The sequence below is a fragment of the Lygodium microphyllum genome, chromosome 25 (genome assembly GCF_053477565.2).
Source record: "Lygodium microphyllum isolate KBCC chromosome 25, Lygodium_microphyllum_v1.1.10, whole genome shotgun sequence".
Lineage (NCBI taxonomy): Eukaryota > Viridiplantae > Streptophyta > Polypodiopsida > Schizaeales > Lygodiaceae > Lygodium > Lygodium microphyllum.
Window position 1 is genome coordinate 5,579,993 of NC_141159.1, and position 72,089 is coordinate 5,652,081.

Sequence of the window (72,089 nt, forward strand, 5' to 3'; positions counted from 1 at the left end):
TTCACCATGAAAATGACTCTTCCCATGGATCAAAGTCCATGCTCTGATACCAATGTAAAGAAGCTAATTCCCATAACATAAACTGAAAATACAAGAAATAGACATAAATGCCAAGGAACCATAGCCAAGGTGGCTAGGCATGAAATGATATTACCAATGTTGGTTGAGAATCAAATGATGAGTGGTTGTAGCATGGTATGCACCCCAAGGTATGGTGGCCAAGAGTATTCACCCTCTTAAATGGTGGGAGGTTGAGACCTCAAACAAGTAATGTTGTATAATGGTAAAAAGATAATTCACATGTTACATCTCCACCTTTTATACTTAACCTAGCCTACCCTAGACTAAGGCATTTATGCTTTATTACAGATCATGCCCACGAACCAAGAAATCGAGAAGTTGAAACATCTTGCTGACAACGACTCCTCCTTCTTGCAGAAATGGTATGCCCTATAACTGCAATGGGAGCTAGAGGGATGCCAAATAATGACTAACACTGAGCAGCGACATGCAATCAATGCATCGGAATACGACTCAGCCTATGTAGCTCCAACTTCATATAGGGCATTGACTACCCTTTGAAATTGAACCCTCGAAGAACACATTAAGGGACATCCTTATTTAGATCGCATCCTCACTAAGAAAGAGTTGCACGTTGCTAGCTGAGTGGACTCTAGTGACTTCTTGCTTGATGTCCTCACTAACATTACGCATGTAGGCATCCACCCTTTCACTATGGATAGCTATGCTAAGTTAGGAAAATAATCTGAATTTCTAAGGCTAGCTCATGCGAAAATAAAACACTAAGATTGTGAGCTAATGGCCCTTCATCTTCTAACCCTTTACTCCTAGGAAGGATTCTTAGTCTTGAAAAAGAAGAATCGTGTGCTTCCCAAAGTATCCTTCTCTTGAGAGTTTGACTTAAAGGAGTGCATAGCGTCCTGCCCTTGATGTGCCCTGAACGATTGTGAGGGACGTGTAAAGGGCTAGGGGACTAGGGATGGAGCCAGTCGACCAAGGTCACTAGACGTACCTAATTTGAGGACCCCTAAGTGTTGTGTTGTGATTGTGAGTGCTTTTTCCTTTTTCTTTTGTTGTTTCTTTCCTTCTTTTCTTTTATTGTCCCTTCTTTTGGTTTTCTCTTTTTCTTTTTCTTCTTCTTCTACTTCTCCCTTTTAAAAAAAAAATACAACCATTACAATATTGAGGCTATCAGTATTTCATTTGGACTAGGAAATATAGAGAGTCAGAGGTTGTGAAAATGGATATTACAACGATGATTGTGTTATTAGCCTCATTGCTAGGGGAACAATTGTGAAGATTGAGAGATATACTTGAGATTTTCCAAAACCTCTTTGTGACATGCGATGTCGGTACAATTGAGGTAACAACTGCCATGAGCCACATGTAGAGTTTGACCCAGAAAGAGAGAGTAGCCAATGACTATGCTTTGGGCCATGCGATGTGGGTGGTCTGCAAGGGTGATTTTCGCTTTCGATAGTGAGGCTTCTGTCGTGGCTCTTTGTTCCTGGTATTTTGTTGCTTTTTCTGTGATGTCTCTTTGTGGGGTTGGTGGTCTTATGGCATCTTGGACATTGAACGCTTTCGTATAGAGACCTGTGTCGTCCTTTATCCACTTGACAACTCGTAAGAGTACATGCAAGTCATATGCCTTAACTCTAATGAACAGGTGCAACACAAAGAGACATCACTTATCTGAATCCCATGAAGTTGACTTAGATACATATCACCTATGCTTGATTATCTTTTTCTTTTGCTAAATGCATGAAATATATTAAAAGTAGATATGGAAGGTTTGTACAGTTGGGGATCCTACCCCCTTTTAACCATCTAAAGACAAAAAGTTGTGGCCAGGTAGCACTTGATAAGCATTTTATACAACATAGGGGCTATTCTATCTGGATGAAGCGGGGTGAGTCCGGGTGATTAGGCGACAGGAGTGTTGCTGGTAAGGGGCTCCTATCAGGTCACGCAGGGGAGATATCGGCTGGGACCCAAATGGTGTAGTCCCTGGCCGCTACCGTTTCAAGAATGCTTTTAAATTATTCATCGAATTCCCTCTTGTTTTTAGCTTCCTTCTCTTCTTTTGAGCACCTGGTGCCCGAGCATCTCAGGAGGGCTTGCATGGCAGGGGTCGCTACACCCAGGTCGTTCCCTTGAACCTTCCTCTTCTTGGCCTGGAAAGTTTGCGGCTTGTGTCCCAAGCAATGTCACTTTGGGCTGGCACAGGTGGTAGTTTTTGGGGATTCTGCACATGACGATTCTTTGGTGGGCTTACATGATGGGAATGGGCCAGTATTCAGAGTTGAGTGTTGATGAAGAGCAAACAACAGTTTCATTGGAGTCTTCAATACCTGCAATTGAAAACCTCGCAGATGTGGTCTCTTTCCTGGGGGTAGTGCTAGTCTTCATATAGTGTGCACAAGATGTAGTTTAATAGGTCGAACTCTAAGCGAGCTGAGAGTAATGTCCTACACTTGAGGACCCAAACAGTTTATAGAGCGTGGTTTAGATAGTATGTGAGTGCATGTGTATACTTAGATATTACATAGTTAGAAGACTGTTGGTCTGGTGCCTCATAACAACATGTGGATTAAGCCAGTTGAGGAGAAGTACACACGAAGGCTGATGAGGCATCATTTGTGATTGTGATGATACAATGTAGAATAAGTCAGCTCATAAACACCTTAACTATTGATGATTGGTGGCTACTTGTACTTCTTGAAGAGTACGGTGTACCCTCCGAGGTTTTTCGTGCATTGGTTACCACTATCGATTCCAATGGTACTGAGATGGAGTGCAAAAAGGGACTCGTGCAAATGGGTCAGGGTGACAGGTCTAACCATGGAGGAGACAAGCTCCCTAGGTATGTCCTACCCTTGATGTGCCCTGAACGATTGTGGGGGACATGTAAAGGGCTAGGGGACTAGGGACGGAGCCAGCCGACCAAGGTCACTAGACGTACCTAATTTGAGGACCCCTAGGTGTTGTGCTGTGATTGTGAGTGCTTTTTCCTTTTTCTTTTGTTGTTTCTTTATTTCTTTTCTTTTATTGTTCTTTCTTTTTGTTTTCTCTTTTTCTTTTTTTTTCTTCTACTTCTCTCTTTTTTTTAAATGAAATACAACATTGCAATACATTGAGACTATCAGCCTTTCATTTGGACTAGGAAATATAGAGAGTTAGAGGCTGTGAAAATGGATATTACAATGATGATTGTGTTATTAGCCTCGTTGTTGGGGGAACAATTGTGAAGATGGGGAGATATACTTGAGATTTTCCAAAATCTCTTTGTGACATGCGATGTCGGTACAATTGAGGTAACAACTACCATGAGCCACATGTAGAGTTTGACCCAGAAAGAGAGGGTAGCCAATGACTATGCTTTGGGCCATGCGATGTGGGCGGTCTGCAAGGGTGATTTTCACTTTCAACAATGAGGCTTCTATCGTGGCTCTTTGTTTCTGGTATTTTGTTGCTTTTTCTGTGATGTCTCTTTGTGGGATTGGTGGTCTTGCGGCATCTTGGACATTGAATGCTTTCATTTAGAGACATGTGTCGTCTTGTATCCACTTGACAACTCATGAGAGTATATGCAAGTCATATGCCTCAACTCTAATGAACAAGTGCAACACAAAGAGACATCACTTATCTGAATCCCATGGTGTTGACTTATATACGTATCACCTATGCTTGATTATCTTTTTCTTTTGCTAAATGCATGAAATATATTAAAAGTAGATATGGAAGGTTTGTATAGTTGGGGATCCTACCCCCTTTTAACAATCTAAAGACAAAAAGTCATGGCCAGGTAGCACTTGGTAAGCATTTTATACAACATATGGGCTATTCTATCTGGAAGAAGCGGGATGAGTCTGGGTGATGTGGCAACATGGGCATTGCTCGTGAGGGGCTTCTATTAGGTCGGGCAGGGGAGATATCGGCTGGGACCCCAATGGTGTAGTCCTTGGCCGCTACCGTTTCAAGAATGCTTTTAAATAATTCATCAAATTCCCTCTTGTTTTTAGCTTCCTTCTCTTCTTTTGAGCACTAGTGCTCGAGCATCTAGGGAGGGCCTACATGGCAGGGGTCGTTACCCCCCGTGCATTCCCTTGACCCTTCCTCTTCTTGGCCTGGACAGTTTGTGGCCTGTGTTCCAAGCAATGTCGCTCTGGGTTGGCACAAGTGGTGCTTTGTGAGGATTTCGCACATGACGATTCTTTGGTGGGCTTGCATATTTGGAATGGGCTAGAGTTCAAAGTTGAGTGTTGATGAAGAGTTGATGACACTTTAATTGGAGTCTTCAATACTTGCAATTGAAAACCTCGTAGATGTGGTCTCTCCCTGGGGGTAGTGCTAGTCTTCATATAGTGTGCACAAGACATAGTTTGATTAGTTTGTGAGACAGGTTGAACTCTAAGCGAGCTGAGAGTAATGTCCTGCACTTGAGGACCCAAACTATGTATAGAGTGTGGTTTAGATTGTATGTGAGTGCCTGTGCATACTTAGATATTATGTAACTAGAAGATTGGTGGTCTAGTGTCTCGTAGCAACGTGTGGATGAAGCCAATTGAGGAGAAATATACACGAAGGTTGATGAGGCATCATTTGTGATTGTGATGATACAATGTAGCATAAGTGAGCTCATCAATACCTTAAATGTTGGTGGTTGGTGGCTACTTGTATTGCTCGAAGAGTACGGTGTACCCTCTGGGGTTTTTCATGTGTTGCTTACCACTATCAATTGCAATGGTACTGAGATGGAGTGCAAAAAAAGACTCACGCAAATGGGTCACAATGAAAGGTCTAACCATGGGTGAGACAAGCTCCCTAGGTATGTCCTGCTCTTGATGTGCCCTGAACGATTGTGGGGGACGTGTAAAGGGCTAGGGGACTAGGGATGGAGCCAGCCGACCAAGGTCACTAGACGTACCTAATTTGAGGACCCCTAAGTGTTGTGCTGTGATTGTGAGTACTTTTACCTTTTTCTTTTGTTGTTTCTTTCTTTCTTTTCTTTTATTGTCCTTTCTTTTTGTTTTCTCTTTTTCTTTTTTTTATTCTTCTACTTCTTCCTTCTTCTTCTTTTTGAAATACAACCATTGCAATACATTGAGGCTATCAACCTTTCATTTGGACTAGGAAATATAGAGAGTCAGAGGCTGTAAAAATGGATATTACAACGATGATTGTGTTATTAGCCTCGTTGCTGGGGGAACAATTGTAAAGATGGGAAGATACACTTGAGATTTTCCAAAACCTCTTTGTGACATGTGATGTCGGTATAATTGGGGTAACAATTGCCATGAGCCACATGTAGAGTTTGACCCAGAAAGAGAGAGTAGCCAATGACTATGCTTTGGGCCATGCGATGTGGGCGGTTTGCAAGGGTGATTTTCGCTTTCGGCAGTGAGGCTTCTATCGTGGCTCTTTGTTCGTGGTATTTTTGTTGCTTTTTTTGTAATGGCTCTTTGTGGGGTTGGTGGTCTTGTGGCATCTTGGACATTGAATGCTTTTGTATAGAGACCTGTGTCATCCTGTATCCACTTGACAACTCGTGAAAGTACATGGAAGTCATATGCATCAACTCTAATGAACAGGTGCAACACAAAGAGACATCACTTATATGAATCCCATGGTGTTGACTTAGATACATATCACATGTGCTTGATTATCTTTTTCTTTTGCTAAATGCATGAAATATATTAAAAGTAGATATGGAAGGTTTGTACAGTTGGGGATCCTGCCCTCATTTAACCATCTAAAGACAAAAAGTCGTGGCTAGGTAGCACTTGGTAAGCCTTTTATACAACATAGGGGCTATTCTATCTTGATAAAGCGGTGTGAGTCCGAGTGATGAGGTGACAGGGGCATTGCTGTGAGGGGCTCCTATCAGGTCAAGCAGGGGAGATATCGACTGAGACCCAAATGGTGTAGTCCCTAGCCGCTACTGTTTCAAGAATGCTTTTAAATAATTCATCAAATTCCCTCTTGTTTTTAGCTTCCTTCTCTTCTTTTGAGCACCTGGTACCCAAGCATCTCAGGAGGGCCTACACAGCAGGGGTCGCTACCCCCCAGGTGTTCCCTTGAACCTCCCTCTTCTTGGCTTGGAAAGTTTGCAGCCTGTGTCTCGAGCAATGTCGCTCTGAGCTGGCACAGGTTGTGGTTTTTAGGGATTCTGCACATGACCATTCTTTGGTGGGCTTGCATGATGGGAATGGGCCAGAGTTTAGAGTTGAGTGTTGATGAAGAGCTGATGACACTTTCGTTGGATTCTTCAATACCTGCAATTGAAAACCTCACAGATGTGGTCTCTCCCTGGGGGTAGTGTTAGTCTTCATATAGTGTGCACAAGATGTAGTTTGATTAGTTTGGGAGACACGTCAAAGTCTAAGCAATCTGAGAGTAATGTCCTGCACTTGAGGACCCAAACTGTGTATAAAGCATGGTTTAGATAGTATGTGAGTGCCTGTGCATACTTAGATATTACGTAGTTAGAAGGCTGCTAGTCTGGTGTCTCGTAGCAATGTGTGGATGAAGCCAGTTGAGGAGAAGTACACACGAAGGTTGATGAGGCATCATTTGTCATTGTGATGATACAATGTAGCATAAGTAAACTCATCAACATCTTAACTGTTGGTGGCTGGTGGCTACTTCTATTGCTCGAAGAGTACAGTGTACCCTGCGGGGTTTTTTGTGCGTTGCTTACCACTATCGATTGCAATGGTACTAAGATGGAGGGCAAAAAAGGACTCATGCAAATGGGTTAGGGTGACAAGTCTAGCCATGGGCGAGACAAGCTCCCTAGGTATGTCTTGCCCTTGATGTGCTCTGAACGATTGTGGGGGACATGTAAAGGGCTAGGGGACTAGGGACAGAGCCAGCGGACCAAGGTCACTAGATGTACCTAATTTGAGGACCCCTAGATGTTATGTCGTGATTGTGAGTGCTTTTACCGTTTCTTTTGTTGTTTCTTTCTTTCTTTTCTTTTATTGTCCTTTCTTTTTGTTTTCTCTTTTTCTTTTATTTCTTCTTCTGCTTCTCCCTTCTTCTTTTTTTGAAATACAACCATTGGAATACGTTGAGGTTATATGCCATTTATTTGGACTAGGAAATATAGAGAGTCAGAGGCTATGAAAATGGATATTACAACGATGATTGTGTTATTAGCCTCGTTGTTGGGGAAACAGTTGTGAAGATGGGGAGATACACTTGAGATTTTCCAAAACCTCTTTGTGACATGCAATGTTGGTACAATTGAGGTAACAACTACCATAAGCCACATGTAGAGTTTGACCCAGAAAGAGAGAGTAGCCAATGACTATGCTTTGGGCCATGCGATGTGAGCGGTCTGCAAGGGTGATTTTCACTTTCAACAATGAGGCTTCTCTCGTGGCTCTTTGTTCCTGGTATTTTTGTTGCTTTTTCTGTGATATCTCTTTGTGGGGTTGGTGGTCTTGCGGCATCTTGGACATTGAGACATGTGTCATCTTGTATCCACTTGACAACTCATGAGAGTACATGCAAGTCATATGCCTCAACTCTAATGAACAAGTGCAACACAAAGAGACATCACTTATCTGAATCCCATGGTGTTGACTTAAATACATATCACCTGTGCTTGATTATCTTTTTCTTTTGCTAAAGGCATGAAATATATTAAAAGTAGATATGGAAGGTTTGTACAGTTGGGAATCCTGCCCGCATTTAACCATCTAAAGACAAAAAGTCGTGACCAGGTAGCACTTGGTAAGCATTTTATACAACATAGGGGCTATTCTATCTGGAACAAGCGGGGTGAGTCTGGGTGATGAGGTGACAAGGGCATTGCTGGTGAGGGGCTCCTATCAGGTCAAGCAGGGGAAATATCGATTGGGACCCAAATGGTGTAGTCCCTGGTTGCTACCGTTTCAAGAATGCTTTTAAATAATTCATCAAATTCCCTCTTTTTTTTAGCTTCATTCTCTTCTTTTGAGCACCTGGTGCCCGAGCATCTGGGAGGGCTTGCATGGCAGGGGTCGCTACCCCCCGTACGTTCCCTTGAACCTTCCTCTTCTTGGCCTAGAATGTTTGTGGCCCGTGTCCTGAGCAATGTCGCTTTGGGCCTCGCCTCGACACATACTTCTTTAGGATAGGCACATAGCATTCTAGTGGAGGAGCTTGTGCAGTATGGTCCCTCCAATGGTGGAGAGCTTCTTTGCAGGCCAGTTGTATTGTGTGCTCCATGAAGGCTACTGTGGGGGAACCTGCAAAATGTGAACCAAGGTTTAGGCCCTCAGGCAGGATAGAACTATTTGCATGGAAGGGATTAAACAGTGGATTATCAAGCGCATATGTATTGTGTGCTCCATGAAGGCTACTGTGGGGGAACCTGCAAAATGTGAACCAAGGTTTAGGCCCTCAGGCAGGATAGAACTATTTGCATGGAAGGGATTAAACATATGGATAGAACTATTCGCATATGTATTGTGTGCTCCATGAAGGCTATTGTGGGGGAACTTGCAAAATGTGAACCAAGGTTTAGGCCCTTAGGCAGGATAGAACTATTTGCATGGAAGGGATTAAATAATGGATTATCAAGCGCATATGACTAGAAGGGGTGAGGTGAGGCATGCAATGTTTGCTGTAGAGGGATGGCCCCCGTGATGATAATCATCCAACCTTGACTGCGGGGTGTATTCCAGCTAGTAGTAGATCTTTGCTCACACCAAGTTACATAAACTAGTTGTAATGGAATGGGGCAGGGCTCGTCCCTGGAAGGATAGATAAAAAATGGGGGAAAGGCAGTAGAAGGGGCGGTGCCCTGTGTACGCCCTTAGAGGTGTTGGTCAGGGCTTCCCATGGCAGCCATGAGGACTAAATGCCCTCTACCTGGAGGCAGGAACGGTCACACGACTTCTAGATGTGTGATGAGGGGAGGAGGATCCTAGGAGCTCAGCCTGGCAAACCCTAACTTTTCTTCCTGTGCTTGACTATCATTGCTTGTGTGTGTTGATATTATCTATACACTATTACAAAACTCATTGTTTATTTATGTACATATTTATGAACCCATGTTACTTCGTAAGGATAAGAACCAATTGTAGAACTCGAGATTGTACTGGAGTGCCGCACACCCATCCAGTACTCATGGCAGCTTACTCAACAACAATAGATATTTTGCAACATCGAGTAGCATGATACCTTGTCCGAGTCTACTGGCAATATGTAGCTCCTCCTCAGTGAGAATTTTGTCAATCAGAGAGTTCTCTTGGCTAGTACCAGCTAAGTCCATACCCTGAACGACAGTCAACACTCGAAAGAAAGTTGGCACCACATAGGTCAGGTCTCTTTGAGACCGCCATTTGGCCAATCACTCATCTGAGGCCGTCATAATCTAGGCTCCTAGTTTGGCCATTGTAATGTGATTTTCAAACCAACGTTTTTCAAATTGACTTCGACCCTCTGATTGTCACTTTAGTTGCTCTATCTCTAAGAGATTTGGTTAGCAAAGCTCTTCGTCGAATGTGACAGTTCAGTGTAGTTCATCAGCCTCCTTGTTAGAGATGAGTTGCATGTGCTTATGTAGGAGCATGCCATAGTGGTTGTAAAGATATTCTTGCTCTTTTCAAGATAGAGGACATGGCAAGTATTCTTCAAGATGCTCCCTAGGGAATGTGCCCATGTCTGCAAGGACGTAGACGTGTGCGCATAATTTAAGTTTAGCGTCCAACTCAGTTAAGCACTCTATGACACCTCTATGTTCTATGAAGGCTTGCTTAATTGCTATCATATGCAAGGTTCTAGGAGTTTCTCTAGGCTTTAGCATAGCTGGGGGGTCAGGCCTAGATGAGCAAGATTTTTCAATGCTAGGATTGCCTATATCAGCGGGGTTTTCATGTTTCTCCTGAGGCTTTGCTGCTATTCTGTCATGGTTCTCCTCAGATGTGACTGGTATAGTGTTGTCTGAGTGTTGCAAGAAACCATTGATGGTAATGGTTGCTTTGATTTTTCAAAACACACGAATGTGTCTGAGGTTTCACCATTATAAGGCAATGGGTTCATTGGTGGATGGACTCAATGCTTGATTCCTTAGCTCTTCAGCACTATTGGTCTCAATCGTCTTGGTGTCTACCACCACTAGCAACTGCCATTGTTTTCATTGTTTTCTCCTCTTTTTCTTGGGCAATTGCGATGTATCCCTTAAGGACTCAGGACCCTGAAGAACTAGGTTAGCTGTCATTGTGCTTGATTGGGCCTTAGCTTCCTCTTTCTCTAGTGTATCCTCATGGGACGTAGTTGTGACTTGCTCGAAAGCCTTGCTAGGTTGATTGGTCAAATGCACCATCTCCTTGGGCATGTCTCTGAGAGGTTTCTCCTCAAGCCTAGGCTTTAGGTGCATTGACAGTGCTAGAGGTGTAAAGGATGTTGATTGCGACACCTCTTCCATGGGTGAATTGCTAAGGACACGTTCCACAAGAGGCATTGTCACAGCCAAATCATGTGACTGTTGTGATTCCTGATTGGAGGTAGTAGCAGCTCGTTCAGTGGATTGGCCACTATTGGTAGGCTGCGGTGTCATCCATAAGCAGATCAGAAGTGGCCACGTCTTTTGTTTCCCTTTGCACATTCACCTGTGCAAATCAAGCATCAATTGAGCTAGTAACAATGGATTGCACAGACATATCCCTAGGTTGAGAATTAGGGGTAATGTCATGTCCTTCATCTTAGACATTTGGAGGCTCAGATGGAGATAGAGAGTGGGATTGAGAAGTTGTACTTGACAATTGTTGTTGTGCTTCTAGTTTCCGTTTAGAGAAAGAGGGTGTAGGAGATTTGGGACTCCTAGGTGGACTTGGCATTGGCTTGAAGAGTTGCTTGTGACTATTAGGTGATTCTGCCATTTGCTTTGTTGAGCAATCAACGTTATCATGAGCATCGTTGTGCCTGTGATGCTCATTATCCTCTTGGAAAGTCAAAGGCTTCTTAGGCACTAATGGTATTTGTGCACACTCAATAATTACATTTGGTGTCCGTTTGTTAAGCATGCTAGGCTAAGGATCTACCTTTCGAATAGTCATGTTTGGTTTCTTGCCTTGAGACTTGGATTTTCGTTTAGATTTCCTTCTGTGCTTCTTTGCTTTTGATGCGATCTAGCCTTCAGATGATAGAGGAGGTTTAGCAAGGGGTTTTGGTATCCAAATCCATTGATTACCTGCATAATACCCTTGTGCATGTAGCAACACTTTGGATATCCATCACAGCGTTGTGCTGGCTCTCCCTTGATACCTTCATCTATAAGGCTTGGGCTTCTTTTGTGGACTTCTACGATGTTTGTAAGTCCAAAGCCTATCCTTGGCATTGTCTCCTGACCTTCTTGTTTCGAGCATGGCCTCGCTCACTGGTTCTGTATGCTCAACATGCGCTTGTATCAACTCTTTCAACAAGTCCTTTCTCTCGTTACTAAGCTTGCCTAGCATGTTAGAATGTTCATTGTCTTTCCCTTGAGGTTTGATGAGGTCACCGTTGCTAAAGGTTGTGATTACCCTCACACCCGGTAATGTCAAGTGTATCCTCTGTGCTACATAATCAACCTCACACTTCGTCACCCTTTTGAAGGGTCGTCTTAGGAGGGTTTCCTTTCCACAATTTGCACTATTTGAGGAACATGGAATAGGATAGGCAAGCTTTCGGTTTCAATAATTACAAGGATTTTGCACTTCCCTATAAGTACTTGTGGATGTTCCCCGTAAGGACTAAAGAGTTGCATTAGTCGGTGTGAGCTCTGGTTGGCCTAGTAGGGTCCATGCTTCATAGGTCAAGATATTAAGATCTGCTCCTTCATCGATGAGAGCATCAACACAATGCTCTCTTTTTGCGGTGAGTTTTACCCTAAGATAAGCAGGTGGTACTATGTCTTCATCTTTCGAGTCTTGGCTTATAAATTTAAGCCTTTTGATACATGCCCTTGAGTCCCCAAGTGCACAGCTAGCTTTGGATTCTCTATTGATATCTTGGGTCGTCTATGCAGTGTTGTTCAAGGTGCATCTATTGTAAGGATTGTCATGCCTCGTCATTCTCGCAGTAGCTTGATGTTGTTGCATTCTGTTTTGACTACATGCAATCCAGACACAACAACCTATACAGGTTTTTGTGGTATGGCCTTTTTGCCCTTGTTTGCTAGATTGGCCCTTTGAGGTCCTAGGGTCTCTATTTGTCTTTGTTCGGGTATGGGCTTTTGGCTATTGTTTTGCAAGTAAAAATCTATGCTGGTGCAGAGCCATTATTACACTCAGATCCAATTTGGAGGACTTGTCATGATGCGTGTTTTCTCTCTAGCCTACTTGGGGGAGGTGCAGAGGGGGCAGAGCCCCCTCTACGGGGGTCTAGGGGGGGTAGTCCCTCCCGGCCCACAGGGCTGGTATGCTAAACACCACATGTGATTTGAGGGACTGTTCATAGCCAAGTTTTAAACTACTTGCTCTAGATTTCAGCCCAGTGATCGATCTATGACGTGCATTCGGTTCTATATAGTCTCTAGGTCAGTTTCAGGGTCTACAAGTTAAAATTTTGAAAAAATCCAAATTTTGCCCAACAAGTCTGAATTGCAAGGGCTGAATGTCCACTTCCGCCCGTCCAAATGACCGAGGGCCGAGTGAGAAAGGGCCGAATGTGATTGGATGTCTCCGAATGTCAAATTTGGACAGTTCAAATGTGGTTGTCTAAGGACCAAATGGCCGAATGGTAGTGGACCAAATCGATTGGGATGAGGGGTGAGTGATTTGTCCGAATGGGGGGTTTGGGCTGAATGGCTGTGGGCCGAGTCAGGTGGGCCGATTGCAAAGTTGGTGTGAGTGGTGAATTCGACTGGGCTGAATTTCAGCTTGTCTGAGTGAGGTTAGGCCGAGTCGACAGGGCTGGGGGCTGAATATCAAGTTGGTCTGAATGGTTGACTTAAATAGGTCGCGCGATGAGTGTCCGAGTCAAGTGGTTCGAGTGGTTGGCATCCGAGCCAGGTGGTCCGAGGGCCGATTTTGGGACTCAGTCTAGAATCGCCGTCACTTGGACAGGCCGAATGTGACACGTTTTTCGTTGGGGACTTGCACAAAATTCATCACGCCAAACGATTGAGGTCTTCCTACTAGCCGAGTACCTCCAGATCCTAGCTACTTATGCAGGAGAAGGTGTGGGAGTACCTGTAATGGGCAAAGAACTCCTCAACGGCAAAATCAAAGCAGCTCCACGCAATGAAGCTCTCCCTCTCTCTCCAGCTCCATGAATCCCTGAAATGCAAAACTGAGGTCTCTCCTACCACTCCTGGCCTCTATTACCCTGCCCAAGCCTGCATTCACCTTAGCCTTGCTCCCCTTACCAATATTTAACCCGAAATTTCATTTTTTGCCCTTCTTTTCCCTATTTCAGCCTGTTATACAACAATAAAAAACCCTACTACATACTCAAATGTTTTGCCCCTACCCTACTTAAATGCAAGCAAAAATCATAAAGAAAATACCTACACTACTCCAATGTACTTTTCCAAATCCAAAAAACCAAAAACCTACTTGCTAAGGAAATTGAATACCTCTTCAAACTCCCTTGCTTCCTACCTATCTACCTCAAGCATCGGTTCAAGGAAAACCCTACTTCAATGCTCGATTCGAAGCGTGCAAGCACTCAAGGCTTGAGAATTCGTAGGTCCTAGAAATGGAACCAAAATGTAGAGGCGATCAATTGCTAAGATCCATAAACCGCTTATTGCTTCAAACGTTCTAAGCCGAGCACTAATGGCTACCTCTCACATAGCCGATGCGCCATCCATCTCTACAAGTATAGTGAGCTTACCTCTATGCCTGATCGAGTTACCTCCTCTCCCGAGCACTTTGGTAGCTCCATGATCCAAGTGCAAGCTTCAAGTAAGCTCCATTCTCAAGCTCCACGCTCCAAGCTCCATTGTTGCGAGCAAGAGAAGAGAAGAGAAGAGAAGAGAAGAAGAGAGGAGAAGATGGAGAGCTTCTCCACCACGGTCCCTCACCCTCAGACACTCACTCCCTCACACTCTCACACTCCCTCTCTCAGGCACGAGCTCAAGCAAACAAGAAGAAGAAGAAGAAGAGGAGGAGGAGAGCTACTTTTGGCCACACACAAGAATGATCTTCTCATTCACTTTTCAACTTTATATACAAAACCCTAAATCCCTTTTGGCAGTCATCCCCTTATCCTCTTTTTCACATGGCCGGCCGTAGCCTAGGCCCTTTTTTCCACTGTCCTCCTATCTTCCTAGCTTCCTTCCTATCGCCCATCTACCTTTACAATTTGCACGGGTGCTCTTAAAATGAATCATGGTGTGTCTTGCGCTCTTTTACACAAGTATTGAATTGCGCTTTTCCTTGTGCGTCTTTCTCCTTGATTTAGGACTTTTTAGCACTTTTTGTGTTTCCATATTTTTCCTGGTGTGCCTTTGTCTTCCGTTTCACTTTGCCTTAGCCCTATTTGCCGCTTTAGATTTTCTAGATTTTCCACCTTGTTCATCTGAGGGTTAACATGCATGTATTGCATTCATGTAACCCTAAATTCAATAATTATTAGTAACTCCATGAGAATGTGCTCTAGCTCTTTATTAGATTATGCTCTGAACCCCATCCAAAATTTTGCATGCATGCAAGGCTACCACTTCTTAGAACTTGTAGATTAAAATTTGATATATTGATCATTTACTACATGCATGCATAATGACCATTAAAAGAAGGCTTAAATATTAGAATGGTTGAAATCTTTATCATTAGTGCAACAATGTAGAAGAAGCTAAGTGTCTCCATAATTGCACCTACTATGGTTGCTACTAAAACTGACTATACCATTATGACAACTACTAAGTTGTATAGTTAATATTCTTTTGCAATTTGTTATAGGTTGTGCCTAACCATGAATCAAAGCCAGCATGCATTGAACTCTAATATAGATTGCTGAACTCTAATGGACAAGAGGATTTCATTCAAAGCTTAAGTTGCAAGGGAGAAGGAAGGTCCAATTTTGAGAGAGAGAGAGAGAGAGAGAGAGAGAGAGAGAGAGAGTGTGTGTGTGTGTATGTATTATATTGTCATGTCATGTCATTATCTTTTGACATCTTGGATTGCAAAAGAACATTTTCATTAAAAGTCACATTCATCATGACCTTAGCAATAATGGTCCCTCAATCTTAGAGAGAGAGAGAGAGAGAGAGAGAGAGAGAGCACTTTGAGAGTGTATATGATGTAAATCTTTGAGTAGATCCAATTGAACAAAACCCAATCATGAAGCACATCTTGAATCGAATGTACTTGATATTAGGATAAAGGGGCCAATAAAGTGATGCCTCTAAAAGCAAAACACACCATGCCCAATTTAGTGATAGTTTTGCATAAACAATGAGTTTACAAATCCTTATGTATCACACACAAGCTTTAAGTGAGCCAAAAAATTATGTCATGTAAAAATTGTTATATTTTGGACTTTATAAAACCTTAAGATAATGTCTTTTGAATGTTACTCTATTGGCTCCTCATTGTCACTCTTTTGTAAACCCTTCATTTGCAACCAAGCCTACTTGATAAGCATATGATTTATATATTGACTTATTTAAAGAATTCCATGTAACTCACTTAGGACAAGAAAATGGTCCCCTTTTAAAAAATTCAATGTACCTCACTTAGAAAAAAAAAATGTATAATGGGGATCAGTCCTTAGATAACACTCTATCGGCCCCCTTTGTCCTAACACGGATAGTGAAATGGAGCTTTACAAGTAATTGGCACAAATCAACTAGAATACTACTTCCTTAATAAGGTCAAAGGAAGGAGGAGAACAAGGGATGATCTGTTCTTGACATTGGAACTTGAGCCGATTATACAATGCCCAAGTTCACCAACCGTAAACGACTTTCTTGTTCAGAGGAATGGCGTGCCTCAGTTCCTACGTCTTGGTATATCTCATCGTTTGGCAGGATGGGGGGGATGGGGGGATGACACTCATGAGTCAGCCTAGACTCTAGTGCCGCCACGTGAGAAAGGATAACCAAAAGAGGATAACCATGACAATCATGAGACATTCCACAATTGTGCGGCCTGGAATGTACATGACCCGCGCCAATAAGGCCAACATTTGGCATACTGCGCTCAGTCCCCTCGCACGAGCTGGCTTGCGAATCGGCAAAAGCGAGATAGCGAGCAGGAATCGGAAGCATTCTGACCTCCTCCCGGGATCATCGACAGACAGTACGACGGGGGCGGGGCGGTGGTGCGGACCAAGGAGTCTTTTGGGTCGGCAGAATCCTGCAGGCTGGGTTGGGTTGGGTATGGCCGATTCTCGCGAGCTTGATTGGAATGATGCGAAAACCCTTGTGTGATTGATTGGTGCTTTCGCCTTGCTTTGCTCCGAGCGGAGCTGCGCGCAAAAGGGCAAAAAAGGAGGAGTTGCCAGCAGCAGCAGAATGATGAGACGCAGCGAACCAAAGACTTTATTCTTCTGAGGCGATGATGATGATAGCGAAGGACACGTATAGCGCCGATTCTGGTGGCGTAATTTGTCGTAAACGAAGGCCAATCAGTTCTTATGATAATCATATTTCGATTATTGCCATTAACAACGACAGTAACAAAAGGAGAATACACAGTCGAGACCCAGCAAGTGCAGTGCATGTGGTCACATTTGTTGTTTGTGTGGGGACCATCTCCTGCTCTCTCCCTTTTTCCCCTCCCCCCCTGTTTTCACAGTCCCTGCGCTTTGCCTCTCCTTTAATCGTCCCCCTCTCAAACACGAAAACTAAATCATTAACCAAAGCGCGATTGCGACAAGTCCGACGAGAGGCGATGGTCGTCGTCGCCGGGGCGTCGTTTTCAGTTACACGAGGCACAACAAGTAAAGCAAACGACATAAGAGTCGTACTACTAACTAGGAATCCAAATCCTCAATTAGACTAGTGCCCTGCACTTTATTTCTCCTTCTTCTCCTTCTTGATTGCACTGCAGACAAAATTCCGATGCTTTTCGAACCCCTCCTCGATCGTTATTCTGAGAATGTGATCTCTCTCTGTCTCTCAGTCTATCTCTGTCTCTGCAGTCCTTTCAATTCTAGGCGTCTTCTCTGATCCTCACAGTTGGCTTGTTCAATCTCTACTGAATACAAACTTCGGTGGGTTGACGGTGCTAATTTTTGCGTTTTTGTTTTTTCCAGTCGATTTCAGGAATGGAAAATGGGGAGGCATGCGAAAGACTGGTAGGCGATGGGTCTGTAGACAGCAAGGGAAGAATAGCTGTGAAAGCAAAGACAGGAGGATGGAGAGCGGCACCCCTTATATTTGGTGAGTTTGAGATATTGTCACTCGACATGTGTACTTGCAAGCAATCATGCGCTTGTTTTGTCAAACTGCTAACAGCAAGCGAAGGACATCTTAACTCATAAATTAACCATGTGGTTATCCTGGGTAAGAAGATTTCTCTGTCTGGCTTGTTTTGCCTGAGCATGAATGAGAATCGCTATTTCACTTGTTTGCTTTCTGTGGCTGCATACTCATGAGCAGGAAGCCAACCAATACCTGGTATGCTACCTTTTTCCACTATGTGAAGCCGTGGTAGTGTTTCCTTTGGCTGTTGCTAGAGCGAGCTTGAGCTTGCTAGTGTCACTCTCAAAAAGTGCGCTGACAGAAAGTGCAGTCCGCATACTGCAAAGTAATTTTCCTATGCATAAGCCATAGTGTAAATAGTAGAGTTGCGGCTCAAATCTGGAGATCTAAGCAAGACTGTTTGCAGTTTGGACAGTCCGGTAAATGAGTTGAGCTTCCCAGTGACTTGAGATCCTCGAGTATCTGGCAGTAATATTTAGTGAGTTGATGCCTTCCAAACACTTTGTTTGATGTTGCTGCATGCACTTCTCGTCTTAGCAGTATGAAGACAATTCCAGAGGAGTGGCAAGCAGTTATCTGAATTCACTCAAAACACCAAGGTTCACTTAGTCTGAAACACTTGTGTGTATACTTTATGTTCATGAACACTGGCAAGTTTCTAAACTCAAAAGAGGGTTCAGCAAGTTGTATACTTCTAGTATTGTTGTTATCTGTCATCGTAGATTCCTCCACTTAATGTGATGTTAATGCACACTTCACACAACTTAATGTTTGCTGAAGAGATTTACTATCTACGAGAGCTTGCAAGTTTGTTAGGCTGTAGTTAATCTGTAGTCTATGATGAGGGTCTCTGCCTGCCCTAATTACCTCAGAGGCTTCCATGAACTCTAATCCAGCTTGCATGGAAGTCCTTTTGTGCATATGCATGTGCATGTGGATTAGTTTCTGTATATAAATGCTTTTGACCTGATATCAGATACAGGATAGATCACATAATACAGTCATACTCTTTTGTTTGAAAGGGTATTCGGCTTTTGCTCTTTTTCAGGCATTCAGATGTGCATGTCTTCGAATTTTAAATCCATGACTTACTCCCTTCTTGTCTCATTCAGGCACAGAGATATGTGAGAGGATGGCATCTTTAGGGCTCCAACGAAATTTGGTCACCTATTTTGTGAAGAAAATGAATTTGAGTAAGCCCACAGCTGCCAATATGGTGTCAAACTTTGTGGGTACATTATATCTTACGCCCTTTCTGGGTGGCTTTATGGCTGATGCCTATTGGGGTCGTTTCTGGGCTATTGCTGTGTTTGCCTCTATACAAGTGATGGTAAGTTCTTGTACTCGGCAAATTGTTTGGTATGTTTTGCTGTTTGCTTTCACTTAAGTTACTCGGATCCATCTTATTTCCATTTTGTTATGCCTTTTTGGTTTATTCACATGTCCTACTGTTGTATGGTGTAGAGCCAGCACAATAGCTGTGTAGCAAATGTTGTACATCATTGTAACGGCTTCGTCATGATCTTTGGGCTTGTTTGTGCTGGTTAATATGGATGAGAGGCAGCAAACCTAAGGGAAAAGATTCAAATCTACATCGTAAGGAGGTTAGGAGATGTTTTATGCAGTGTTTTATAGTCTCTTCCTTTTGAGAGAGCTTTTACATGCTGGCCAACTGTTCAGTTGAGAGGCATAATTTTCCCTTCTTGCGATGTAGTAGTAGTTGGGCAAAGAAGCCACATTGTAAGTGGTATAGTTGTACAAATTTCTTTTTCTTCTGAATTAGTGCTTTGGCATTGTTTATACTTCTGAAAGTCTTGTAGCTCTGTTATGATCAAACTTTGATATATATGCATAGTGTGGCATGTCTCATTTTTGTGGAACGCATCTCATTCACAGTGTTGAATCAATATACCAGCGTCCCATCCTTTGAACATGGGTTGAAATTAGAGTATCTACTATGACTATTCAGGCTGTTATTAACTTTGTTGTCCTTGATGAGTTCATGACTGGCGTAACTAATGTGGCCTATGAATTGTTGCACAGCAGTGTGCTATCAACTGGGACCAGCTCTTAGATGATAGTGAAAGTTGTCAGACAGACATTATAGGATTGAGCCCCTTCTTGTGGGACCGGCTTCTGTGCCTATGATCAGTCAATTGGGCACTGACTAGTGGCTTTAACTTGCCTCCTTTGAGAATGATAGGTGACCCCTGTAGCATGCAACTTAGCAACCATGGTAAAAGAAAAGTATATTATTTGGAGCTTTTTGTGTCCGTATCTACTGTGGTTCATGAATTAAGGCTGTACATTTGACGCCAACTACTATTCTGCTTGGAGACTATGATCCACTTGGCAATATGACTGTGTGATTGAACAACTGGCAGAATGGTGGGACAGGACAGGTTGATTGTAAGATGGTTCTCCTAGAGTCATCTGTAATAGAGGTGAACTGATTGATGATGATTAAGCTAGAAATCTGATTATCTGACTAACTTGATTGAAAGAGCAGAACAGATAGTCTCAACCCATCTTCTAGAAGTGTCCATTTCTCTTTGTCATGGAAAGTACAAATACAGGTGTAGGCCTTGCTCTCTTTCAAATGGAGGAGGCGGAGCCGACTCAGGCTGAAACCAAGCTGCAGGCTAAATCCCAACAAGGCTGAAAGGGAGACAGAATGCACAAGACCCAAAAAATCAGTTCTTATGCTGTGTATTTTCAGTTCTTTTTTTGAGTTTTCTTTGGCCCGTATGGAAAATATGACCTTTCATCCTAGATTTGCAAGACTTTTGTCCTAACTTTCTACTGGTATCAGGAATTAATCCAGTTAAAACATTCTGATTGCATGATTGATGCTTTGATGAGTAGTATTGTTTCTCTTCTCGCTTGCATACATTGAACGGTTCACTGAAATCTCCCCAATTGCTTTGGTTAAGTCGGGGTATCAACTACATTGGAAGCCTGTTAAAAGTGAGCTTTATCTTTTCCAAAACCTCTCATGCCAACTCTCAATGACTGGTCAAAGAGTGATTGGAGTCAAAGGATTTTTTGCCTCTTTTCTATAGCCATACAAGGAATTTTTTGGCCATGGAGGCTTCACAAGAAGAGATTGTGATTGGTGGGTCTTGGACTCTTTCTCATTGAAATAGAGTGGATGAAGGAGGTGGACAATGCTCTTACCTCCATGTGGCAAATTAAGGGTTTTAAGATTCTTCATGTATGAAGGTCTTTTTAGAATGGGGCAGCTCTTTAGTAGGAGCCACACCTCAAGACCCATGCATTGAGCACTTGGGCCAAAATCATAAATGTGGTTGGCTATTTTGTGAAGAAATACCCTAATGCAGAAACATAAATGATAGTGTACGACAAAGCATAAACTCAATAGAACACAGTTAGGATTAGGGTAACTTAAAGACAATGCACATAGTGAAAATCTGAATAAATGAATGAATACCGAATATACAATGCTCATGCAGTAAACAAACTATGCCTTGAACTCGTGTCTCGAGGACCGAGGCAAAGATAATGAGAGGGAGAGTGTATCGTACTCTTGATGAATCCCAAAATGTAGCAAGGCAGCCTCCTAGATGTCTGACAACAACAAATGCAGCAAGGGTAATGCCAAATCAACATCGGTGAAACTGGCCTTTAGAAGCGCAAAGGGCCGTAAACCACATTTTAGTAAACACTTAATTCAGCTTAACAGTAAATTCAACAAGAAAACTCCACACACAATTGGAGCTAGAGTGCTCTTGCACCACACATTGACACTTGTTGGTCCTAAAGCTTGGCATCCCTTTCAGTATTTCGTTAGATTATTAAAATATGCTTGAAATTGGTTACAAATAACTCTATTTCAATGATTTATTGCGACATACCGGATACACAAGTGCACAATGGCCTTGATACCTTCACTGTTGGTTTTCAACTAGTTGTAGAGTGTTCAAAACTACAAGTGAACACTTGAGCTTACCAAACTCTAAAAATGATAGAAAGCATTTGAACCCAATTTTGCGGAGCATTTGTTGAGATCGTTTTCTTACGCAGTCCCATGCTATTTCTCTCACAAATAGAGGGAGGTTTCTTACGATGAAATTATGAGAATGTCGCTTTCCTCACAACAAAATTGATAGAAAGTGCACTGGGCTTGAGATCTCGAAGAAGAGGATAGGATCTCAGTCCATAGTGCTGTTATAACCTGTTTTTTTGATATGTAGCTCAAAAAAAGTATCATAACTTGATGTATATGAAGTTACAAGGATGCCCAATGCAATCCCTATGCCAAGAGGAGAAAAATTGGCCGTTGTTCACATTTCATCTCTATGTTGTAAGCTTATTCCATGGTTGAAATCTACAATTTTCTCTCGCAGGAAAGAAAAGAGTGATTGTCTCCAAACTTGGGTTGCTCCAAATGAGAGAGAGAAAGCTTCAAATAGCCAAGATAAGCTTCCAAATGAGTATTTAATTGCTCCTTAATCGTATCACCTTTTTTATTAAGGACTAATTAGTGACTTAGTCATTAATCATTAGTGAGTTGCTCACTAGTCGAAACTTTAGCTGAGGATTTGCTTAATAACTTAAGTACCCTAAGTGAGCTACTTACTGGGTGAAACTTTCAATGTAACTGAATTTTAAGGTGCAAACTTTCAATTTAATGAAAGTCTCGCGTTGCACCTTATTTCTTCAACCCTAGCCATATACCATATGGCCTTGTCCATCGCATGCCCCAGTGTTAAATCTTTCACTACCGATACAATCGGCACCATTCCAAGAGCTAGAGGTACCATAATTAAAGTTTATTTTAATTAAAAATCTTTGTGAAGTTTAATTAAATCATTAAGTTCATTTCTTACTATGATGATATACCCCCGTCTTTAAACATTGCAAGCAACTGTGATTGCACGTGATTAAGATCCAACACGGCATACTAAATGACCAATAAATATTATCCAACAACCAAGCATACTGCCATTACTGTAAGTATATTGTCAATGTATAGTTGTTCATACATGTTTCCAAGTAACCAAGCATGCTGTTGTAGAATGTACACTTATCCATACATGTTTCAATGTAACCAAGTATACTGCTATTACACTATGTTTGGGCAATGTATATTTTTTTAAAAAAATATGGTAGTTACTGCACTAGTATGGTACTCACTGCACTAGTAAATAACCAAACATAATTGTAGAAACACAAGTGTCTAGTAGGTTGATCATAGAAGTACATGTATGGAATTTGAAAGATCTTCAAACAGCCTCTAGATATGTGAGCATATTTGTACTAAGGAAGTAGAAGCATCACCCCCCTCTTGAGCATCATGCAAAGCTCCAGATCTATACTTTGTTGAGCCTAATTGAGTGCAGACTGAAGTCGGCTCCAATTGAAAAGCATCAAGGTAAAGCTGTAACAAATTAGGTGATTTTAAGAAATCATTCTTCTTCATCAATTTTGCATCAAGAGGTGCATAATTCTAAAACACCAAATAGTGATGAGAGACTTTACCCTTGACCTTCCTTTTCTTATGTGGCAATATCTGCTCAGGAACCAAGATTTCATCAAGTTTCTCAACCTCTGGCTGCATCTCATCATGATATCGTTAGTCACATCACCATGGAAAGGCCTAAGAAGACTCACATGAAAAGCATTGTGAATCTTTCAATGATTAGGTAGCTTCAACCTGTAAGCCACCTCATTGATCCTTTGCAACACTTGGAAAGGTTTATAATATATGTTTTGCTTGAGTCATTTGGAGAGTTATTTTTACTTTAGCATAAACTTTATCCAAACTCTCGACATACTTGTTGGTCTAAAAGATCTAATCTTTTGTATGCAAAATGGATGGGACTTTTTCTCCCCTTCCACTATCTCAAATAGTTGGCTTCCCAGTGGAATTGTGCACTGTATTGTTATAAGCATATTCCACAAAAGAAATTTTTTTTTCCCTTTTTGTTTCATGCTCAGACACAGTGTGTTTCAAAAGATCTAAGATAGTAGCATTTGCTTCTTCAGACTACTCATCTAAGTATGGATGAAAAGAAGATGAAAACTTTAGGGTGATACCCATATTCTTAAAAGTGCGTCTCCAAAAGAGACCAACTCGTCATGCAAGGATCCTTGTCACTCACCAATAGACTATGGCAGGCATGCCATGATATTTAAAGATGTTTTGCATGAGCAATCTTGCCATGTGATTTGCAGTTATCTTTTTCCTCATCGGAATGAAATAAGTCTGTTTGCTAAAGCTGCAAATAATGGTCCATATGCCAGAATTTCTTGTAGCTGTCCTAGGAAGATGAAAGATAAAATCCATGGCTATGTTGTCCCACAATCTATCAGGAATTAACAAGGGCTGCAACAAACTTGGTGCCTTCTGTTTGTCAAACTTGATCTTTTGACATACAATGCATGTGTGCATAAAGTAGCTTACATCATGTCTCAAGGCTAGCCAATAAAAGAAAGTCTTAACTGCTTTCAATGTAGCATCAATACCACGATGCCCTATATATAGAGGTGCATGACTTTCAACCATAACCTTGGCCCTTAATTGCTTTGTAACACATAATCAACCATGCATCATAAGAAAACTCTCTCTAAGAGTATAGTGCTCATGGTGTTGACCATCTGACAATAGATCATAGACACTAGCGAAGTTCTCATCCTTTAGATACAGTGTCTTCATCTCTCATCTAACTCATGATGATATGCTATAGACATTGCTGAAACCTGTGGGTTCCAGACAATGCATCGGCAACAACATCCTTTTTACCCTCCATGTGCACTATCTGAAACCTAAACATGGATAAAAAGTTGGCCCATCGCATATGCTTCTCGGACAGCTTAGTTTGAGTGAGAAAATATCGCAAAGTTTAATGATCTGTTTGTACAACAAAATCAGCCCCTAGTAGATAGTGTTTCCAAGTGGAAAGAGCATGAATTACAGCAAGCAACTCTTTCTCATAAATCTGCAAATTTTTCTCAGCACCCTGTAAAATTCTACTCTCATATGCCACAACATGGCCTTCTTGCATTAGAATTGCACTAGTGCTGTTTCCACATGCATCGCATTGAACTATGAAAGATTTTCGAAGATTTAGCAAGATCAACACTGGATTCACAGTAAGCTTTTCTTTCAGCTTATTGAATGCTGCAATTTCCTTACCAGCCCTTGTAAATAAAACTCCCTTTTTTTGCAATGCATGAAGGGGTGAAGCAATTTCAGCAAAGTGGCATATGAACCTTCTATAGTACGAACACAGCCCCAAATAGTTGCATACATCATGCAAGGTTCTAAAATGAGGCCAGCTGTGTATTGCTTCCACTTTTGCAAGATCCATTCTAACACCATCTTTTGAGAGAATATGCCCTAAGAAGTGAATCTCTGACATGAAGAATTCACTATTTTTTACATTAATAACCAACTTGTGTTTTGTAAGTTCTTTAAACAAAGTAGTCAAATGCATCCAATGTTCTGCCTCATTCTTCGAAAAGACTATGGTGTCATTAAAGAATATGCCAATGAAAGACTTGTAGGGTTGAAAAGTTCTATCCATCATGTGATTAAACATTGCAGGTGCATTTGTAAGCCCAAATTGTATGACGAAGAACTCATATAATCCAAAAGTGGTCCTAAAAGTTGTCTTGTGCACATCTTTTGGCCTTATATGTATTTGATGATACCCACTTTTAAGGTCTATTCTACTAAAGATTGCACTTTCCTCTTAGGGATCCATGATATCATCAATCCTCAATATAGGGAATCTATTTTAATGGTGTTTTTGTTCAAGATGTGGTAATCAATATATGTTTGCCACCATGAATCGTCCTTTTTCTGCAGGAGTACAGGTGAGCAAAAGGGTGATGAATTGGGATGAATCAACCCTTTTTCCAACAGCTCATTAACCTAATTCATTACTTTCTGCTATTGGGCAGCACTCACTCTATCGGTTGGCCTGTTTGGATGGATAGTACTAAGCACAAGGTCAATAGAATGATCCTTTGGCCTTTTAGGTGGTTATTCTCTAGGTAGGGAGTCAGAAAAACAATCTTGGAATTCTTTTAAGAATTCTGTCAGCTCATTATTTAGCATTGAAACATTAGACTTAGCATCATCTTTACTAACATCTTTTGCAAAAACTACATGGGGAAATATGATTTTCGTTATTGAAGAAATTGCTGAAGCAAACATGAGGATTAGCTTGACCCATGGGACACATCTCATCATCTCTAATACCCAACTTGGTTGCCAAATTTGGGGAAATGAAGTTGGCACGAGCTCTTGCATCAAAGAAAACCAAAGCATGCTGATCCCTCACTTTGCCCCATGCATGGCATAGCTTTGAAGCATCTGTGTTTGGTTGCTCACCAACAAGATCGGATACCAATCTTTTTTTGTCTGCCTTTTTGAAAGAACGACTTTGATTATTTTTCAGCATGTTGACCCTCTTTTGAGGATTTAAACTTGTTGTCCAAAAATTCAGACTTGCTGTCCTTATTTTCAGCATTGTCCTTTGAAGCATCTTTGTTGCCCTTAAATCTTGTGACGTGTCCTTTCATCAATGCGCAAGTTGTATTTGCATTTTCAGTCAATTGTGCCATGCTGGTTACTTTTGTCTTGGTGCAATAGACATGGATTTCTTTGGGTAGACCACAACAATAGGTCTCTTTTTGCTCAGCCATTGTGACCTCATGAAAAGAGCTAACTAACAATAGAGCTGCCCAGAATTTGTTTGTGTACTCTTCCAAATCAGCACAATGAATTGCATCTAATTTGTGCCAATCCACTTCAAAAGTGTTTGTGAGCCATTGAGAAGAGAAAACCTATTTGAATTGCACTCAAGTTGCTGGTGCCTTGTCTTGCATCAAAAGGGTTGTCCACAGCTGAAGTGCATTTCCTTTTAAAAAAGTGGTTGCCTTGTGCACTTTTAAAGGCTCAAAAAATTGTCCCCAGAGTTGGCTACATCAAATTGTCAAATGAAGGTCATGTCAGAGTGAAGGTATGTGGAAGCGAATGACCAAGATAAAGAGTGAATAGAGAGAAGAGAGAGAGAAAGAGAGGGAAACACAGAAAATCTCCAGTGAAGAATGCTGTATAAGGATGCAGAAATATACACGGGTGCAAAGAGAATGTCTTCGTATGTCTCCACCTCGAAGATCTTAGTCTCTGTTAGCCCCAAGGGCAGTCTTTACAGTTTGTAGCCTGAAAACTTGGAGCACAAGTGAGGGAAACTGCAAAAAACCAGGGCCAATAAATAGGTCAGCAAAAAATGCCAAAGAATACCAGGTTGACTGCATTAAATGCAGCCGATTGGTCAGCAAACTGGCCGACCAGCTGTTTGACTTGCAAAACTAATGTCGCCTGACATGTCAACTGCCATGTGGCACTCTTGTTGCACCTATCACCTGTTGTATCTGCTGTACCTGCTGCTCTTACCTATCCAAGGAATGTCCACCAACTCTAACACCCACCAATTTCCCTTCCCCCCCCCCCCCACGGCGATCTTGGACATGACAGAAGGCTAAGGGATTTGGAGTGCTATCAAAGTAAAGCCTAGGAAAGCGCCTTGGTAAACAAGTCTGCAAGATTGTCTTCTGTCTTGCAATAGACCAAGGAATTGTCTCATCCAGAATCTTCTCCTGAATGAAGTGGTACTAGATCTCGATATGCTTCGTCCGACAATGAAACACAGGATTCCTGGCCAAGGCAATGCAACTCTCATTGTCACACTCGATACTCTGTCTCGATCGAAGATAGGGTAACTGCGGGTTGCTTCTTACTGCTCCATGAAATAGCACCATCACCCAAGGTAAAAAAGTAACTTGTCATGGACCTTCGATGATCCACATTGCCAGCCCAATCGGAATCACTCCATCCTGTAAGTACAAAGTCAGTAGCACCGATACCAATTGGATAATAGATCCCAAGATCAGGAGTGCCCTATAGGAACTGCAAAATCCTTTGAGCAGCCTGCTAATGAACCATCTTGGGTTCACTCATGAACCCAGCTAGCACACCTACAACATAACATAAGTCAACACGAGTATTAGGAAGCCAGATCAAAGAGCCAACCAACTACCTATAATGGGTAGCATCTACCAAAGGAGAATTAGAACAAGGTGTAGCCTTCCAATTCGAGTCCATAGGAGTCATAAGAGACTTGCATCCCTCCATCTCACACGTAATCAAGAGCTCCTGTACATACTGGTGCTTGGAAATAAATATCCCCCTCGGAGTCTAATAGATCCCATGACCTAGAAAAAAGGGAAGAATATTAGCAGTCATGTTTATCATGCCTTGTCATCTCTTGCCTGTGAGCCTCAGTCTGAGTCAGACGAGGACTTTAGGAGCTCTGACTTGTCTATCACTTGTTTTGACGGAGGAGGTAACTCATTCTAGAGCACTCAATTTATTGCATTTCAGTGCATTCTCTCCTCTAGTCGGGATTTTATGTGCATTCCCGGGGCAGTTTATACATTCTTCAGCTTGCCTCACCTACCGGACATTGTCCACCCTTTTTGAGATTTTTCTGAGCATTTTTGGCAATTTTTACCAGTATGAAATGCTGGTCAGTTGGCCCCAAATTTCAGGTCGGTCAGTTTTTGGGTTTTTTTGGCTATTTATAGCCATTTTCCACTTGGCAGTTAGTTAGATTGTCATCCTCCCTCCTTCCTTGGCAGGTGCACACTCTGACTCCATCATCTTCCTCTGTCTTCGGTGTTGCTAGCATCATCAGCCTGATCTGGTGCCCTCCTTGATGCTGTGGGCTGCGTGCAGGGATTGATCAATTCTTCTTCTGCATTCAGCATTTGTTCCTTGTTTAGTGCAGGTTTCTTTTCTTCTTCTCTTGTAGATTGTCTCTCTTTTCCTTTGTGTTCGAATTCCTCTTCCGTTGCGCACTCTCACAAAGAAGTCCCATATCCATCATCTCAAACTTCTCATGAAGTGTGACCTTCGTCTACTGAACCATCTAAGTATGGCCATCGGTCACAACCAAGTCGTCCACATAAAGGACAAACAACTCATGATCTCCACCTAAGGTGTGTATACAAAGCTAGGGATCGGCTTTGGAACACAGTGACCCCAATTTCTCCTTGACGAATGAGTCAATCTTCTCATTCCAAGCATGGGGAGTCTGCTTAAGGCCATAGAGAGCCTTCCTCAACTTGTACACCTTACCATCAGAAGAATCAAAGCTTGGAGGCTGCTCAATATAGATCTCCTCCTTCAGCTCCCCATTCAAGAAGGTAGACTTCAGATCTAGCTGATAGACCGGCCATCTCCTATGGCTATCCAAGGCAAGAACTACACGAATAGTAGCCATCAAGCCGTAGGGGCAAAAGTATCATGGAAATCAATGCCTAGGCGCTGTGCAAAACCTTTAGTAACAAGGCGGGCCTTGTGCTTGTCCAATGTGCCATCACTGTGGTCTTGGTCTTGAAGACCCATTTGACTCCAATGATCTTCTTATGAGGAGGCTTCGGCACAAGATACCAAGTGCCATTCCTCTCAATCGACTTTAGCTCTTGCTTCATCGTTTTTCGCCAATGATCATGCTGTAAAGCCTCCTTTATGGAGGTGGGCTTCCGATTGTGCATGACACGAGTCATCAAACAATAATAAGTGTAAACAAGCTCGGTGTGGTGTGCTTGGTTCCTTCGAGAACGTCACGGGCCATCCTGCGGCTGCCACTCCTTAGGGACCCCTGCAATCCCAACATCACAAAGAGTGTCATGAGCCCAACGAGGAGGGGGTTGGATCTTACCTCGTCGCTCTCCATCTGCTGCAATTTCTAGAAGGTTCACCGACGGATGGGGAGGAATCGGTGAATTTGGTGGCTGAGAATTGAGCTCCTTGTCCAAAGAAGAGTCCTCAAGGGGCACAAGCTCCAGAGGAACAGTCGTCGCTAGTGCCTAACTATCACCGGGATCTCTAGGAATAGGGTGTTTCTCACCCCCCTCTGAGGCTAGAACTTCCCTCCACGAACCTAACATCACAACTCGTGTAGACATCCCGCTTAACAGGATTATACAATTGGTAGCCTTGAGACTGGGAGCTATAGTCCACAAACACTTGTCTTTTGGAAGCCACTTCAAATTTGTCATGCCGTGTCTTCGGGATGTGAACTTAGGCATCACACCTAAAAACCTTGAAATAAGAAACATCCGGCTTAGACCCAAAATATGCCTCATAAGGGATCATACCAACAATAATGGAAGTAGGGGAATATGATTTAAGGATGTGAATTGCAGTAGCCATAGCCTCAACCCATAGACACAGAGGCGTTTGACGATGCTTCATCATGGTATGGGCCATCTTGATCACACTGTGATTCTTTTGCTCCAATATGTCATTTTCTTGAGGGATGTTTGTACTGACAAACTCTTGGTGAATACCATGATCTGCACAAATATAAGCAAGCTCATTAGAGACAAATTCTTTGCGCTTATTTGATCGTAAGGTCTTCAGTTTTCGGCCCGAGCGGTTCTCCTCAAAGAGCAACCAATTTGTAAAGTTGGAGAAAGCCTTAGACTTCGGCTACAAAAAATAAGCCCATGTCATCTTGCTGTAATCATCCACAATTAGTATGAAATACAAGCTCCCTCTAAGGGACTCCGTCCTCATTGGTCCACAAAGATTGGTAGAAACCAGCTCCAAGGGTGCTGAAGACCCCCCCCTTAAAGCCTTGCTGTGAACAACTTCACGAATCTACTTCCCATGGATGCAAGATACACAAGGCTGCTGGCTCACCACAATGTCCAAAAAACCTCGAACAAGCTGTCCCTTTGATGCCTTCCCAAGGTAATCATAATTGAGGTGGCCAAACCGAGCATGCCAAAGCTCGAACTAGGTTTGTGAGGCAAGAAGAAGAGAAGTCAAGGCAGAAAAAGACCACAACTTATAGACTCCATTCTCCTCATATCTTGAAGAAAGAACTTGTCTCGATCCACGATCAAGAATCCGAAAAGAATCCACGTCAAATTTAACCAAAAGACTGAGGGCACAAACCTTGTGCACCGAAAGTAGATGGTACCCCAAGGTTGGCACATAAAGCACCTCAGATGTATAAGTACTACCTTGCCCATCTAGAATAAGATGCATATCTTCCCGTCCTTGTACAGGAATAGACGAACTGTCACCAATGAGCATCTGGCCATGTGAAGGTCGCAAATGAGCAACATCTGCTAAAGGAGTCACGTGCCGTGAGGCACCACTATAAACAATCGACTCTCGAGTGTATGGGGCCATCAACGTAGCATTAGAAGCCGCCGGGGACAAATCCTCAACCACCTCCAAATGGAGGAAAGTAGTTGATGAGGGAGCAGCCACCGCTTTGGAATTCTTTGAAGATTTCTCCTTCTTCTCCTTGTCGGGGCAAAACTTCTTCTAGTGACTTGTTTTGCCACAGATGTGACAAGTAGACTTCTTTTCTTTGTCCTTCTTGGATTTGTCCTCCTTCTTTTGGTCCTTCCCCTTCTTCTAAGAGGACTAACCAACCAAAGTCTTAGATTTAGAAGCATTGGTCCCTTTCAATTGCTCCTCTTGATCCAAGATCGTAGGAACCAACTCTTCCCAACGAAGAGTCTCAGACCACCTTGAAGCGATCAAGGCAGAATAAAAACCACCGAAACGAGGCGGTAACTGTGAAAGAAGAGTTATCACCATGTCTACAGAAGTGATCACATTCCCTGTGTTTTGTACCTGCATTTGAAGTTGCCTCAGCTTGTTATTATGCTCCTGCATAGAAGATGACTTGTTGACACTCATGGTCCTCATCTGCACTTCCAAAGAAACTTGCTTCATGACGATCATACGATTGCACATCTGATCAAGCTCCAACCATATCTCTTGGGCCATCGTCAAGTGCTAAATATAAGAGATAACAACTGTAGTATATGAGAGAAATAAAAACAAGCGGATGTGAGCATTGAGTTTATCCCAATGTGCTTGAGCCTTAGCCAACTCCACCTTATCACTGGAAGAGAGTTTGGACTTGTCTCGCGAAGAAGGACGATGAATAGACTCCGTAATAAGTTTCGCCAAATTATAGGACTCCAAAATGGCAAGTATCATGATCCACTAGATGTGGTAGTTCTCGCCATTGAGCTTTTGATTTGATGGAAGAGCCGGTAAGACGGGGCACCTTCCGGTCCATGATCGCCTGAAACTCTATCGCGGCCTCAAAAGACATCTTCACCTACAATGCCTGCACGGAACACAAAAAGGGGTTGGATATTTTGACACAGGAGTGTCCACTAGTGGTAATTATTTTATGCTTGGTGATTCATTTATCTCTTGGCTGAGCAAGAAGCAGTCTACAGTGGCCACATCTAGTTGTGAAGCTGAATATAGGGCATCATTTATAGCTACATTGGAATATGTTTGGCTTAGATGCCTTTTGGTCAATCTTAGTGTGGGACAATAATCACCCACTCCTATCTATATTGACAGTTAGTGCCATGGTAGTGTAAAATATTACACGGCGCAGCGAACAGAATCTGAGAAAGAGATAGAGAGTACACAACAGATAAGAGGAGAAGCAGTAAATTCTTTAACTCCAAACAACTGATACAAAGATGGCTCTGTCCACCCGTGCGCTTCCATTGTGTGAAGCTTAGATGGCGATCTAGACAGAAGATAGGTGAAGAGTTTAAGGCTAGCTGGAACAACAACTCTGACTGGGTGAAAGATGAGTGAGTGATGGCTGCGAAGGGGTTTAGCTTTTATAGCCTACGAAGGTTGTTAGGTCGGCCTGCTGACCGACCTACCATATGAGCCTCCACTAGTCGGCCAGGGAATATTCCAGGGAATATTCCCTTTACCATCGGGCCGGGGGCGCTGCCCCCGGACCCCCGCCAGGGGGGCCGCTGGCCCCCCTGGGACCCCCCCAGCCAGGGGCCGCTTCCGCGGCCCCCGGACCCCACAATAGGGGCCCCTTTTAACTCCCTTACCACGCAACTCAATGCAATGTGCCTCGAGTTGCTACCAGCTTAACCACTCCGTCTAACCCAAAGATTAGACCCACAACGGTCACCTTTTTGCCATCCGGTCACATAGACCTCATCTGATATACAAGTCAGGACTCAACCAATGTCCGGGCTCACATTTGGCTTCTCCTCATAATGGGGGCCTTACAACTTTGAGCACCATGGATCATTGGTAGCACCTAATGAGGGTGGAGCATTGATCATATCTAACAGGTAGTTGTGAGAAATCCGGTTTTTCATACTCACATTATCATTATGTCAGAGAGCGGCTCCATGCATGGGAGATTGACTTGGTTTATGTCTCTACACAGGACAACTTAGCAGTTGTGTTTACAAAAGCTCTCTCTAGAGAGAAGTTTGAGGCACGTTCACATAATTCACTCCAAGAGCGTTTGTCACACTTAACGTGTTCCTTCGTAGCTTTGGTGTGAATGCTCTCTTATCCATGTGTACTTTTTATCTTCTAGCTGGAGAAGGGTGTTTTCCCTGCAAGAACACCCATTGGTGGGTGTAGTACTTTACTACCTTAGGGATTGTATTTTCATTATCTTTCTCACATAGTGGATGTGACTTTTCAGTGACACTCTTCTCTCTTGCAATTCACTTGTTCACTGTGAGTGTGTGTGCATGCTGCTGAATCCTAACCTAACACAAACCCTATCCTTTTTTGACACACTATCAAGGTAGAGATGCTCAGAGAGCTAAAGATCCTCTTCATCAATGAAGGTGAATAAAGGTTGCGAACGAAACACTCTCAGCTCTCGAACTCTTACTTATTTCATTGTGTCATCAAGGAGATACGATTATCTTCTTTTCTCTCCCACCCTTCCTTAATAGGTTTGATACATTGATGCTATGGGTTCTCCAAAGGAGGAAGCACGGCTTACTAGGTACACTTATTGTAGCAAGAATGGTCACTCCACGGAAAAATTGTTGTCATCAACCTTGTGCCATCTTTTTTTTTTTGCAAATAAAGTGTGGCTAATTATATTACTTTAGGAAAAACTTGAGTACAAGTAAGTGCTCATGCTCAATGGACTAGTTGGAGCTGATCAGAGTCACAGATATATCAAGTATACAAGCCTCTCAGGGCGGTCTAGGGAGGGATGGGGGCAAGAAGCCATGGGGGATGTATCGCCATCTGGGGCTGCTTGCCTGCATCACGAAAAATAGGTCGTGGCCGCCCCAAGTGTGCATGAAATGAGATCGGAGCTCCTACCGAGCTTAAGACTTGCCTTGCACCTGGTCCCATTGACCGCAAAGGGAGTGAATGATGGAGGTCCAGAGTATGGAGGGGGGGTGTATCACCATCTGGGGCTGCCTGCCTGCATCATGAAAAATAGGTCCTGGCCACCCCAAGTACGCATGAAATGAGAACGGAGCTCCTACTGAGCTCGAGACTCGCCCTGCACCTAGTCCCAAACGGTCGCGGAGGGAGTGGATGATGTAAGTCTAGAGCTTTGCTAAAGCCGCCTATACTGAAAGTCTCTCCTCACCAAAAGCCTCACGACACCGCGCCTTCCAGATATGCCATCCAGTAAGACTCTCTATGATCTCCCATACCTTAGAACAACGGTCTACTGTGGGCTCCAGTACCTGGCGGATGGGTAGAGCCTCTAAACCGACCACTGCGTACGACCTTGCCTCAATAATGAATATCGTGTCTTGCATCCCAGTCTCATACAGAAGGTGACGGCCTTGGTTGACTGTCTGCCAGCAAAAAGCTCCCCATGAGATATATCCAAGGCTAGGAGCTATACGACGAAGGATGTGGCATGCTTCTCTCCACACGAGCTGCGCTGCCTCACATGACCAAAGGCAGTGCTTTGGGGACTCCAAAGGCTGCCATGTGGAGTGTTTACAACCTCCCTCCTTTTGCATCTGGGCTAACCAACTCCCCACCGCGTGCCACCAACCATAGGCAATACGATACCCTCCTCCGCCTCCAACTGTCCCATAGGCGGAGCCAAAAGGTCCTTCGGAAAGCCTCCGTGATGTTGTGCTCCGCCTAGTGCATGGGGTGCTCAATCCATGTCCTCCTACATCAACACGTGTTTGCCAATCTTGGCTTTGTACTCTAGGAACCTCGGTGGCTTCTTGGCAACCGTAGTGGCTGGCCATATCCACTCTCCCGGATCCCACTCTAGCCCATCAAGTGGCTTGCCCTCCAAAATCTAGAGGCGCCACTCCCTAAGCTCCTCCTAGAAGACATAAGGGTCCAGCCGCCATGTCTTCCCCTGAAGGCCAACCACCCGATACCTCCTCCATGGAAGGAAAACTAGCTCCTCATCTTGTTGTCCTTTGTCAAGGTCCAGATGCCCCCGGTCCTGTACGGTGAAGAAAGTCCCATGTGGGGCGCCTTCCACTCTACCTGCCACGTGTAGGGGGATACTTGCTAGTGAAAACTTGGTGGCCCATATCTCCTTGGGCTCATTGGCTCTTGTCTCGGAGGGGGAAGCCACTCCTGAGATATTGTTGCGTCAATCTCCCTTCTCCTTAAGTTACCTCCTCTCTGGCAACGTGATGCCCGTTGCAACACCTCCTCGTTCATCATCCTGTACACCTCTCGCCATGTCACGATGGTACGAGCCGGGCCGGCCTCCCACCCAACCCATTGAATGTGGGGGTGCTTGCCAATCTGTACCCCCTTTTGATCTCTGACCTGGGGTTCCATATCACCAGTTGGCGGTCTATCTCCTGCTGGCAGCTTGGGGGGCTTTGGATTAGGGCCTTACGGAGTCCCTGCCATACACGAAGCAGACTATGTAGAAAGGGTGATCTGGGCTGCCATGAAGATCCATCTGAGGGCGGCCTCCAATCACTGCCACTCCTGGAGACCCTCCTGCAATCGAACTTTCGAGGTCTGCCCTCCTGGTGTGAGGCTGCGAACTACTAGCTTGCCCAAGAGGGCCATACTCTTATACTCTGGATCTATGATCCCAAGCACTCCCTGTGACCTATGCCGAATGATGGTCACCCATGCCACCTTAGCACAGGAGTCCCTGGAGCCGTCTAACCCGGCTCAGAGGAAGTTCCGCAGCACTAGGCGGCGAAGCTGTACTACACAGGACGAGGCGAAGCACCAACACGAGGTGATATACCAAGCCGTCGCTAGGAGGACCTGGTTAACCACCAGGGCTCGGCCTGCTAGGAAAAGGCAAGCGGTACGGTACTCCAGTAGGTCAGCTTCCTCCGAATAGAGTCAAGGACTGGAAGAAATTACTGGGCGGGAGTAATGTGGAGTCCCACCTAGAACCCTAGGTAACGAACGGTTTGTCCTCTGCATACCCATCTGAATCCCAAGTGAATGCCCCACCTTGTGCTGGAGTTCGGGTCTGTAAAGAAACCAATTGACTTTCGCCAGTTGATTTTCGCTCCCGCTGCAGTACAGAACACCTCGAGAGACAATCTCACTCTCTCCAATATCAACTCATCGTCCTCTACATAAAGTGCTGTATCATCTGCATACTCGAAGTCTAACAGCTCCGTCTTCTCTCTCAATGGAAGTCGGAGACTGCGTAACCCGCTCACACGTGACTTGAGGAAGTGAGACATCGCCTCTGCAAAGAGTAAGAACAAGTATGCGGCCAAGGGGCAGCCCAGCCGGACCGATCTCTCTAGTCGAAACTCCTCCCCTCGCATGCCACCTATAAGAACCCTGTTGGTGGCCGATCTGTAAAGTGCTGAGACCCCACGGATCCATGCGTGGGGAAAGTTCAACCTCACCATAGTGCCCTCTAAGAAGTCCCAATCCACCTTGTCATAGACTTTCTCAAAATCCAGGAGTAGTACATCCAATCCTTGACCACTATGTTGGGCCCACTCTGTCGCCTCAAAGAAGGTGAAGACATTGTCTAGCATGCTACTATCCTAGACAAGGCGCGTCTGTGTGTCATGAATGATGTCTGGAAGCACAGGGCGGAGCCGCCTACCAATCATCTTTGCCAGTGCCTTGTAGGTCACTGACAGCAAGGTGATCGGTCTCCACTGGGATAGCTCCAATTGGTCTCCCCCTTTAGGGAGGAAACTGATAAGCCCTGTCGAAAGACTCCCTGGCATCCGTCCAGAAGTGAAAATCTCTTGGAAGGCCAATAGTAAGAGGTCCTTCACCACCTCCAAGTAGGTAGAAGGCCTTAGAGAGGCCATTCTCTCTTAGGCATTTCTGCTCGTCCTGTGTATGGAAAGCCTCCTCAAGTTCCTTCTCTGTGAAAGGGGCTAGGAGGGAGCGTCCCATCTCCTCTGTGATGAGGGAGGGGATGTGATCTCAGACTTGCTGTCTACATCGCTATCCTCTAGTTGAAGCTGTCTCCTACTGGAAAAGGCACCTATAGTAGTCGGTGGCAATCTCCATCATCTCGTCTGGGCTAGAACGAGTCCTCTCTTGCTGATCCCGAAGCTTGCGTATCTACTCTCCTGAGGTGCGGGGCAGATACACTTCGAAAAAATCCTTGCACATCGTGTCTCCTTTCCGCGCCCAGAAGGATGCTAAGGTACGGAATGAGAACTTTGAACGCCTGTTCTCTAGGCTGGCAATGGCTGCTCGTGCGCGCACCTCGTGTGCATGGAGGATGGGATCCCTTGGTGCCCCCTGTTGCAATCTCTGCATGGCTGCTAGGTCCTGTCGGAGTGCTCTCTCCTCCTTCTAGCTCTGCTACCTGGCCTATATGGCTGCCTCTTGGTAAATACTACTCGACTCGGCTAGGACCTTTGCAACTTCCTTTGCGATCCGGTCCCTTCTGCCCCATTCCCTAGTCCAAATGTGCTGAATTTGTCTCTTCACCTTCTCCCTCCCATAGATCGAGTCAAGGATCCGACAGGATCGTGTGTCTAGGGCAGACGCTGGGGGGTCAAGTGTCAAGAGAACCAGGAGTGATCAGACAAAGTGGTGCCCGCCAAGTGCCCAACTTGGCCTCCGCGAGAGCATTCCCACTCTCTCACATAGAACCTGTCCAGCTGCTCCAGCAGGACTCAACCCAGCCGCCTATATCCCCAAGAGAAGTCTAGCGACCTTTCCCTCGTGTGGAAAGCTGGGTCTCTCCAAGCATTGCGTGCTTCTAGTGCTAGCAGGAAGACCTCCCATGCCTCCTACTCCTCCCCAACCATGCCCTAGCAGTTTCTGCCTTTGCCCTACTGGTCCTCTAAGGCCTCGAGGTTGTTCAAGTCTCCTCCAGCAATCCAAGAGTCCACCTTTGGGAGTCCTGCTACAATCTCCACCCAGAACTTGCTACGTGCACTAACCTCAGTAGGGGCATAGACATTGAGGACTCCAAGGCACGAGTCCCCAATATCCAATTTGATCCATAGAACCCTCCTTGCCACTATTGTCATGTGGTCTCGTACACAGGTGGTGAGGCTTGGGCCAATCAAGGTGCATACATCTCCACTCTTGCCGTGGGAACCGATGGCGTACTCCCAGTAGGTGTGTGAACTGCCCGGGAGTACCTTCCCTACCCGTTGGGCCTGGGTGTGAGTGAGCTTGTGCTTCTGTAGAAGTAAGATGTTGATCCGCGTCTAGCAAGGGAAGGCCGTAGCTCCTACCAAACAATCAACTTCTTGGAACCATGTGCTCCACTACAGTGGAGGCTATTCACATTCCAGGATGCAAGATGTAAACTCATAGGGAAACCTGTGACTAACCAAACAAGTATCTATTCGGTGTGGAAGCTGTAGATGAGGAAGAGGAGCTATGAGCCATGTGGATACGCTTCGGTGCCGGCCTGGACGGTGAACTCCATTCTCCCATGGTATCCCTCGGGTGGACCATGGGGGTGATGGAAGCGCTTGGTGATACCACCAAGGCATCTGTCAAGCAAGCTGAGAGGCGAGACTCTGTACACTGGTAGAAGCAGGCCGCCTGTGCTAGGGGCCACTCCATCACATCCATCGGAGCTCTCCACTGCGGAGGGGCTCGAAAGATAATGCTCAAATGTGGGACCTCGGCCCCAGCCCACCAGTTAATGTCCATCATGCAACCTGGCCATTGCTGGGAGAAAAGTACCAGTCCACCTTCCCCCATCCACTAGGAGATGTGGTCTGCCACCTGGCTCTTCACCTCCTCTATCTGTGTCGTCGTCCAATCTCCTGTGTGAGAGGTCTGAAGGAAGAAGGCGTAGTTTGGTCCATGTGGTGGTGTTAGTAGATGGACCTTGCTACTCCTTGACTTGCGTACCACGAAGATTCCCACCACGGCCCATTGCAAAAAAACTCATGTGGTAGTAGCTACGCTTGTCTCGAGAAAGTGTGACAGGCAGCATGGATGGATGAGCTGGTGGCTGTGTGGGGGGAGGAAGGGTGGACTTGATTGCTGGTGAGTGGAGGATGTCGGCATATGGGGCTCCTCCCCACCTGTGGGGGGTGGGGGGGGGGTCACCTGTACTGGGTGGGGATCGGGGGGGGGGGGGGGGGGGGGGTGGGTGTGTGGGCCTGTGGTCGTGCCGGGTGGGGCGAGGAGTGGGGGACTGCGTGGTGCTCTACCAGGGGGGCAATGCTCGCCCTCTTGCACCCTGCTACTGTGGTTGTGTCTTAGGGGCCGACTGCGGCCCTCCCTGCCGTCTCCCTCTTTGTTGTCTCTGGACCCTTGTAAAGCCATCCGCATCCACTTGTGGGCCTATCGGCGATGCCGCCTTGGCTCCGAAGCGCATGCACATTGTTGCTCGCCTGATGCCCAAAGTATGGCAACACAGGCATTGCCCTGGCTGTCTAGTCACAATAACCTACTTTTTGAACAAGTGACCGCTTGCCTTGATCTCTTGAAACTGTGGTATATTCTTTGTCTCCTTCAGTGCCACCCGTACCTTTGGGACTCCTGCGGCTGTCACTGTGTCCGCAAAAGAGGCGGGAAGGATAGTGCCGAAGAGTCCTCCAAAGTCTTCCATTAACTGGCAATACTCTATTACCAGTCTGGGGAAGAGTTGGGTGACCGGGTGTCTAAGGAACCTGTTGTGGAGCACGAATGCCTCCACTATGAAACCATTGTACCAGGGAACCATGTAGATGACCCCCTTCGAGGAAGCATAGGGTGAATTGGCCGGCGGATCATGGGCCACGTCTGTCGAGGTAAGTTGTACCATGAAGATCCCTTGACCCATTAGGACCGCCTCCACGATCTGAGCTGTGCTGATGCGCAGCGTGGAATGAAGCCAATCCTGAAGCTGGGCCCTAGAAGGGGAGTGTCCATCTACCTGACCAAATATCACTGTTTCTTTAAGCTCCAACTTTGTGGCCCGGACGGCTAAGAGCGGTTCCTCAGAGAGGACGACACGCAAGGTGTTTGACTGGAGGGCACTTGCAAAATGCGTCGGCTTCTGACCAGAGGTTTCCATTGCGCGTCCCTGCTGAGAACCTACGTATCACGCTGCTGTGCTACTGGAGCGGGAAGTTGCTGTAGGGGGAGGGAGCAATTGGAGGGGGGAGAAGGGGGAGTCGATGGCGGGGGGGGGGGGGGGGGGGGGGATATGGAGCAGGGGATTGGTAAGGGGACAGCAGAGCAGGGGTGGGCGGGAGAGGCATAGGGGGGCAGCAGGGCGGGCGCAGGTCAGGGGCGAGGGCTGGTCGGGTGTAGGCGGGGCAGCAGGCGGGCGCAGGGCGGAGTGTAGGCGGGGGGGAGGTCGGGCGTGGGCGGGGGGCGACAGGTCGGACATGGTGCAACGGTACAGGGGGAGGCGGGGGCAGCGTTCGCTACGCGATGGCAGGGAGCTAGCGTTTTTTTTCTTTACACTTCCTGACCTTGTGCCATCTTGGTGTTCTAGGTGATAGAGATTGTTTTATTATATGCTCAAGGCCATAAGCTGCATATATGACATGCACTAGGCTCTTGTGAGAGCAAAAGTAGACTCTTAAGACCTGATGAGGTGAGAAGCCCTTCTGAAGACCATCGCATTGAGCTACAGAGATTTCCCCCAACCTATTTTTGAGTTGAGGGGCTATCATGACCCTCGGCATCACAGTCTGATCCATAAAGACAAAGGTTGTTGTATAGCTTGTTTTCCGCAGTTTGCTCCACCAAAAGGTAGAGGCCATTCGACTCCTTTGGCTTCGCATTCCTCTCCATTGCGAGATGGTGGCTGTTTGCACCACCTTTGGTTCCACAGTTCCCTCCATTGAGAGAGAGGCTATTGTTTGACACTCATGGTTCTATAGGAGCTAGACATTTCCACTCCCTCCTATGACTCCATGAACATCAACTCTGATGAGGGCATTGAGATCATCTGTGATAACCCTCCCTTGCTTTTTGAGTGGATTCTTGCTATCCTTCCCTCCTCCCTCTTCTACTCAGTCTCCGAAGGTCACCTCTAGGAGCTGTTTGACCTTAGCTCAGGGGACAGTTGGAGCTTTGGCACTGTCCATTTTTGTGGTGTTTGCCCACATCTGTCCAGCCAAGGCTAACACCAGTTGCCCCCAATTTTATGCATGTCTCCAATGGTTTTTTCCTCCTGCTCACATGGCATTTCATGCAGAGCCAGTTCTCAGCTGACTGGTCCTACCAGCATTTATGGCATTTATATCCAACTCTTTTTTCGTGCTGCTCACATGGCATTTCATGCAGTCCCCCAGTTTTTAGAGCACGGCATGTGAATTTTGGGGGAGATGGTCAACTCACTCTGTTTGACAGCTTGGACAATGTTAAATACACCTTTGAAGCATCCCAACTACACTGAAAACCTATGGAAGATGTGATGCTGTAAGAAGTGTAACAATTGGAACAATCATTCTTACAAGGATGGAAGAGACTGGGAGGTACTGGTCAGGAGTGCTTCATGGGGTGCAGGAAGTATTTCTGAAAGGTTCCACTTGCTAGTCCAGTGGATTGTGTAAAATTACCTAATTTCATGTCTGGCTAAACAAGATACAGTGCTACATCTAAAGAGTTGTAAATGCTTCAAAACCTATGGTTTTGCTAATGGATTGCACTAGCAGATTTTGTGGGCTTTTGAGCCTAGTTACTGCAATGACTGGTGCAAATGCATCCTTCAGTCTATAAGAAGCTTATACTAATCACAATTGAGTACCCTCTGCTTGTATAGTGGACAATTATGAACCCTCCCTCCATGAGTTCAGTACAGATTCTGCTTATAGAAGTCCTGTTTGCTGTAAATACTGGTTCTCTCTCTCTCTCTCTCTCTCTCTCTCTCTCTCTCTCTCTCTCTCTCTGTGTCTGTCTGCATGTGTGCATGCATGAGATTGCACAATTGTTGAAACGATCCATCTGTTCGCCTCGATGATTTTTTGATTGTCTTACCGTGTACATAATCTTTGATAACAATTTATGGATGGTTCTCTGTAGGGTATGGTGGTTTTGACTGTTTCAGCTGCACTGCCATCCTTGCGTCCTCCTACATGCTCTTCGTCAAGTTTAACTTGTATCCCAGCACATGGGATACAACTAGCAATCTTGTATTTGGGTTTGTACCTTGTTGCTCTCGGGAATGGGGGTATAAAACCTAATGTGTCATCTTTCGGAGCAGACCAATTTGATGAGCAGGATGCAAAAGAATGGAGCTACATGCCCTCTTTCTTCAACTGGTTTTACTTCATCATCTCAATTGGCTCCCTTGTGTCCGTTACAGTGTTTGTATACATTCAGGATTATGTTGGCTTTGCATGGGGGTTCGGCATTCCAGCTTCTCTCATGGCCATAGCTATCATTGTCTTCTTTGGCGGATCATCACTGTACAGATTCAAGTTACCAAGTGGCAGCCCTCTTACTCGTATTTCAAAGGTCATAGTGGCTGCTGTGAGGAATTGGAATGCGTCTCTACCTTCAGACAAGAATATGCTATATGAAGAGGCAGCAGAGAAGAGGCTTCCTCACACCAATCAATTCGTGTATTGTTTTGCAACACTCTCTGTGCATTTTCCTTGTTTATAAAGATGTAAGAATGTCTGTTACTCTTGATGGGTTGTCTTTGATATTTGATTTATCTTGACCAGCACGTGTGACTTGCAGGTGCCTGGACAAAGCTGCTATTGTGCCAAGTGAAGGAAAGGCTGCAAAGGCAAGACCTTGCACGGTTACTCAAGTTGAGGAGGTGAAGGCGTTACTGAGGTTATTGCCTATATGGGCCAGCACCGCATTGGTCTGGACAACCTTGACACAAATGGAAACATTCTCTGTGCTCGAGGGAGCAACATTGGATGGACACATGGGCAAGAGCTTCGAGTTCCCGCCTGCGTCCTTGTCGGTGTTTGAGCTTGTAAACGTCTTGCTCATTCTACCGCTGTATGATCGGTACTTTGTGCCATTTATGCGCAAGCGTACAGGCCATGAGCAAGGCATCACAACTCTCCAACGCATTGGGACGGGCATTGTCTTCTCCATACTCGCAATGGTAGTTGCTGGATTCGTGGAATTGAAGCGTATCCGAACTGCGAAGGAGTATGGCCTGCTCGATCTTCCTAACGAAACCGTCCCGATGAGCATTTTCTGGATGGTACCTCAGTACTTCCTGCGTGGCAGCACAGAGATATTCACGCAAATCGGGCAGCTTGAATTCTTCTACAATGAAGCTCCCGATGGCATGAGAAGTTTGGGAACAGCTTTGTATCTCAGCACGATAGCGGTAGGCCATTTTCTGAGCACTGTCCTTGTAACAGCTGTGAATCGGGCGACTCAAGAGACATGGCTATCCAACAATTTGAACCGAAGCAAGTTGTATTACTTCTATTGGCTTCTAGCGGGTCTAAGTTTTCTCGACTTTTTCATCTATCTCGGGTTCGCGCACTGGTACCGCTACAAGCCCTCGGGGAAGAAGGCTGAAAACAAAGGCGGCCTATCAGGGCGGAGTTCTGAATGTGAATGAGCAGCCAGCCAGCCAGCCAATCAGGCAGCGCGGGAGGCTCTCACAATGAGTTTGGCCTTATTGTAGCCGCGGTCCAATACATACATGTTGAAAAACATACCCCGGTCACATTGACAGTAGTAGACGTTTGGCCTTATTGTAAATGGTCAATATCTTATATTACCATTTGGCTTGCTCAAGCAATCTGTTGTACGTTTCAGCCTTTTGGGAAACCCTAAGACCGACTCATCTACTTACTTGCGCATGCCATGAGCCGTAAAGGTTTTTATTATGCCTATAAGAACTCGAATAAGGTTTTTATCATACCAATAGGAACTTGTATGCAGGTTACTTAAAAGGAGACACGGGTGTCAGGGCCAATTCCAGCCAAGTGAAGCCTAGTTTCTGTTGCATGAATGAACAGACCCTTTAGCATGTTGCAAACTAAGGTAATAAACAAGGCAGCGTATTATCTTGGTTCTAGCATAGAGTTCTTGCTTTGCCATTCAAGGAAAAGGGTGTTATGAGCCCATTAAAGTTTGGCGTTAGTATTATTGAAGCTTTATAATAACACTTTTCAAGGTTCTAACCTAGACGATGAAGGCTCAAGCTTCAATTCCTAGGAATGGTGGGTGCTAAGAGACGTTACTAGCCCCTTCCATTTGGAGACTTTCAATTGGCAATTCTTGAGGTATTTGTGTTCTATTCAATGGGGTATGTTTGTCATGATACCATCCTTGAAATTATTAGTGCTAGTTGAAATTCGCTTCAACTCTTGCGCAAAGAGGTGGAGGTTGTAATGGGTCTCTTATTGCTTAAAGATTCAATAATTACAACCTCTTTTTGGCACATATTTGTTTGTTTGAGAGAATGATATATGTGTGGTAGTACTCGAGTTCATTTTGTCAAAAAGCAAGATCAAGCCAATAATTGTCTTTGTTATCTTTGTGGTAGATTTCTACTTGAACAGTTGTAGAGGAGAGACATTCATTGTCTGTAAATTTGTGCATTCTTCAAAGCCAGAAAGATTTGCTTTATTGTCTGTATTCTATCTCCCAAGCATAATGGTTTTGGTAAAGCATTTGGCTCGGTATGAACCATGCTGAGTATACAAAAGATTAGAATATCCTGCTAATTCCCTATTTTCATCTCCAATAAACTAGATTGTATTATGAAGCATGTGAACTTTAGGTGGCTTGCTTGTTAATGGATGTGTTGGATGTAATCATCCATCCACCTAACTATCAGTGTAATGTTTGCCTTGATCGCTTAACCTTTCGACTTCAACGTGATCATTGAGAATCTTGTGGTGCCACACACACACACACACACACACACACACACACATGGAATGCAATGCTTCCACCCATATACAAATATGACTCTTTTTTAAGAGATTCATTCATGTGACCTAGAAGAAACATAAAGTTATGTAACATCAAACCATCCATGCACTGTTCAACCTGATTGTGTTAACATGCATAAGGTGATTTGACATGCACACTTCATGCATAAGGTTTGACTTTAAATGCCACTTTGATGCATGGTTAGGATTGATGGCCATCCACCTATCCAAACATCCCAAACATGTCACATGAAGGGCATATAAAAGATTTTAAGTGTCAGTGGAATGACAATGATAAAAGTTTTCAATCCTAAAGTAAATATAGAGTTTTGGAGGAAATGTCTATGGGTGGCCAAATACTAATGCCTATCCAAAATAAATTCATAAATCTTATCAATATTAATACTATCCACTACCATAGAAATATATAAAATTATAGAAGCCATTTATATAAATAATGTAGGACTCGTGTGATGACTTAAAAATATTAAGCTATAGGTTCAAGGTGTTGGGGCGAAAGGTGTATATGCCTAGCAGCTCGTGTATTAGTTACATTGATAGTACCTGCATACTTGCACACCTATACATTGTCGGTGGCGGGCACCCATCATTATTACTTCATTTTTTATTCTTTTAGTGACATTTGAATAAATAGAAGACCGATCACACATTGTGAGTATTGGAGTTCCCACATCTCTCTCTCTCTCTCTCTCCCATTATAGCTCTTGCCTTTCCTATGTGCTTCTACTTCAAGGCTCACTCCCTTCAACTAGTATTAGAGCTATTGTACCAGCATTGAGGAGCTCAACCTGACATTGCTTCAGCTTGTGGAGAAAAGCTTCAGCTCAATTTCAATGGCAGCCATGGATTCTTTACCCTAAGGTATGCATTGAGCTCTACCTTCCCCCCGACTTATTTCTATCTGTCGAGGCTTATCCCAAGGCTACGTGCTGAGCTTCTCGAGCCTTAAATACCATCAATGAGAGCAGCCACAATAGCAGGAATAGCCAGTATGATTTGCACATGGTTGTCATGCTCCTCCTCCAGCTTCATCCCACCTCTTGTGTGGCCTTTGGCACTTGGGGCAATCCTTTCCAACACTCCCTCACATTGTTCCTTGATTCTTGAGCACTCCATTAGAGTGTTATTCTTCAACTATTGATTGCGCATTACAGTTTGCAAGCTGTAATAATAGGGTAGCCCTTGTCTTTAATGTCCCATGATCAGTGCCATGCCCGTTTGGTGTCCGAATGGCTATATATGATGCTCTACCATATTCAGGGATGATATGCCTATGCTTTGAGCTCACTTTGGAACTAATTTAAGGATTGTCCTTACTCAATTTGACAGTGATGTGCTTGTTGTAATAACCAGGGTTGAATCTTATTTTATCAGTGAAAGCATATGCCTATTGCTCTCAGGTGCTTACCGATTATTCCGGGTGATATATCAATACTTATGGTTCATGTTACATGCTTGGTTATGCTTCCGAATTGAATTTGAGCTAAGATTGGAGTCTTTGAATATTGACATTGGCGACATTCACTGTTATGTATGAACATTTGATGCTCTAGTAAGAGCTTTGCAAGATACTTGGGTCGGATTCTCTCAAATGTGTGCTACTTGGATCTTGGATGTATGGATGCCTTCCACATGATGTTTTGAGCTTTTTTTTCTCGTTTAGCATTCGACTTTCATTCTAGTGGGAGCTACTTCTTGACATTTGGAGATTACATTGAGCTTTTGATTATGCAGTTTAGCTTAAGGGTCTTACAGACCGTGGGACTTGGTGACATGTACATGCTCTTGTCATGCTTTATGTACATAGTTGATGCTTAGTGGGCTGATCTAACATTACTTTTGGTTCATCACCTATCTGTATCACAATGTTATCAGTGATGTATGCATCTTGGTTGGTTATGTACTAAGCTTCCATTACATTGCTCAATCTATTGTGCCTTTAGTTGGTCTCTTCTGTTACATGTGAGACCCAATCTATGCATGATGCTTATGCCTATGGGATGTATCTCAGTCTGACACACTGATTCTTTGACAGTTCTTGGTGCTAGTCGCATATTCGCTCACTGCTAGTCAGAGCTATTTCCTGGTAGTTGTAGTTTGTCTTATATTAGTGATTGCCCTCTTTTACATTGATCTCTTACTAATGTATTTCATTTTTAGCATGCTATAATTGCAGTTTACTGCACTATTTATGCGACTGGTCACCTTCATTTGACAGTTCTTTGCCTTGAGCTTATGGACAGTTCATTACTTAGTATTCTTTCTTTTTAGCTTGATGTAGTAATGGTTTTAGGGCTACAACAACTTGTTTTGAAAGTTTGTGAACTTTTTTTCCTTCATTATAGTTGGTGGCTCAACTGATTGTGCTATCTTTAATATTGATAAGTTGGATGGCACCAACTACAACTACTAGAAGGCTCAAATCTAGCAAGTTTTAGTGCAGAAAGTGTAGGTTAAGCCCTTGAAGCATAAGGGTATCAAGCTCGAACTTATTGATGCAGATGATTGGACTAAATTAGATGAGATATGCAAGTCCACCATTATATTAATCCTCTCTAAGTAGATATTCTATAATGTTGTCTTTAATGGGCAGTCTATATGGGAATTATGGGAAAAGATTCACAATGTCTATGACAAGCAAAGCCTCGCTTCTCAAATGTATTGACTGAAGCAACTCATGGACATTTGCATGAAGGAGGACACTTCTATGTCAGCCCACTTAAATGAGTTTCATTCCATTATTAGCCAGTTGTCTTTGTAGGGGATTGAATTCAAGGGCACTCTTCTTCCCTTATTTCTCTTAGTTACACTATCTGAATCATGGGATACATTTCGTATTGCTATGCGTGCCAACATACTATTGATGGGTTATAGTTGTAGGATGTGGAGGGTGCACACTTGACTGAAGAGGTTAATAAGAAGAATGTTGATGCTTCATGCATCTCTCATGCATTGATAGTTAGAGGTAATAAGGGACAGTAATGACCGCCGTGACAGAGACTCTCAACACTCTCGCTCTCAATTGTGTGGACAGTCTCACAGTAAGTCTTGTGGTTGTAAGTCTTCATTGACTTGTCATTATTGTGGGAAAGTAGGTCATATTCGGCTGTAGTGCCATAAAATGCACGAAGACAAGTGCAAAGAAAAGGGCAAGGGTAAAGCACATGACAAAAATGATGATCGCAACATTGCCCTTAGTAAGTCCAGCATTAAGATTGAAGAGATTAATGTTGTGTAGACTGATCTTGATGATGTTTTGATACTTATAGCTTCTTCTCTTGATACTTCATAGTTTGATGTGTTAGGGTGTACTCAGTGTTGATTGATAGAGTCAAGGGCTTTCTTTCATTCGACCTCTCATACAGAGTTGTTGCACTCCTATCACAATTTGATTGAATCTGTCCATTATTTGGGGAATGACCTAGCATTGGAGATAGTTGGTATTGGTGATGTCAAGCTGAAATTTGGTTCAAGTTACATGTTTACTCTTCATGATGTACATCATGTACCGGCTCTCATGAAGAGCCTTATCTCTGCTGGTACTTGGATGATGTAAGCTATCTAGTTTATTTTGGTGATTCCTCATGGAAGATTATTCGTGGGAATCTTGCCATTGCACGTGGTGCTAAGTCCAATACTCTCTATCCCTTTCATGTATCTCGGTTAGTTGACTATATTTTGGTAGTGGATGCAATTCCACATGTATCTCTATGGCATCGTCGCCTTGGGCACATGTCCTTAAAAGAAATAAAAATTCTTACTCGCTTGTAGTATCTTCCACCCCTTGACTATAAGTGCTTTGAGTCTTGTGATCATTGTTTATATGGCATGCAGACACATGATACACATAAAAAGTTTGGTATGACATGCATGAGTGAGCAATTGGCTCTTGTTCAGTCGGATGTACATGGTCCCATGCCCTGCAAGTCATTAAGTGGTGTGAAATATTTCATTACCTTCATCGATGACTATATACATAAAGTCTAGTCATATTCTATCAAGTAGAAATCAAAAGTCGTGGCTACATTTCAACATTGGCTTGCTTTGGTTGAGAACCAATTTGGGTATAGGTTGAAAATGCCTAAGGTTAAATAATGGGGGTGAGTATGTCTCTAAAGCCTTCGAGCAATTTTGTGATGAGAGAGGTATTAAGCATCAGTTGACCCACCTGGGACACCCCACTCCAAAATGGTATGGCTGTCGCATGAATAGGACAATTTAGGAGCGAGTTCACAATATACTTAGCCAGGCAAGCTTACCCCAAAACATTTTTGGACTGAGGCAGTTACTATCGTTGTACACTTGATAAATCGGTTTCTATGTACTACTCTTATCTAACATATCCAACTTTATTGATGTCAATTCACCAACTTGATAATTTGATTATAAAAACTTCTAATTAAAGAAATAACATAACTATTAGTATGTATTTTGCCTTTTGAATCTAGTTCATTCACATACTTTCCAAACAAAAGAAAAACAACTGCTTAAGTATGATGCAGTTGCCTATGGATTGGCAATGCTAGATTTTACCATTCCTTGGGAATATACTAGCTCTATGCACGCTTTAGGGTAAGGCCATTAAAAATGATACATTGTGTGCTTCCTTAATTCTTGAATATTTTGTGTGATCTCTAGCTCATTGAATCCAACAAAGGAAGACAAAGACAAATCTCTAGATAAAAGAATTATATCAATTGTTGCCCACATGATCTTAGACGTGAGCTTTGAATCCAGTTGCTTTACATGTTTATGGGGGCCTAAAGAGGAATACAAAAGGGTAAAAGAAAACAACACTTAATGCCCAACATAGTGACATTTCGACTTATGGTCGTGTACTCTGATTTCTTGTTTAATTTCTTGACACACTAGCCCTTTTAACCACTTCACCCACCACATGAACATGTTGGGTAATGACACATGGGTGACACTTTTTTAGCCTTTCACTATCATGCTAAAATGACACTCTTTTAGGGGCTGCCACTTCATTGGCCCTTGCACCCTGCACATGCAAGTGCTATGAAATTTAAGGATGCATGTCAAATCCTAATGTTATCCCCTTTCATTATTGCTTTGTTAAAGCGCTCTTTTTCCTCAATTAAAGCTAAAGCACTAATTACCCTCTCTCTCCTCTTAAAATCCCTCTTCTCTCACTTATTAAAGTCTATCCTCTCTCCTCATGATCTCTTTTATTAAAATATTTCTCTTAAAATATATCTCTCTTTTTGTATGAATGATGAAAAATCCATTCGATATACATATTAAAAACTTGTTTATATATTAATAGAAAAAGTGATAAAAAGGACCGTTGACTCTCTCTCTCTCTCTCTCTCTCTCTCTCTCTCTCTCTCTCTGCCCTAGTTTTGAGCTTCTATTTGCTTGCCCTAGCATTGAGCTTGCATGATATGGCTAATTTCCAACATCTTAGTGTCAACGATGTCCAACCTCTAACTTGCTACGTCTCAACATTACATCCAACATCCAACATCCAACATCAAGCATTTAACTTCTTTTTGTCTAATATCTAACTTGTTTGAAGTGATGGTAGCTCTTGTTGCCTTGTACTTTTGTTTCCCACTACAGTTGACATAGCACCCAACATCCATCTATAAGTGTACAAGTATGAGGTCTACTACCTACAAACATATCTCCATAAGTCTTGTTGGAGTTACACAAACCTTTTGGGTTAAGGATACTAAAGATAAATAGGGTTGAGTCACACTCAAAGCTACTTGAGGGAGTGGAATACCACTCTCTCCATTAATCCTTGGTCACATCCAAGCATCTCAAGCTACTACATTGCCTCAAAACATTGTGCTAGGAGCATGCTAGTAGGGTGAAGAACATCCTTACTCTCTGATTGGCTAGTCTTTAGACAAAAACAACAATGTTTAGAACGTATGCTCTAATGGTATTGTTAGCTTTTCAACATTTATGATAATCCACATGTAGACCTCCTCTTAGTACAATGCCGGTATAACCACAATGGAACACAAGAGTAGTCGATATACCCTTATCCTTGCTAGCGTGATGCGACCCAATGCTTTTGGTGAAATGAAGAGTTAGCCCTTCATTATATTGGGTATTAACTCTTCATCATAGCTCTCTCTCTCTCTCTCTCTCTCTCTCCATAATTACTCACCTACTCTCTCTCCCGCTTTCAAAGAATCACACTTTAAAAATGAATACATTTAGAAAACCTTCCTCTTTCTCCTCACATTCTCTCTCTCTCTCTCTCTCTCTCTCTCTCAAAAGCTGTAGGATCAAGAAGAGCTGAGGTAAACAATGCCTTCCAATCTCTTCACCACAATTCCACATGTATGCTGTGTGTGTGTGTGTGTGTGTGTGTGTGTGTGTGTGTGTGTGTGTGTGTGTGTGTGTGTTGTTGTGTGGTTTTCTTTGTTGTTTTCTCTTAGTTTTATGTATTAAAAGAGATGAATATGTTTCTTGTTGATGGTATAACATAGCCTTTCTTGTAGTAGTTTCCTTTTTTTAGTGTTATTTAGAGAGCTCCATGTTTTGATACATATTGCACAAAGCTACCATAAACAAGCACTCAAGGATGCTAAAATTTGATTAAATGACACTATTCACAAAGGAAGATTGCTAAAAGAATATACATGTTTAAAATGAAGGAATAATTGTGAAATTCATTTCTAAGTAGCCTAGTATCAATTATTTGTCCATAAAAGGACCAAACTCCATTGCATCTTGATAGGTGGCACTTCGTGCAAGAAACAAAAACATATAGTACCTTATAGACGTGCCTCTTGAGACAAGATCGCTATGATCCAAAAGGCTTTCCATGCTAAGCAATGTGGTGGCATTTTGCAAGAGAAATAATAACATGTATGGCTTTCTACTGATTGTTGATGGCCAACTATTTTCATAAGGATCCTTTTAACAAGTACATGCAATGGTCATGGGTGCTAGGGGATGGGTAGGCTTACCAAAGTCAAAGTGAATATTGTGCCATTGCAATCAATCCTTCCTCTCAAGTTTTTTGGTTATCAGGGGATCAACTGCATTGGACTCATTGATCCCCAACTATGAGGAGGAAGTATAATAGTTATATCTTGATTTGCACTAGAATAGTTATATCTTAGTCTATATGCAACAAATGAGTATGAAGTCAAATCCTTGAAGCATGATGATGGAAATAATGTGGCCCTATTTCAAATCTTTTTTGATTTAAATGGTTTAACTAGTTAGGCTCTCATGCCTTAGGAAAAAAATGAACTCACAAATGGGCCCTTAAATAATATAGTTTAAGATGTGGGCCTTTTGGATTGTCCAATAGGAAGGCTAGATGTTGACATCCATGGAGGATGAATCTTGTCTCTCCAAATCTTGGGTTTTCTATTAAAAAAAGGGATAGTGGGGGATTTTAAAAAAGGGAGAATGAATAGCACACAAAATTTGAGTTTCTCTCACCTCGTATTTTTCCCCAAATTTTTGGAGAATTTTTAATTTCGATTTTTTTCCCTCTCACGAAATCAGTTTGACCCAAAAGTTGAGCAACATACCACTTTCCCTCTCTTCTCTATACTCGTGAATTTTCGTCTCCATTGAAGCTCCATGCTAAGAGTAATTAGGGTTTTGAGCGTTCTGCTTATCTTTGCACTTTCTTCTCCATGCAGCTCCAGATTTTGGGCAAAACACAGGTGCCCACCTCTCTTTGCATTTTCTCTTGTTTGCTATTTTTTCAATAGGGTTTGATGTCGTTTCTTACTGTTATTGTTGTTTTATTGCAGAGATTGTTTGGGGCACGAGACAGAGGTGCTCATCTCTCTCTCTCTCTCTCTCTCTCTCTCTCTCTCCTTTCTTTTCCCCTCTATGTGTTGTTTCTCTTTTATGTTGTGTTTTCAATAGAATTTGATGTTGGTTCTAATTGTTGTTTTCTTGCAGAGTTTATTTGGAGCAAGAGGCAAAGGTGTTAATCTCTCTCTGTTTGTTTGTTTTTTTGCTGATATCTTTTCAATACAACATAATGTTAGTTCTAATCCTTGTTGTTTTATTGCATAGATCATTTTGTGTGACATTGCATAAGTGCTCATCTCTCTCTCCCTCTCTCTTTCTCTCTCTGTGTTTCCTCTTTTCTACTGTTTTTTCAGTATACCTTCATGTAAATACTAACTCTTGCTATTGTCTTTTGCAGAGATCAATTTGGGCAAGATTGGATATGTGCTCATTTCTTTCTCTCCCTCGTACTCACACACACTCTCTTTCTTCCTCTATGCATTTTCCATTTTCTACTATCTTTACAATAGGGTTTGATGCTAGTTCTAACTTAAGGATCAATTGTTGTTGCAACACTTAACACAAGGTAGAGCAGAGATTCTGTAGCTCGATTTACAAGTAAATCTGCCATATTTTGTGGTGCCAAAATTTATTCATTTAATTAGCGACTTTTATGTTTGATGGGATTGATGTTTTCTTATGTCCATCATTTGCAATGGGTTTTGATTAGCAACGATTCAATCTTATCTTCAACACATAAGCTTATAGGTAAATTGGCCATGTTTTGTATTGCTTCTATTCATGCAGTTATCTAGATATTTTTTGCTAAAAGGGATTCATGCAAGTATTTTTGTTAAAACAGATTCATGCAGGTATTTTTTTGTACATGCAGGTATTGTACAAGTGTAACAACTCCGAAAGGATAATTCCTTTTTAATAAAGTAAAAGCAAATTTTTTTAATCCCCTCCTTCTCCCCTAGCCGACATCACACTGGAGGGGAGGGAGGGAAGCCACGATATAGCAGCATGCTGGAGCTCATGAGGAGCCATAGGGAGCCATTGGTGCTGCCACGTAGGGGAGGGAGGAACCTCTCCCTCCCCCTATTTAAATCACTGGGGGGCAGAGATCGAGAGGGGAACAAAAAAACAGAGTGCTGCCGCCATGAGAGAGTGAAGGCTCTGAGGGGGGGAGAAGCCTGCGCTTGTGCCACTTGAGGGAGAGAGGAGGGTCGCCTGAGCTGAGGAGGAGCCACTGATTTACGCTAGCCGCCGCTGCCGCTTGATACCATAGGCCGTGCTGCCTGTCGTATCCTGGGGGAGCCATTTCCTTTCCCCCCCTTGCCCACGTGTCTTCAGAAGCTCTAAAGCTTCTAAGGGGCCTTCTTAGCCCCCTTCCCTTTGGGTTTAAAACCCCTCTTTCCCCCGTGTTTTAACCCCTTTAAGCCCCCCTTTCCCTTGGACTTTGGGATTACTCCCCCTTTACCTTAGCCCTTTCCTTGCCCCATGCAAAAATACCCCTTGGAACTCTCCCGCACCTTGTTTCTTTTCCCACAGGTAAAAGAAAGAAGAATGTTGAGGGTCATTTGACACCTTCCTTTCCCACTCAAAAGCCTTGTAAGGGATTCCACACCTTTCTATTCCCCGTTCTGCGAGTTTACAAAGGCCATTAAGCCTTCCCCATGGCTTTAATGGGTCTTAGTCGTGAGAAATTTTGAAGCACCCCCTTCCAAATTCCCTACTTCAAGGAGGAAGTCTCCTTAAACTGCTTTTGACGGACGGTGCAAATTACTGCAAAAAGGGAGCCACGGTGGAATTTCAAAAGGAATTGTAAAGCTGCTTCCACGATGGAAAGACTATAATTGTGATGCCTCCTAAGAAAGTCCAAGGCACAGCCGCGGGAGGGTCGTCTCCCAGCATCCACGTGGACATCTCACCCCAAGCCCAGGTTTTCCTTCCTAAATTTTTATTTGGTAATTCAATCATGCAAGGTAAATCGTTGGATATAGGATATATTTTTTGTCCTAAATGCTCACGACGGAGGAACTTAGTCATTAATACTTTTAATGAAACATGCAAAATAAAAAAAGCATAAACACATTTCTAGCAAATAGCTTTATGCATTGAAATAAGTTAAAAATTAGATTATTGTCCATTAGAATAGTATACTTCATTTAAAGCCTAGATGTATAAACTACATATCGCACTATTAACCCATATCCTCTTCGCAATGAATCATCATGGAAAGCCCAAAGCATGAAATGATAAACTCTAGGAAATTATCGTTGTCAACTACATAAATTATCAAGTAAAAGGTTGCAAAGTAAAGGAAGTTTAGTTGGAATTAAGCTAACCTATGCCTGACCTCAAATCGATAAGTTAGGGTTGAAAAATCAATTTACGCATAGACAACGAGTCATGTGGAAATAATCTCGAAATTATCTTCTAAAGTTAAATAAATTGGCGTAAATCTAAAACACCTAAACCGCGGAGTACTCGTTTGGAATGAGTTAAATTCCAAGAGACGCCTATACCTTAAATACTTGCCCACATTCACTGAATGTAGGGACAGTGAAATGTAATGGTAAAGTGAACTAGGGTTTGTCCCTAAGAATATTACAAGATGGAACTTGGAAACCCTAAGACTGACGACGTCAGCCTAACATAATCAGGAATAGATTGTTTCGTGACTCCGTTCAATGAGTAGAATAAGTCTCATAGTTCGATGCAGCACTTGCGTAGCAAGTGTGGAGTCTTATGATCTTGTGATTGGATCACAAGGGAATGGCCAAATTCTCGCAACGAGGTTGACAAGTCCTTACGCAAGTTATCTTGCAAGAAGATGAATAATCATCCTAATTTAGTATCTTTCTTGAGTAAAGAAGATTGATCGGAAACTAAAGACCAGTCGATAAACTGAAATAACCAATGAACTTAAGGTTTGATCAAGTCGGGTTAGTAGGGTACACCTTAACCCAGGATATAGGAAACCTTGCCAAGTTGCAAGTCATCCCGGATCGAGTGCTGGACGCATTTGAAAGGAAGGATTCATTCCTTAGCAGTTTGCCAACAAAAACGATTAATGGAAATGTTTGTGCTTGCTACAGATTTTAGAGCACTGTTTGGCTTTGTTTGATCAATGAATTAAAAGATAAATGGATATCTATACTTCAGGTTGAAGTCCTGAAGGGAGAGGCAGCTTTGGTTATCCCTGACTGCCTGCCTGACCCTAACCAAGGGGGTTGTTAACCGCGCGGGGCATGTGGACCGAACCCGCCGCGAGAGGTCTCTCCGTTGAGCGCTACTTGAAGGAGGAGGATGCTTGGGTGCCAGAGGGGGCTCTAGCCGTAAATCCCTCGCCTTCCAGGCCTTGCACAAGAGGCTAACGTGACTCGGGATTGGATCTCGAGGCCCGCATACTAGTCTATGGGTAGAAAATTGGATTAGTGATCCTTGTGGATTGCTGCATAGCCTTTGGACGGATTGTGGATAAGCCTACGCGATGGACTTTTTGTATTTCAAAGATAAATATGAAAACCTGTTAATAAGAAACTTGTCTGATATTGTTTTTCTATATCAAGTGATATGATTATGTGAAAGAACCAGTGCCTAACGGGCTAATTAAAGAAGCTAATTATTACATGTCCAACTAATGTGTTAGGTAAGTAAATAACTAAAACAACCCGAGGAAAGTGCGGAGGATGGGCCATAGGTCCGTCCTATGGATGGGTGGTCCCGGTTGGCCAGGAACTTTTCTCAAATCACGATAGATAGCAGGAAGATCGTCAAAGAATACGAACAACAAAAGTGTTGACCTAGAGTTATGAATGAACCCGATTTACGCTGTTTTAGGGGAATGGAATGGGACTATGCCTTATGGCAGAGGGGTTGAGCCTTGCATCCCTCTTGTTTCCCATTCTCCTTGAACCAAGTGCAGCGTGAATCCGCTTCGGACCTGACGTTTCTGCATAAAGTAGTTCCCTTGGGTCCGACGCTAGTTGCCGTTAGGAAATGACCAATAAGGAAAACCCTAATTCAGGTCGATCCTAAGTGGGAACGGCAGGAATACTTCCGCTACGTGGTAGACGCGGAAAGCCCTAGATCGCAAACCCCGTAACATTCCATGGGAGTGCTGGGCGGAGCTTTCTAGACATCCTTTCCGATGGACTGCTAAGACGTGTCTTGAAGATACAAGTGGACACGTTACAATAAGGCTTAGGTGAAGCACATAATTCTCGATCGACTATTTTTATGTGGTGAGTGATTCCTTTGTGCTGGATGATATAGATATGCTGGAATTCGATGGTTCAAAAATCCTGTGTTTTATTGGCCCTATGTGTCCATTCGGATCTCCATGCCAATTGGCAATGATGCATGAAACTCTTGTATCGTATCAACCATATAACACACAATGTATTGAGTCTTAGAATATCTCAGGTGTCAATCCAATGTGCCTATTAAGATTTGCATTGTATGTGGCTACTATCCTTGTAACAACTACTTTATAATACCCACATTTCATATAATGTATTGAGTCAAATCAGTATTATTGTGCTATTCTTTTCATTGTATTTCATGTAAATGGTATGATTAAAGTGATGCCTTGAAATTGAATCTATACTTTGTGTCGATGTACATATCCACATGCATTTTGATATTGATGTTTATGTCTGTTTACAAAAGTGTAAACATCTCTTAATGCCATGTTGATTTGTATGGTATATTGGTGATTACTAAACAGACTTAAAATGCTTATTATTTAGGGATTAATACATACTTCTTCACATCTAATGCATAAGTTATAATGCGTGAGAGAAGAATAAGCATTCTCTCGATAAAAGTACGTAACAGAAAAGATGAAGAAGGGAATTGGATCACTAATACGTATCATTGCTCGTCTTGGGTACATATGTGTCCAAGTATGAAGGGAGCTTTTAGGGTGAAAGCATGTGCAATTGCATATGTATCAAAGCACTGGAAGGATAAAATTTTAGCTCTCAGACAAAGGAATGTTGATTCTTATCTTATAACAGAGGCGTTTGTACAACATGTATTCATGCAAAAACAAATACATATTGCGTACACACACCCTTTCAATGAAACATTGCAAACAATAAGTATTTGCAACTCATTGAGAATGAGAAATTTCATGATATCTATGTAACAACTTGTCTCATATTTACAGAAGTATACCCTTCGGATTGATGTGAGTCGCAAAATGTTGAGAGTTTCACAGATTCTTTTAAGTGTTACCACCTTGAAATTGGTAGAGTGCTCTTTGAGGGGCGTACAACTAAGCAGCTCGCAGAGGACCTTGTTTTTTTCTGTGACTCCAAGTACATATTGCCTTCTAAGGGGGGTCTTGCAAAACCTGAGGGTTGACACTTGTAAGCTGGGTTCTTTTGAATAATAGAGCGTATTCAATCTCTATCTCTATATGCAGCTCCTTCTTTCCTGTATTCATTTTACTATTAATAGAAGCGGGGAGCCTACTTGGTTGTCATAGGAGGTAGAGTGAAGATGCACAGAGAGACACACAAAGGTGCCAAGGGAAAGGAGGGTGTAAGTAATTCACTCTGTTAATGAAGGTTGGATAAACACAGAGACGAGGTCACAATAGAGCCATGAGAGAGTATAGATATGGGAGAAAATAGCTCAGAGGGTAGGGATGTCCAAGACTTTTCGTATTTTAGACATTTCTATTTTACCTCCAAAAACATTTCCAAAAAACACGAAATTTGACCAGTTGGTTTGTTTTTTGACCAAAAGCTAGGATATAAAGAATCCCCAAAATATCTTAAAAGGAACTTGTGAAATTTCATTTTCCTTGTTCTCGATTAAAAAATCAATTATCTCGTATCTACTAATCATTTTGCATTGAAAACGAAGCACCACACTCCTGTAACTAACTCATTTTTTAATATAAAATTTGGTTGAAAAAGATTTCCTGAATGAGGAGAGAGAAGGAATCTGAGTATATCTTTGTAGATAATATAAAAAAGGCAAAACGAGATTGCAAAAGTGGAGAGAGAAGAGGATTATTTTACTATTCTTCTCTCCTCTTTTCCTTGTTTTAAGGAGGAGAGAGGGGGGGCTAAAAGGCCCATTTGTGAGTTCATTTTTTTCCTAATGGATTTTTGATCTATTAATTTACAAGTTGGTTATGTTATCAACTTAGTGTACATTTTGAAATATTGAATAAATAGCTTGGTAATGAATACGATTCTCTTTATCAAAGAAAAATAGATTTATATGTAAAAATATGTAGAATACCCATAAATACATTTATCTGTATAATAGCATCATTATGCGGTGTAGCCTCCTAGAGTTGGTCAATGCTAGAGGTACCCATTTTCTAAATAGCATTATGGAAGAGCTCAATGAAGTGTAGAACTTTGTGCATCATAAGTCTACGTTGTGTTACCCTAGAGCTATTGACCAAGTCGAGGTTACTAATTGCATCCTCTATTGATCCTAACTACAACTATGTTAGCACATAGATGCAATTGGGATTATAGACTTAAAAGATCCCTCAAGGGATGTAGGAACTTTCTACAACATTGAACGAATCCCTTTCTATTTTGTTTATGGTGATATTGATATTGTCTTTCCCATCAACATGGAGATACCATGCTTACTATGCATCAAAGGGAGAAACATAACATAATCCCAAAGCAAGAAGATGAGAATGGATAGACCATGACCATGAATGATGAATGAATCGATCATAGGAAACAAGGATGCAAAGAAGAAATGGAGGAAAGAGCGACCAACAAAGTAGTCTTAAAGAGTGAAAGTAAAACAACTCTATTCTAGAAATCTAACAAAGTATAAGGAGTGCCATGACAACTCCATCCATGGTGATTGAAAAATAAACATAAGTTAGTGTGAGTACTTTGAATTTGAGAATCAATTAGAAACCATAGAAAAAAACAAAATATTTGATTGAAAAGATCCAAAAGAAATTAGAACCTTTAGATGAGAAGATAGTAAGAAATGCTCATCATGAGCTCTCAACCACAAGAATCCATTAAAAATTTGATAGAGCTAGGCTTGTTACCAATAACCATGCCTCCAAATCATGAACAAATGTATAGTCAATTTATAGAGAGTCACCACACACCTAGGCATGTGAGGCATAATAGATAGGAGAGAAAATATCATCGCAAAGATAGCCTCAACCTTTATAACCATACCACTAGGTGTGTTTCTTAAAGTTGTTGGGGGTAAAGGCCCTATCCCTACACCACCTATGTATTCACTACACTTACAGTACCCACACACCTCTACATTGCAAGTGGTGGGCACCCATCACTGTCACTTCATTCTTTATTCTTTCAATGACTAATGAATAAGCCTGGAAGGCTAGTCACACATTGTGACTATTAGAATTCCCACATCTTGACTCTCTCTCACTCTCTTGCTACATTTTCCATAGCTTGCACCTCTCTTGCTTTCACTTGCTTGTGCTCCCATACACGAGCTTCTCCCTTCAACTAGCATTAGAGCATTGGTTCAAGGAGATTCATTAGTGTGATTGCTTCAGCCCTTGGACTCAACACCTATAGCTCATTGTTCTTGGTAGCCATGGCTTTAGCTTGCAAGGTATGCATTTGATGCTTCCCTTCTTCTCAATTGATCAGATCTTCTTCAAGGCATAGGAGGGGCCTCATTGAGCTCCCCTTAACCTGCCTTGTGCCCCATTACCCCATTTGCAATAGCAGTAGTGTGAATTGTATCTATTGTTGTGTTGGTCCCTTCTCTAATCAATTTGACATCATCTTGAGTTCCCAAACACTCTTAGCTACCTTGGAAATCATTATGGCCACTTCTTTGGTATTCACATTGTGATTTTGGTCACCATTTGAGCTCCCTACCCTCTATTATCTATTGTATATAGCAATAGACATGCTATACATAGATCTATGAAGGGTTTTTCTTCAGAGCAACTTGAAGATTGTTTACACTTTATTTCATGCCTATTGGTGCGTGGATCATTGGTGGATGCTAGGTGAATCTTGGCTCAATCATTAGAAGAGAAATTTCAAGAATTGATCTTGAGGGGAAGGCATGAGAGTTGGTAGAAGGAAAAATGATCTCATATATCTCCTAATCTCCATAGCAAGAAAGGATAGGTTGGCATGCAAAGGATATTAATTGCTTGAGTGGCATATCCATCCCATTGAAGAGAGTAATAATATATGGAGAGAGAGAGAGAGAGAGAGAGAGAGAGAGAGAGAGAGAGAGAGAGAGAGAGAGAGAGAGAGAGAGAGAGAGAGAGAGAGAGAGAGAGAGAGAGAGAGAGAGAGAGAGAGAGATGGTAGCCTTGTTAACCTTAAATGAATCTACCCTAGGGTATAACAAATAACTATGAGTTAAAGCCCATGTCCTTTTAACCCTACACATTCTTTCTTTAAACATGTCAACCAATGAAGGAAAAATGATATTGCAAAGTTTTTGGGTCAAGACAAGAAGTGAATCAAGAATGAGGGAAAAATGATATTGCAAATTTTTTTTGGGTCAAGACAAGAAGCGAATTAAGAATGTAGAGAGCTTTGTATAACTTGGTAATACCATGTATCTAGGTGTACATTGTTAAAACTTGAACAATTACAATAGATGAGTATAAATATACTATCACACCAAACATCTTAATAGAGAGAATTGGATTACAAAAATCCACTTGAACAAATTATGGTAGCTTTGTTGAGATGGCAAGCTCAACACATGCGGACATTGATGATGGACCACTTGGCTAGATGGGTCTGCATGTCTACACTTAGCACGTCGGTGGTCATTATGATTCTCACATGGCCACCACTGACTTATCACTTATTGTATTTAGTTTGTTGCACCTACCTACAGCTAGCATAGTTATAACGCCAGTCGATTAGTATAGTCAGTTATGCACTGTTTAACTTAGTAGGCCACTTTTCTTTATGTTGTATCTTATCTATACTTTATGTACCTTGTACTGTGTATAGAAGAATAAGAAGAAACTAGCAATAAAACATTTTGGCCTCCATCTCTCTTCTTGTGTTCTTGAGTGAGCTTCCTCTTATTTGTATGGTGTGTGTTTAGCACAACAGCTCAAGCAAGTCCCCCCACCAGGCCATTCTTGACATGGTATCAAAGAGGTGCCACTGAGAGAGGCTGGTTTTAAAGGTTGAAGAAAAGGAGAAGAAGCAAGGATTCGAGAAGCAAGCAATGGGTAAGAAGCTCTCCCATTCTTCAACTCTTTCTCTTGGACAATGCTTGTGGAGGCACCAGAAGTAGGAGTGAAAATCTCAGATTGTTGTGAGATTTGGTGTACGAGCAGAGGATTGTATACTTGTAGAAAAGTCCTTGAGGGCTTAACAGTTACTTTTTTGGGCATCTTTGGCTGTGCCAGATCCCGTTTTAGAGTTGCAAGGTCAGACAACAGTTTCAGGGTATATTGAGATTTCGGTTGTATCCACTGAAAGTGGGTGCACAGGTTGCAGATTTAGAATCTATAATTTTTTAGATGTTTACCAAGAAGAAAACATAAGTTTTATATGCAAACAGGTAGCAGATTGCATGTAGTATCGAGCAATCAGTGAGAAAGGTTGCTTGGTGTATTGCTATGTACTTGTTGTGAAAGGTTGCAGAAGACTTGCTTGTTGTTCTATATCATTTTTGTGATAATGGCAAAGAACAGTGAAAATCCCATCATTGAGATGCTAGATAAGAACAACTACTCTTCATGGAAGTTTCGTGTGACAAACTTCCTCATTGAAAATGACATTTATGAATTCGTTTCAGGTGAAGAGAAGGAGCCAACTGAGTATCCCTGTGACTACAAATGAATTAAAGGCATGAAAAGAATGGAATGCAAAAGACAAAAAGGTGATGTATTGGGTATTTGCAATAATTGATAATACTATGTTGGAACATATTAGGAATGCTGAAACTTTACATGTAGCTTGGACATTTTTGAGAATATGTTTTTTAGTAAATACAAAAGCACGAAAGATTCAACTCAAGCAAGAGTTGAATACCTTGAAGAAAGGGAAAATGTCTGTTATAATGAGTATGTTTTGAAGGTGAGGAGCATTGCAGATGCTTTAATGGCAATTGATGCAATGGCTGATGATGATGACTTGGTTTTATCTACTTTGGGTGGCCTTATTAATGAGGAGGCTTAGAAATCATTTGTCACTTCTATATATGTGCATAAGACATTTTTTAGATTTTGATAAGTTGATTTCTCTCATGATTACTTAAGAGATCAATATGTAGGGTGAGTCATCTGAAAAAAATGGTGAATAGATCCAAGACTTTTTCTTAAGTTTAGGAAGGGGACGTGGTAGATCCTCTTTGGGAGGCTTGGTAGGGAATGTGCTGGTAATAATTGAAAAAACAGGTCAAATTAGTAATTTGGTAAAATACAAGTTTCAAGAGGCCGTGGAAACTTTAGACGCAAGGGGAGTTCCAGAGGAAGAGGTGGAAGGCAAAAGAAACAGAGGTTCTAGAATTCTACTATTGTTTGCCATTATTGTGGCAAAACAGGTCATATTACAGCCCATTGTTATGCTAAGAAAGATGATATCTGCAGTAGTAAATTGTAGTAAGCAAACTATGTGTCATCTTTCAGGACAGAATGAAGACAAAAATGAGCAGTTGTTTGTTATGCAACATATGATAAATACCGTTACAGGAAAAAGAACACATGATGTATGGTATGTTGATTCAAGTGTATCTAATCATATGACCAGTCATGTTGAATGGTTTGAAGAGATACAAGACTTACAAAATCCAGGTTATGTATAGATAAGTGATGATTCATGCCACCCAATTTCACACATTGAAAAGGTTTCCTTGTCCTTGCATGATGGCCAGACAAAAAGTCTATTAGATGTATACATGTGCCATCAATCACAAAGAATTTTGTGTCTATTGGCCAAATGGTAGAGCAAGGGTTGTAGGTTTGATTTAATGCAAAAGGTTGTTTTGTAGAAGACTTTAATGATAAGTGCATGTTGGTCACGAAATGAAGTAGAGTTGGCCACATATTCACTTTAGATGCTGGAATTTCTACAAGGAATGATGCTATGTATGCTAAAAGAAAAAGAGTGGTTGTGCAGACATTGAAATATGGCATAAACATATTGGACATGCAAATATACAAAGGATGAAATTAATGTAGTCCAAAGGATTAGTTACAGAGTTGCCTACTTTTAGAGTTGCAAAATTCATAAAGTGTGTGAAGCATGCCAGTTTGGTAAGCAGGCAAGACAACTCTTTTTGCATAATAAAGATGTGAGCAGAAATAAACTCGATATTGTGCATACTACAGATGTTTGGAGACCTATACATAATGTATCTCTTGGTAGCAGCAAATACTTTGTCACGTTTATTGATGATTATTCAAGGAAGCTATGGGTATATTTCATAAAGGAAAAGAGTGATGTATTTGAGCACTTTAAATCTTTTAAGGAGGCAGCTATTAAAACAAAAATAGGCTTGAAAGTTGAGTGCTTGAGATTAGATGGAGGAGGAGAGTACCTCTCTAATGAATTTAGTTGCTTCTTGAGGTCTCATGGGATAAAGAGACAGTTTACTTGCATGTATATCCCACAGCAAAATGGGGTTGTAGAAAGAAAAAATATGCATATTACAGAAGTTACATGGGCATTGATGGTTGAAAAGAATATGCCAAAACATTTTTGGTATGAAGCTGTTCATACTGTTGTCTATACTCCCACAACTGTAGTTCATGGGATGACCCCTTAGGAATGCTTTATAGGTAAGAAGCCTGATGTGTCACACTTGAAAGTGTTTGGCCATATTGCATATGCTCATGTGTCAGATGAGCTGCCAAAGAAGCTTGATCCAAAGGATGAAAAATGTGTTTTTATTGGATACTCTTTAGAGAAAAAAGAGTATCATTGTTATAACCCTGTCATAGGTGAGTTTAGAGTGAGCATGGATGTTATTTTTTATGAGATGAGTAGTTGGTATACATATACTGGTGATGTATTAGATTATGATAATGATCATGATAGCTATGTGCAAAAATAAAAACAAGAACCACAGAGCCTTAGTGAACCAAAAACATCATCTGGTACTACATCTACAGCTAACCCTTGGTCTGGGAAACTAAGGAGTAGCCCCACATCTTCAGGTGGGTCTACAAGTGTTGCAACTAAAGACAAAGGAAAGAAGAAAGTGTTGGATGATGGTAATGATGCATCTACTAATCATTTGGGATTTGATGGATATTCTAGTGGTTTAGAGAGTTTGGATGATGAGCTTGGTATTCCTTGAGTCAAGATACCAGGTGTATAGAGAACACATAGTAATGTAAAGACTCCACTGAGTGATCCAATGGTACACAAGTCTAGTAGGGTCAAATACCTTGTTAAAAGATTTGATTTTGAAGGTTATGTAGCTCACCATTATGCTTATATGGTGAAGGTAGGTGAGGATGTTGAGTCCACTTGTTTTGAGGATGTTGTTGGTCATTCTCATTGGGATGTAGCAATGGATAAGGAGATGGATGCATTAGAAGCCGATAAGACTTGGGATTTGGTACCCCTGTCTAAGGGCAAGAAAGCTATTGGCTGTAAGTGGGTTTACAAAAGCAAGCATAATGCAGATGGTTCGATTGGCAAGTATAAGGCCAGGTTGGTTGCAAAAGGCTATGCTCAAATATATACCACAGATTATAAAGAGATATTCAATTCATTTGCTAGAATGGGAACTGTTAGATGCATGATTGCTTTGATAGTAGCCAAAGATTAGAGTTTGCAACAAATGGATGTCAAGAATACCTTCTTACATGGTGAATTGCAAGAAGAGGTGTATATGGAGCAACCAACAGGTTATGAGGATTTAGAGCATCCCAGATATGTGTGTAGGTTAAAGAAGGTGCTCTATGGGCTGAAGCAAGCACCTAGAGCATGGTTTGAGAACAGTATCATGTCAATATTGAATTTTATATTTCTAATGTTGATTACTCACTTTATATGAGAAAGGGAGATGCATGCTTGGTCAATAAAGTCATCTATGTGGATGACTTTATTATTACATGTGACAGAGACAATGGGATTGCTGAAGTTAAGGAATTTTCGAAGAAAAAGTTTGAGATGAAGGATTTGGGTGAAGTGAGATACTTTCTTGGTATTGAGGTGATCAGATGTGATGATGATGTATGGCTATCCCAAAGGAAATATGACTTGGATATGTTATCCAAGTATCATATGATAGCATGTAAGCCTCTTTTAATACCATTGGAGCAAGATGTGAAGTTGAGTTCTGACATTGGGGATGTGATAGAAGACCCTACTATGTTCAGAAGGATAGTAGGAAGTTTGATTTACATGACTATCACAGACGAGTTATGCTATTGGCCATGTCAGTTAGTTTATAAAAATGCCTAGAAAGCGTCATTTGGACGCAATTAGACGCATATTGAGGTATGTGAAGTCCACTTTACATTATGGAATTTTTTATGAGGCAAATAAGGATGTACTTGTTACATGGAGCAATAAAAAGCAACCTATAGTTGCTTTATCGAGTACAGAGGAGGCTGAGTATAGAGGTGTGACTATGGTAGTATGTGAGGTGATATGACTGCAAAAGTTATTGGCTGATTTGGATGTGCAGGTAGATGGTCTAGTTGTCATTCACTGTGACAACATGAGTAGCCGGGTCATAGGAACAATGCTTATAAGGCAACACCAGCTATCATTTTGATGCATCTTCTCATGAGGACGAGAACTGTGGCTATGGCATGACAGCCATCCATATACTTCTCTCACACTATCACAAAACTTTCACACACACACACACACACACACACACACACACTCTCTCTCTCTCTCTCTCTCTCTCTCTCTCTCTCTCTCTCTACATGTGTGTGTGTGTGTACATGTGCGTATACATGCACACACACATATGTGTACACACACATGTATGTATGTATGTACGAATGTATGAAAGGACTGTGAGAGCCCCTTTTTTTGGAGTGAATAGATATTTTTTATTGTGCCTTTGGGATGTGGTGCATAGGGTTTGAACTCACACATCCCCATAACTCAACCCACACCCAAACCACTACGCCACAACCCCATTGGCACTATGAGAGCCCCTTCAAATCACTTGCTTTTAGTTCACGAAGTCCCGAATGTGAATTGGAGTTGATGGCATCTTATGAATTGTGAAAGGGCACCTTGAGGCTGCACACACAAACCTTTTGCATTTAAGACATGCTCTGGTAAACAATCCCGATTTCCCATTTGAGTTTATCCAATGCACAATCCATCCTACTTGGAGCTCATATGGAAATTGTCTCAAGGGGAATCTTCATGCACTACAAGATTTGTATTGTGGGGAATGCCTTGGTCAATATCTTCAAATCCTCATAGACTACATATAAAACTATGTGGGCCACAAGTACAAACTTTTGGCTTTTGCTTTTACCATTCTGTCCGCATGTGGACACTCGTGTGTACATGCATGCACACTCACAAACACATTTATTTATCTAAATGTGCATGTGCTCTATGAGAACAAGAGTATCAAATACCCAATTCTAATACAGTGGGTGTCATGAAATGGCTTATTGCTAACTAGAAATAGCATTAACTCCATCCAAGCTATGGGTACATGCCTTCCCAATGATAAGAAAGTTGTGTTTCCTATTTTGGGTAACAACATTTGATTGATAGAATTTATATAAATGACAACTTTTTGCTAAAAAAGTAGTGATTAGAGGAATTTGAGATAGATTAAAATATGCTTAATATGTAGCTTGTCATTGTAAAGTAAGCTTGTCACACTACTTCTCCTTCTCTAAGAGGACAGAGATTGAGACCTTGCATTTCAACAAAGTAAAGATTAGGTAAATGGTAGAAACCATCCCTTCATTTGACGATATATCTGATCATGAGAGAGCTAGTATTATGTTCAATTGAATACCTATAGAGCATCAGATGTTTGGTTTGATCGGATATTTATGCTCACCTTTGCTTGTCAAGAATCACATGGTGGGGGGACTTGCTTGAGCTACTGTACCAACACACGCCATACACATAAGAGGAAGCTCACTCAAGAGAACACAAGAAGAGAGATGGAGAACAAAAAGTTTTATTGCTGGTTTTTTCTTCTTCTTCCACACACAATACAATGTACACAAAGTATAGATAAGATACAACATAAATACAACATAAAGGAAAGTGGCGTGCTCAGTCAAACAGTACATAACTGACTATACTAATCGATTGGCACTATAACTATGCCACCTATAGGTAGGTGCAACAAACTAAATACAATAAGTGATAAGCTAGTGGTGGTCATGTGAGGGTCATAATGACCATTGATGTACTAAGTGTATACATGTGGACCCATCTAGTCAAGCCGTCCCTCATCAATGTCCGCATGTGTTGAGCTTGCCATCTCAACAGTCCCCTCAAGGTCAACTATACCTCTGCAACTCCAAGTAAGCTTCGAAACTTTTGAAGCTTCTCTATATCCAATGCCTTTGTGAGAAAGTCAACATTCTGATCTTGTGTGCTGACATATACCAAGTCAATCTCTCATGCAAGTACATTCTCTCTCACAAAGTGGTAGTGCACTTCAATGTGTTACCAGAATAATGGCACTATGCTAGCAACGGAGAAGATCGTGGCAATGAAGGCATGTGGCGCTTGCAAACTATTTGTCTGAATTTTATGCATCCTTCTCTTTCTCTATTGGTTTGCATTCTCATTCGATGCCATGGCTTGCAATTTTCAATGGTACGTGCCCCATTGAAACCAAAATGACACAAATTACATTTCCCACAATTCACCATCCTTGTAGGGTTACTACGGAATGCATGAACTACCTATTTGCCCTTCGTGCTATGTGCCATCTTAGTACAAGGAGCATGGGTGATTAATTTGATTTACCTTATAATGACAATGACTTTGTGATTGCTTGAATGTGGACCATAATAGCTTAGATATGTGACTACAAATTATTAGAAAAGCATGTTTGACATATTACTACTATATTATTTTAGCTATAGGTTTGGAAAGCCCCGAACCTCTAGAGGGCTTCCCGAACCTACCCCCTTTTCCAAACCTCCTTTCTTTAATCAAAATCCCCTCCCCTCCTCTCTTTCTCACGTGTAATATCTCATTTTCTCTTTCCCTTCCCTTTTTTCATTAAAGCCTCCCCTCCTCACCTCCCTTTTTTAAATTAAAACCCCCTTCCTTCCCTTTTTAATTAAATTCATCCCCTCTTCCCTCCCTCTCTCTCATGTGTAGGGCCTAGGTTTTCTCTCTCTCTCTCTCTCTCTCTCTCTCTCTCTCTCTCCTTTAATTAAATCAAACTTCTTTTTAAATCAAAAGTTTCTCTTCTTTAATTAAATCAAAAGTTTTTAATTAAATACTTTAAAATATTTTTTCAATTAAAAATTTTTCGAACATAGTTTTTCACACACTTTGAGAAGGAGATAGAATAAAAGAGAGAGAGATAAGAAGAAGAAGAAGAAGAATGATAAAAAGAAGAAGACGGAGAGAGAAGGGGGAGAAAGAGGAAAGAGAATAGTCTTTTTTTAATTAAACATTTTTCTTCTCTCCCTCCCCCTCTCTCTCATGCGTAGGGCCTAGGTTCACACACACACACAAATTAAACTTTTTAATGTAAATATTTTGTTTAATTAAAATAAGAAGAGAGAGAGAGAGAGAGAGAGAGAGAGCAAAAAAGAAAGAAGAGGAGAGGGAGGGAGAGAGAGAGGGGGAACAGAGAGAAAGAGAATTATAGAGAGAGAAAATATCAAATTTAAGAGAGAGAGAGAGAAAAGAAAAAAAGAAAAGAGAGGAGAGAGGGGGAGAGAGAGACATAGAGAAGAAAATGAGAGAGAGAAAATAAGAAGAGAAAGAGTTTGAACACAGTGAGAGAATTATAGAGAGAGGAAAGATAAAATTTAAAAGAAAGAAAGAGAATTATAAAGAGAGGAAAAGAAAAAAGGAAAAGAGAGAAGAGAGGGGGGAGAGAGATAGAGATAAGAAAATGAGAGAGAGAAAAGAAGAAGATAAAGAATTTGAACACAGAGAGAAATGAAAGATAAAATTTAAAAGAAAGAGAAAAGAAAAAGAAAAAGAAAAAAAAGAAACTTTCTTTTTAATTGAAATAAGGAGATATATATATATATATATATATATATATATATATATATACAAAGAGCAAAAAAGAAAATAGAGGAGAGGAAGGGAACAAAGAGAAAGAGAATTAGAGAGAGAGGAAATATAAAATTTAAGAGAGAGAGAGAAAGAAAAAGAAAAAAGGAAAAGAGAGGAGAGAGGGGGGATAGAGACAGAGAGAAGAAAATGTGAGAGAAAATAAGAAGAAGAAGAGAGAGAATTTGAACACATAGAGAATTATAGAGAGATGAAAGATAAAATTTAAAAGAAAGAGAAAAGAAAAAAATTTAAAGAGAGAAGAAAAAAAGAGGAGAGAGAGAGAGAGAGGACAAGAATAAGAAGAATAGAGAGGAAAAAAGGAAGAGAGATGGGGAAAAAGAGAAAAGAGAAAAGTCTTTTTAAAATTTAAATATTTTTTAGAGAAAGAGAGAGAGAGAAAGAGAGAGAGAGAGAAAGAGAATATAAAATTTAAAAGAGAGGAGAGAAGAAAAAGATAAAATTTAAAAGAGAGAGGAAGAGAAGAAAAAAAGAAAAATTAGGAGAAAGGGGAGAAGAAGAAAAGGGGAGAGAGAGAGAGAGAGAGGAGAAGAGAGAGAATATAAATATAAAGAGAGAATTATATATAAAGAAAAGATAAAATTTACATACTTTAAGAGAGACTGAGGGGGGGGGGGAGAAAGTGAAAGAAGAAGAAGAAGAGAGAGAGAACATGTAGAGAGAATTATAGAGAGAGAAAATATAAAATTTAAAAAGAGAGAGGATAAAAAATAGAGGAGAAAGAGAGAAGGAAAAGAGAGAGAGAGAGAGAGAGAGAGAGAGAGAGAAATTAAAAAGAGAATGAAGAGAGAGAGAGAAGAAGAAGAAGAAAAAAAGGAAAAAAGAGGAGAGGGAGGGAGAAGGAAAAGAGAGGAGAGAGGGGGGAGAATAAAAGGGGGGAGAGAGAGAGAGAGAGAGAACCAAGAGAGGAAAAAAATAAACTAAAATAGAAGGCAAAGAGAGAGAGAGAGAGAGAGAGAGAGAGAGAGAGAGAGAGAGAGAGAAGAAAAAGAGGAGAGAGAAAGATGAGATGGATTGTTGAGCGGCCTAGCGTTCTATGCGTGCGAAGCGCATGCGGAATGCTAGATTTCTTTTATTTGACACAAGCCAATAGCTACCTTTTTGGCATTTACACCAACAAAAGCCAAATGGGCTAGGAATTCTAGGTGCCTCATGAGGTGGTGGAGGACCTCCATCCATGTCAAGTTGAGATGCTGTCTAAGCATTGTCAATCCCAACAAACACATTTGTGCCACGAGGACAACACTTTTGCTTAGTTGCCTTGAAGATAATTGACATTTAGCTTTAATTCCTATGTGAATCTCAAAACTTAGGTGGTCAAAAGAACCTCAAGTCCCATATCAAGTCTTCATGATTAGGAGGTTGATGGTAATGGCATTTAAAGGCATAAAAATCAAGTGGGGTGTCAAACTTAAACTATTGAAGCTTGATATTTACTTGACACAACACATAGTCATAATTTGCCTTCCTTCCTTTTAGTACATTTTCAAGACTAACTTGTAAGAACTTGAAACTATAGGCACATGTACCCAATGCTATTCTTTATAAGTTTTAGTCTAGTTTATATTCCTAAGGTTATGATGGTCCTTTCATAGAGCTCAAGAAGCATAAATGCTTTGAAACATTTTCACTATCATAGACAAAGGGGGCCTTTGTCACATAAATCTTATTAGCGCTAGCCGCTTCACGGCAGCTTCGCTGCCCCGAAACGATAAGCAAAATTGCCATGCAGTTCACTCAACAATCCATTTCTCATCTTTCTCTCTCCTCTTTTCCCTCTCTGTTTCTAAAATTTTATTTACTTTCTCTCTCTCTTCCCCCTCCAAATTCTCTGTCTAATTTTCTCTCTCTCTCTCTCTCTCTCTCTCTACCTTCTATTTTAGTTTATTTTTTCTCCTCTCCTGGTTCTCTGTGTCTCTCCTTTTATTCTCCCCCTCTCTCCTCTCTTTTCCTTCTCTTCCTCTCCTCTTTTTTCCTTTTTTTTTCTTCTTCTCTCTCTCTTTATTCGCTTTTTAAATTTTCTTTTCTCTCTCTCTCTCTCTCTTTAAATTTTATATTTTCTCTATCTATAATTCTCTCACATGTTTCCTCTCTCTCTCTCTCTTTCTCTCTCTCTCTCTCTCTCTCTCTCTTCTTCTTCTTCTTCTTCTTCTTTCACTTTCTTTCCCCCCTTCAATCACTCTTAAAGTATGTAAATTTTATATTTTTCCTATGTATAATTCTTTTTCTTTATGTTTATATTCTCTCTCTTCTTCTCCTCTCTCTCTCCTTTTATTTTTTCCTCTCTCTCTCTCTCTCTGCCTCCTTTTCTTCTACTCTCTTTTCTCCTAATTTTCCTTTTTTTTCTCTCTCTCTCTCTCTTTTAAATTTTATATTCTCTCTCTCTCTCTCGCCCCTCTTCCCTTCCTCTATTTCTAAAAAAATATTTAAATTTAAAAAAGACTTTTCTCTTTTCTCTTTTTTTTCATCTCTCTTCCTCTTTCTTCTTCTTCTTCTCTCTCTCTCTCTCTCTCTCTCTCTCTCTCTCTCTCTCTCCCCGCTTTTCTTCTTTCTCCCCCCTCTCCTCTCTTTTCCTTCTCTCGCCTCTTTTTTCCTTCTCTTTCTAAATTTTTTCTTTTCTCTTTCTTTTAAAGTTTCTTTCCTCT

General features: G+C 42.1%; 1 protein-coding gene across 3 annotated transcripts; it reads left to right on the plus strand.

Moving 5' to 3' along the window:
* The first annotated feature begins 16,066 nt into the window (after positions 1-16,066).
* On the plus strand, positions 16,067-43,510 carry LOC148013867 (protein NRT1/ PTR FAMILY 8.2-like). 3 transcript variants are annotated; one of them, XM_087666244.1, is made up of 5 exons: positions 16,067-16,322; positions 17,203-17,329; positions 18,484-18,701; positions 41,637-42,178; positions 42,300-43,510. In XM_087666244.1, the coding sequence occupies exons 2-5, from the start codon at positions 17,215-17,217 to the stop codon at positions 43,150-43,152; spliced, it is 1,728 nt and encodes a 575-aa protein (XP_087522370.1). In that variant the 5' UTR covers positions 16,067-16,322; positions 17,203-17,214; the 3' UTR covers positions 43,153-43,510. The 3 variants fall into 3 exon arrangements, with proteins under 3 accessions (XP_087522370.1, XP_087522369.1, XP_087522368.1); XM_087666243.1 differs by lacking the exon at positions 16,067-16,322 and adding an exon at positions 16,731-16,887; XM_087666242.1 differs by lacking the exon at positions 16,067-16,322 and adding an exon at positions 16,894-17,047.
* Positions 43,511-72,089: the final 28,579 nt, after the last annotated feature.

Coding starts and splice junctions, on each gene's coding strand:
- LOC148013867 (XM_087666242.1), top strand. CDS start 17,009: ATGCTTTTCGAACCCCTCCTCGATCGTTATTCTGAGAAT. Junction 18,702..41,636: donor TTGCCTCTATACAAGTGATG/GTAAGTTCTTGT, acceptor GGTTCTCTGTAG/GGTATGGTGGTTTTGACTGT. Junction 42,179..42,299: donor CCTCACACCAATCAATTCGT/GTATTGTTTTGC, acceptor TGTGACTTGCAG/GTGCCTGGACAAAGCTGCTA.